The sequence below is a fragment of the Schistocerca cancellata genome, chromosome 1 (genome assembly GCF_023864275.1).
Source record: "Schistocerca cancellata isolate TAMUIC-IGC-003103 chromosome 1, iqSchCanc2.1, whole genome shotgun sequence".
NCBI classification, from domain to species: Eukaryota; Metazoa; Arthropoda; class Insecta; order Orthoptera; family Acrididae; genus Schistocerca; species Schistocerca cancellata.
The window spans coordinates 904,786,792-904,858,880 of record NC_064626.1 but is presented as its reverse complement, the minus strand read 5'-3'; the positions used below and the strand labels follow the sequence as shown (position 1 = coordinate 904,858,880).

The following is a 72,089-nucleotide window of genomic DNA, read 5'->3' as shown; positions in this document are numbered from 1 at the left end:
GTCACGGCTGCAAATGCCATTTTCCCAGCTTGACAGTACGGCTCCTGCAGGCAGAGCGCATCCAGTCTCTCATCCTCCATCTTCTTACGCAGTTCCTGCATCACTAGTCTGCTGTTGTGAGCATTAAGATGGCCGATGGTAATTTTGGTCATTGTGTAAAGTACGTATGGAGGTGATCATTTTCCCAAGTCTTACTCCAGTCGAAAGTAATTCGACCATTTGCCAAAGTGATTGTTCGTAAATGTCATCGAGGTCGAATTTCTCGCCTCATCTTTCAAAGACTTTCTTTAGTAAGTCCCGCAGGGCTCCGAAGTCGGTGGGGAGATTCACTGCCTTTAGCTGTATTCTGTCTACAGCCTCCATTACCGAGAAGTTGACCTTTCTGCCGTTCTCATGTCCCACACGAACCACATGTCGTAAGGCAGTGGAAAGGGTAGTCGGCTACTCCAGCCTCGCCAATTTCATGATGTACTCAATGTCAGGGTACACCCTAATCTGGTCAACATGCGGTAATCTGACTACAGGGGTGTCTTGTTTGGTTAAATGTGAACTTCTTGGATTGGTTGCTGCTCTGCTTTGCTCATTTCGTCTTTCGGGATTGCCACAGGCTGAGCCACTACCACAGGGTGCCCTTGCCGCTGTTGGTCTTTGATCGGCCTCATTCCCCGGCTATGGGAGGAGGGAGCTGTGACCATCAAGGCGAACTCAGTTTGAATACCTTTATCCATCGGGGGGAAGTATGAATACCTTTGACAACTATTTCAATTTTCGTGGGGCCCGAAAGCGACTTCAGAAATTCTTTAAATTTATTTGCCCTCATGGCACCCCTCCTTTTTTTGCTCGAGGATTTTCGCTTTGGCACCCTGTTCTCTTCAAGATACTCAGCCATAATCAATCCTTGTAATCAGTCTTTGCTCGAGCATTCGATAGGTAGGACAATTCCGTCCAGTGGCTCCACAAGATCTCTCTCCACGGCTTTTGCATGGGATACAAACTCCCGCTGCCCTGCAATCTTGCCGGGTGTGACCATTTTCGCCACACTTGGAGCACGCCGACCCCCTGGTGCAGTGCCTCAGAATGTGGTCCAAGTCGCCACAGTTGTGGCAGCGAGGTACCACGAGATAATCCCTTGTGTTGACCGCATGAAAACCTACGTATAGTCTGCCAATTGTCATAACTTTTCTCCACATTGGCGAGGTAACCTTGGCAACATGATGAACAAAATAACGGTCCCAAGGCCCCGTTTTGAATCTCAACTTGAAACAACTTTTAAACTCCTCATCATTGATGTCTTCAAAGTTCTGTCCCCTTATCGTTTCAAATAGTTACTCATTTGTCATTACCGTGGGAACATCATACAGAATGATTACGGGGTTTCTTTTTATAGGTGGTTCACACTTGACCACCGAATTCAACTTTTGATTGATAACAATTTTTCCTTGCTTCTACAGCCACCGAGTTTCTACTTGATTTAACCCTGTTGATTTTAATTTTATCTTTTGCAGGATCAATAATGGTTGTCAGAAGTTCTTGAATTTTTTTATACTCGTGTCTTGGTCAGGCAGGGTCCTAAGGGAGACCACATGGCTGGCCGCTTGGTAACTTTTGCAATTGTATCTTTCGTAGGCTGTGGCTTGATTGGCGCTTGTGCAGCCACTCCCGCCCAGGTCTTAGTTGGTTGCCTCCTCAATCTATCATTCTCTTTTTCCACTTCCTCGACGCGGCCTTCAAGTTTAGCATTGCCAATAGCCTATTCAGCCAACTCATTTTTAATGATAGACAAAGCCGCTTGACGTATCTTGCCGTTTTTGATATTTCGCTCCAAGAGCATCGTAATTCTTGCATGCCTCAGAGTAACAGTCTCGTCATCTGCCTGTCCCAGCTCGTCCTCTGGTGACGGATTAGGCATCATAGATGCCCGCTTAGGCGCACTCGTATCACTCGTTTCAGTTCCAGCCATCTTGATTACGAGTGATAAAAAGATCTTGGGGGGGGGGGGGGGGGATTACTGCAGCTCGCCCACCGGTCTCGCCCCAATGCCAAGGGCACTCCTGAGCTGCCGTGTTCAGCACGCCGTCGCCAACGCACTGGTCCCTCTCGGTGGCCCTCTCATCGACGATTTCACTCGACGCTCCTCGGCAAGTGCACCCAGCACTCCAGAGAGGCAGATGCATCCCTCGTCCTTCGCCGCCTACTTGCCCGAGCTTCCACCCTACTCAGGGCCCACTCCTACTCAGGTGGTGGGCCGGTCACCCAGTCGTTCAGCGGTCTGGACCCATCTAACGTGACCCAGACAATATCAGCACCTCCTGGGTTTGGTAGAACACGCCCCGGTTACCCACGGGCGCGGCGAAGCACCCTCGGCGACTCTCAAACGAGGTCGCCGGAATGCAAAGCACCTGATGGTCTGTGCTTTGTGCAAAGAGAGGGAGAGGAGCAACAGCTGCCCAGCGCAAAGAGGTTGCACACAAGGAGAGCAACACCCCTCCCCCTCCCGCAGCCAGCCCCGCTGAACCCATCGGTCACTAGACACAGCTCCCCCTGTGCCACGCACCCTTCGCTTTCGCATCGGGTTGGGTCGCAGCTCTCCCTTTCCACGCAAGGCAACATCCGGGCGGGCCCGAGAAATGCCGAGCTTGACGTCTGGCACTTCGCCGTTTGCGCTGTTCACCCGCTTCCATGGCGGACATGGCAGTCTAGCTGATATGCTGGCGCCGCCATTTCCATAATCAGTAAGGAAAGAAAGAACATGGGAAGTAAATTATCCATTAGTTATAGGTAGAGACTTGAATCTGGCATCCATTGACTGGGAAAAATAAACGTTTATCACATGGGGCAGAAGCAAAGATTCACGTGAAGTTATTCAAGGAGCGCTCTCAACATACAACCTTGAGCAATTGGTTAGAAAACCAACTCGAGATGGGAACATATTAGATATCCTGGCGACAAAAAGACCTGATCTTGTTGAGGAAGTTAATCTAGAAGAAGGTATTAGCGACCATAATATCGTTGTGGATTCTACGTCAATGGAAGATGCAAAAAAACCAAAGAAGGAGCGTAGAGTTTTCTTGTTTGGGAAAGCAAATAAAAGTGGCATTAATGAATACGTTCATAGTCAGCTCCAAGCATTCACCACGGGACACAAAGATATTGAGCATCTTTGGTCGGAATTTAAAAGTATTGTCCACCACGTGCTAGAGAGATATTTGCGTAGCAAAAATACAGATGAGGGAAAGGAAACACCTTGGTTCAACAAACATATTAGGAAATTGCTGAGAAAGCAGAGAATTTTGCAGTCGTTTCAAACGCAGTCCCTGCCCCGCTGACAAACAGAAATCATGCGAAATGAAAGCAGTTGTCAAAAGGTCCATGAGGGATTCTTTTAATGAATTTTAAAGCAATATTTTATCTGCAGATTCTACATTTTTACATGTTCCATGGTAGATGCCTTTCTTTCGTTTCGATGTACAACATGGGACACAACAGGCGAAACACGGCTTAATCGTCCGCAATTTATGTAACCCGTTTTAAAAATATACAAAATTTTACTCACCGTAGAACTTTGAAACCGAAGAAGTAACAAGATCCTAAATTAGCTGTAATGTATTATACAGCAATTAAATAAGTGAAGCTTATAATATATACAAACGCTGCACGAAATGCAACGTTATGTCTCTCAAATACGGTAGAAAATGACGGAAACTGATTCTGAAATTTCTGGAGCAAACTCCTTCCTGTGTTTCTAAAATTTGTCATTAGATAGAAACACCAACTAGGAAACATCATATGTACCTAGGCGCACTATCCTCCAGGTACAACACTTTCACCTACTCTTTATATTTCGTAAGTCACATAATAGGTGATTGCTGCATCCGAGACTAGAAGGGCATTTTTGCGTAATTGATACAGTCGCGGAACTAAAACTCTGTCCGAACAGGCCTCGGAAGGCTATATGTGATATGTACCCATACAGATGGCGGAAGTTGTATGGCATTGTTAACCGGGAGACAGTGAGCGGTTGTTTCAACCGTGTAACTGGAAATGTTTTCTATTTATGAATTTTGGCATCTTTTTTTCGCAATATGCGGATGCTACGTCCTGATTGTGTATGTTGACGGTAGGTGACTATAATGAGTACGTATGGAAATTCGGTGTCATGTTTGTGTTGTTGGTTGCGATGAGTAAACCAGAAGAAGGTGAAACTCGGTACTGGGACATGGACTCTCCTCTCGAGTGACACGTAGGGGATCGCTGGACGCCCCACCCGAAGGAGAGCGCCATCAACGGCGTCACATGCCTTTTTCCAATGAGACGTTCTGCAAGGGTTTGGAATTTAACCAGAACAATGGCGCAAACTCTGGTGTTCACGAACATCATGCCATCACCTCTTTGTCGATTGTACATCTGCATCTACATCTACATCCATACTCCACAAGCCCCCTGACGGTGTGCGGCGGAGGGTACCTTCAGTACCTCTACCGGTTCTTCCTTCTATTCCAGTCTCGTATTGTTCGTGGAAAGAAAGATTGTCGGTATGCCTCTGTGTGGGCTCTAATCTCTCTGATTTTATCCTCATGGTCTCTTCGCAAGATATATGTAGGAGGGAGCAATATACTGCTTCACTCCTCGGTGAAGGTAAGTTCTCGAAACTTCAACAAAAGCCCGTACGGAGCTACTGAGCGTCTCTCCTGCAGAGTCTTCCACTGGAGTTTATCTATCATCTCCGTAACGCTTTCGCGATTAGTACATGATCCAGTAATGAAGCGCGCTGGTCTCCGTTGGATCTTCTCTATCTCATCTATCAGCCTTATCTGGCACGTATCCCACACTGGTGAGCAGTATTCAAGCAGTGGGCGAACAAGTGTATTGTAACCTACTTCCTTTGTTTTCGGACTGCATTTCCTTAGGATTCTTCCAATGAATCTCAGTCTGGCATCTGCTTTACCGACGATTAATTTTATATGGTCATTCCATTTTAAATCACTCCTAATGACTACTCCCAGATAATATACGGAATTAACTGCTTCCAGTTGCTGACCTGCTGTATTGTAGCTAAATGATGAAGGATCTTTCATTCTATGTCCTCGCAACACATTACACATGTCTACATTGAGATTCAACTGCCATTCCCTGCACTATGCGTCAATTCGTTGCAGATCCTCCTGCATTTCAGTACAATTTTCCATTGTTACAACCTCTAGATGTACTGCAGCATCATACGCAAAAAGCCTCAGTGAACTTCCGATGTTATCCAGAAGGTCATTTATATATATTGTGAATAGCAACGGTCCTACGACGCTCCCCTGCGGCACACCTGAAATCACTCCTGCTTCGGAAGACTTCTCTCCATTGTGAATGACATGCTGCGTTCTGTTATCCAGGAACTCCGCGATGCAATCACGCAATTGGTCTGATAGTCCATATGCTATTACATTGTTCATTAAACGACTATGGGGAAGAACACGGCATCTACCTGGGAACCCGTATCTATGACCCTCTGAGTCTCGTGGACGAATAGCGCCAGCTGAGTTTCACACGATCGTCTTTTTCGAAACCCATGCTGATTCCTCCAGAGTAGATTTCTAGTCTACAGAAAGGTCATTATATTCGAACATAATACGTCTTCCAAAATTCTGCAAGTGATCGACGTTAGAGATATAGGTCTTTAGTTCTCTACATCTGTTCTACGTTCCTTCTTGAAAACGGGGATGACTTGTACCCTTTTCCAGTCTTTTGGAACGCTACGCTTTTCTAGAGACCTACGGTACACCTCTGCAAGAAGGGGGCAAGTTGCTTCGCGTACTCTCTGTGAAATCGAACTGGTATCCCATCTGGTCCAGAGGCCTTTCCTCTTTTGAGCGATTTTAATTGTTTTCCTGTCCGTCTGTCATCTATTTCGATATCTACCATTTTGTCACACCGGCCAAATACTGGTGACGCAAATTTCTTCCTCTATCAGGATGTGAACCGGCTTTTCCCCAGTCGAGTGTCACTGTACGAGTTATATTAACGACCATGGCTGCGGAACCAGGTAACTACACACGTGCTGGAAAACATGCGGTTCTGGGGGTTTGTTTTAGCGCACGTTCCACTGTAGGATCAAACTTCCATTAGAGAGTTTTACGAGAAATTATTCAGTGTGCTCATCATCAAAACTTCTCACATGGACGTAATGCAGGATTAATTAAATGCATATGAAAGTATGTACAATAAAGGGACATTTCTTGATGCACTTCATGTGTGAATGAAACGAGAGGAGCGTTCCATTCTGAAAGCTAAGGGCCTTGCCGCAGTGGTATCGCCGGTTCCCGTCAGATCACCGAAGTTAAGCACTGTCGGGCTCGGCTAGCACTTGGATCGGTGACCGCCCGGATCTTCCAAGCGCTGTTGGCAAGCGGGATGCAATGTCAGCAGTTTTGAGACCAGATGAGGAGCTTCTTGACTAAGAAGTGGCGGCTCCGGTCACGGAAACTGACAACGGTTGGGAGAGCGGTGTTCTGACCAGATAGCCCTTCCACGTCCGCATCCAGTGACGCCTATCTATGAGGATGACACGACGGTCGGTCTGTACCGTTGGGCCTTCCGAGGCCTGTTCGGACAGAGTTTTAGTTCTATTCTGCACAAGAAGACTTTGGCTCCGCTTTATTATTTTATGGAAATAGTAACTTCGAAAAATTAATCTAAAAAACACCTGCTCATGCAAAGAGGGTTACCTTATCAAGCAACTCTAATTTGTTTCTCATGGTTTCCTCAATCCATTTAAGTTGAAAAATTAGGGAGGGCTCTTCTTGTTAGACCATGGTCATCTCATCTCCTTGTTATTTATTAAGCTTTGTAAAGTGAATCCTTTACTGATTGGCTTAAATGGCTCTGAGCTCTATGGGACTTAACCTCTGAGGTCATCAGTCCCCTAGAACTTAGAACTACTCATATCTAACTAACCTAAGGACATCACACGCATCCATGCCCGAGGCAGGATTTGAACCTGTGACCGTAGCGGTCGCGCGGTTCCAGACTGCAGCGCCTAGAACTGCTCGGCCACTCCGGCCGGCCTTTATTGATTGTTTATTATCATGTTAACCATATTTGTTTGTCATTCGGCAGATCAGCGCTTTGGCATAATTGTTTCTCTTTGTGTTCTTTCCTCTAAATTTTAGTTTGCTTTAAAATGTGCTGGATATGTAATGAAACGTGCCTTAATCATGAAACTGATGCAGAGGACTTGTGAAATAAAAGTAAGTAAAAAAAAAAAAACAGCTTGACGCCGAGAGCTTGTGATACAAGGCAGGTATTGAGATTCTTGACAACTCCTGATACACTTTTAAAGCAAATATGTACATAAATTTGATAAACACCATAAGTGGAAGAATTTAAGGTGAGAGAAGTAACAAATACTTATCTTTGTTTGTCTGGGCAGTCCAGAGTTGCAGATCCGTAGGCTTAATATTACGGAATTATCGGTAGGTGTTGATGGATGGCAACTCATTAATTAAAAATAATGATTGCAGATGTTATGTACTTACTTTACAAATAACATACGTCACTTCTCTCATACGACTAATGTGCAAAAACGGGATAAATGTTGGCAGTCTCATATCGCTAAACAACTTCTCTAACACGCAGCGAGGACTGGCACATGTGCTTTCTGTATGAGATCTAGCAGTAACCACTTGTCAGAAGCAGTTCCAATAAAAAACACATACATTGTCATGTGTCAGATATCGATGAAGTTAACACAGATAGTGGTGTGTCTCTAGCGACCTCCACGTCGATACGAGCTTCACATTCTTTCCTCCTTACATGTACACTTTACAGAGATATTTACAGTACAAATAGCTGAAAGCCTAGGCGACCGTCTACCAAACCACGTCTCTTTGTCGCACTTCCTCCTAAGGTAGACTCTTCCGTTTCTTTCTAGTTATTGACCCCTTTCAACACACAATACCACAGACAATGTAGTCAGCAGAAAAATTTTTCAAGGACCATCAGTTAATACAAATTTAAGTTACTGTAAGGGATTCAATGTGTTTGTCTGGAAAATGAGAAAACGTTTTTTAAAAAAGTGCCTATTTTATTGATGGTTTCTTACAATGCAATTTATCGGTGCTGATTTAATGATTTTGTAAGTGACGACCGTAGATAGCTGTATGAAACAGATCTGGGAGCAAGGACTGAAAAGGCTGCAATTTTGTCGGTTTTGGGGGTGCGACATGTACGGCTGTAGATTTGGTGAAGAGTAATATAAATCTCATTTGAAGGTTTGTTTGGGAGAGGAAAACATTTGGGTAGAGGGGAAGAGAATTCTGAGCCAAACTGGAGGAAACGGAAGGTGAGATGCCCTGATGTGCAGTGAGAACTTGGGATTCTGCTCATTTTTAATAGATTGGTGTATCGCACGGTAGATATCGTAGTTAAGGCACCCTGCAAGTTCTGAGAGCATTCCGAGAGTATGTGGGGAGTGTTTAGTTTAAGGTGGGGGAGATGTGCTGGTATTATGTGTGTGAGGGTACTGGAATTGAAAATCAAGGGGACACAATAGAGCATCTGGTGCCAAATTTACGCAAAACGTCGAATATGGGAAGGAGAATGTGAAATGTTACAAGTTGGTAGTAAATTCAGACTTTTGAAGCAAGCGGATGCGGAAAGTAATGTAGAATCCATAGTTTCAAGGATTTCGAGAGATTAGCATATATGATGGAGTAGATGACGTCTTTATAGTTGTCGAGGATGGTGGTGACATGCAAACCTCATATTCGTCAGGTTTGTAGTTTTATTGTCCTACCTCTATTCTGGGATTTGCATTAGATTATTAGTAAATTGAGCTAATTCGAGACATTTCATTGCGCTGGGCATTTGGGTAGCAAACTTCTTATTCTTTTTATTATGCCATTGCCGCAGGGTCAGCAATCCCTATGGGGGTGAAACGAGGGATGACAGTTTTCATGGATATATTTCACTGTACAAGCATTTTTTAATCTAAATCTATAAAAAATTATATCTGGCCTGTTTGTTAGAAATAAAACGTACGCATGTAACTGTTTTTGGAAACCTAAGGGGTGAAACGTTTTAGGGAAATATTTCATTGCGAAAGCTAAATCTTTGAATCTGGTGTTTCGCTTCTGGTTTAGAGACGAAAAAATACGTGTTTCACTGCAACTGGAAATTCAAATCGTAAGAGGGTGAAATAAAGTACTATTGATTAACTGATTCATCATTGCCCAGCCCAGACGGCTCAGGTAGAAACTTAAGTCTGGAGAGGGTATTCATCTTATACCGTAAGCATCGTTTAAGAAGGGATTGTCCGAAATTCCTGTCCTAAAGCGGTGAAATAGGGGATGAAAGGCTTTTTGAAAGTATGTCACTATTAAGGAAATTTTGAAGCTAGAACTGCGAGAACTGGGATTAGGTTTCTCAGTTAGAAAAGAAAAAAATTCATGTTTCATCATTTTTTGGAAATTTAACCACTAAGGGGGTCAAATAGTGGTCGAAAGTTTTTTTGAAAATAAAGAATTACTGAAGAATACCTAAAGGATTTTTAAGGCTACATCTACGATAACTAGTATTTGACTTCTCGGTTAGAAATAAGAATATAAGTATTTCTGGAAATTCAACCTCTTAGGGGGTGCTCTATAGGATGAAAATTTTTAAGAAAATATTTCGTTGCATTAAAAAAAATTTAAAGCTTAATTTATGAAAATTTCTTTGACTTGTCGGTTAGGTATAAATAAATATTTGTTAGGGGATGAATGTTGCTAAGGAAATATGTTCACAAGAACAAAAACTGCATGATTAACAAAAACTTTGGAGTCCAACTACCAGATCGCTTGTGGTCAGAAGTCTTTCGGAAAAGACCATGTTTATACGGCCTTAATTAGGGTGAAATCTCAGATGGTGCTGGAATTTGTGAACAGCATAGAAATTCGATTAAATAAAAGCAAGTCTCTGCAGGCTATACTGTCTATGTGAGCGCAGCAGCGGGTGCTAAGCTATTTAAAAAGGTTGGTCAAGTATTTTGGATAGTGCTTCGGCTAGGGACCATTTGTACACTAATCAGAAGGATCGTCTTAATGTCACTATCCTACAGTACAGGGAAAAAACATGAATATTACACACGTCATTCTGCTTAGGCAAACGGAGCACATCGGTTGGTTCTTTTTCCATTTGACGTATTCTATGATGGGCTTCATTGGCGGATTCTCGAAAAGCCCCACATAAAGGACTTTTTAAACTATGTTTTCACTATCACCAGCGAATCAGAATACAGCCGAGGATTCCAAGAGGTCTATTCACAGCGAAGGGCTGAAATTTGTCCAATGTATTATAAAGATTCCGATCTCGAACAATCTTGAGAATTTTCTCGATATCTTTATCCGTTTACAAGATACAGACGTTCAAGGTGACCCTACTTCTACACGTAAAATCTGGTATGTGGCGAAATCAAAATAACAAAAAACCGCAGAAAGTTGCTCGAATTTTACCAGTATATTATCTTCCCACTGATCTAGAAGAGCCGTCTCCCCGTTTTCAAATATTTTTATTCGTTGTCGAGAAACAGTCCAAAAACTTGTTTTTCAGTTATCAAAACCCAGCTGCGGAATCAGAGACGGCTATGCACCGCAAATGGCTGTAATTTTTTCGGTGGATTTCTAAGATTCCGATCTCGAACGAGCGTGAAAGTTTTCTTCATATCTTTATCCGTTTCAGAGAGAGAAGCTCAACGTTACCACAGTTGTACAAGTAAAGTACGCACGTACAATATAGTGTGAGGTTAAGTTTCTCCGCTATCGTCTGGAAACTCCATAATGTAGTACTGAAGCACATGCAAAATAATTTACGACGTAAAATCCGGTCTGATGTGTAAAATTAGTTTTGTGTTGTTCCAGTTTCATGTAAGTGAGCCATCCAAATTTTACTAACCAATACTTGCTCTTCTGCAGCAGGTTAATGTAGAGAACCAGGAGACAAATGGTCCTATCGGAGCATAAAAATGTGGATATGTTCCCGTTTATTTAAAAAACTCTTACTGAAATGTGGGATGCCAGCTGTCACATTCTACCTTCCTCAGCACCTTAAAAATTTTCCCAAAACATTTTGCCTGCAAAGACATTCGCACTTTCTTCTCTGAAAGAGAAGAAGACAGTGGCATAAATAATGGAAGATACTAGACAGTCGTTGTGTTATAGAAAAATCTAAGGGACAGTGACGTGTGGGAGAAAGAAAAGGAAGAGAAGAACACAGTGGCAGTGGAACATAATTGATAGTGACAGAGCCGGCCGGTGTGGCCGAGTGTTTCTAGGCGCTTCAGTCTGGAACCGCGCGACCGCTACGGTCGCAGGTTCGAATCCTGCCTCGGGCATGGATGTGTGTGATGTCCTTAGGTTAGTTAGGTTTAATTAGTTCTAAGTTCTAGGCGACTGATGACCTCAGTAGTTAAGTCGCATAGTGCTCAGAGCCATTTTGATAGTGACAGAACAGTGATACGGAAAAGAGTGGAGGAGACAGTGACAGGGGGTGGGGGGAAGGAAGGATAGGAGAAAGTGGAAGTGATAATTAGAGTATATGACAATGACTACGAGGAAGGTAGAGATAGTGACAGTGATGAGGAGACAGCAGCAGTAGAAAGGAAGGAATGAGATCTTAGCAGTCGATGAGAGCAAGAGGGGAACACTGACAGTGAGGGAAGACTGCAAAATTGGAGTAAGGCATGTAGGGAGAGATACAGTAAAATTTTCCTCCACAAGATACGCAAATGGAATACTGGTACGATGTAACCTCCACCATGCAGTGTACAGTGGCTGCAAGTATGCACGTAGGTGTGGAGTGTCTTACTCTACAAAGGAAAAGTACCCAGGGTCCAGACAAAGAGGACGTGTGCCACGTGCTACAAAGTAGGAGCGCGTCGCGCGCAAAACAGTGTGCCCCGTTGCTGGCGTGCTGCCAGGGCCTTATTATCGATGCACAGGACACACTGCTGCAGCAAACAGCCACTAATCGCACAGCGTGGTCACTTGACAGAGCGGATTGGGAGGGGGGCGGGGGGTTGCGCACAGCTTCAAGCTGGAAATCAGAGATGTTGCTCGGCGGCTCCTAGGCAGGGGAAGTGGGGGAGGAGGTGTGGGCTGCAGCAGCAGATTAGCGCCTGGCCGGCACGGATTACTGGCCCGCGCGCACCGCCCCGGGCGCCAGTCTCCGCGCAGACGCCCACCCAGGCAGACGCTCCGCAGCAGCCGCCGTCGGTCACCACGACGCCTCGCGCCGCACCGCCGCTCACGTCGACTGGCTTTCGTCGCTGCTCTCTGGTGGTGCCAAGTACGTCCTCTATACCGACTTCAACCTCAGTAGACACAACTTTGTAGTTGAATGCGTAGGAATTACGTACTCACAACCACATGACTGTAGCCGTCAGAACTCCAGAAGTTATTGAGTTTCTCGAATTCACATAGCCTTGGATTATCACATTACTTTCAGATTTATTGTTTGTCAATCTAGATAGCTCTATGAGTGTGATATAAGTCACTATATGGAAATTTCCCAAGAAACGGAGCTCAATAAATTACCTTGATCGGAAGGCAATGTCAAACCTCGTAATAGTGGGAATGGATCATCACTGTCAACAGATTGAGAGTACACGTGACTGAAGCATCGGGATATAGTTATACTGTGCATAGGCCTATGTACCGACCCAGACTCGAGCCTAGGTCCTTACAAGGTTCCATGGTTTAATCATTTTTTTGGGTCATCAGTCTTCCGACTGGTTAAATGCGGTCCGCCATGACTTCCTCTCTTGTGCAAACCTTTTTTTCTTATCTCAGATTAGGAGTTTGGATACATCTCACCCTCCGTCTCTTCTAAACGTTGTTGCCGTCTACGGCTACCCCTAGTACCACTGTACTTTATCCTTCATGCCTTCTCACAGGTCCTATCATATTCTCCCTTCTTAGTGCTTCCCACATGTTCCTTTCCACGCCAGTTCTCTGAGAACCTTCTCATTTCTTACCTTCTCAGTCAACATAATTTTTATCGTCCTTCTGTGGCATCGCATCTTTAATGTTTCGATTCTCTTCTTTTACGGTTTTCCTTCTGTCCATGACTAATTTCCATACAATGTTGTGCTCCAGAAGTACATTCAAAGAAATTTATTCCTCGAATAGAGTCCCATGTTTGATACTACTAAGTTTCTTTTAGTGAAGATGGCTACTTTGCCTGTGCTAATTTGCTTCCTATATCCTCCTTACTTCGTCATCTTGCTTCCAATCTCGCTTGCTTCCTTTACTTCAACATGATCGCCAGTTTGGTATTAAGTTTATCAATAATTTCACATCTGCTACAACGAATTACATTCATTTTTCTTCGATTTACTCTCAGTACATTTTAAGCACATGGGGTGGTTCGGTATACGATGTTGACGCACCATGATACATCATCATCTTCTGTTACCGAGTGAAAAGTTGTTTGTAAAAGCAATGTTCTGTTTAACTTATTTTCCCTGTTACAATGTTTTCCAGGAGTGCTAGTGCAAAAGGATCTGTAGAACTGGTTTTGTGAAGGTTAGATGAGAAGGAGAGGGCTTATGGCATGATTGAGTTTGGTCGTAAGACATGCTCGATTCGATCGGTTGCAGAAACGTTTCCTCGATCTGGTTTCGCATATCGGTATAACATACGGTTTTAGTCTGTCTGGGCGTTTCACTACAAAGAACGTTACATTGCATGGAGAAACAGTCAGTATGAAATAGTAGATGATATTTGTAGCACGTAGATATCCTGCCGCACATCAATAATTTACCATCCAAACCGACTTAAGTTCCAATTTCAACATACCTTTCGCTGTCGGGAAATAAACAAGAAGTAATACACTGGAAAAATTGCTTATGAAGGTCACCTTATATGCCCTCTTACAATGATATTACCAGACCCATGCACGTATACTCTCTATTACTGCGTGATTCTTACCTACCATATTTGAAAAGGTGACGAAGTTACAAATAATAGACGCATGAACAATCCCTGAATAATTTGTTCAGCATAAAAGCGGGAACATAGCCGTCGACAAAATGGAGGACATTTTGAGAAACGCAATATACGAGGGCTGTCCAGAAAGTAAGTTACGATCGGTCGCGAAATGGAAACGACTATGAAAATCCGATAAAGCTTTGCAAAGATGTGTTGGGCAGTGTCTCTAGTATGACTCTAGGTAGAATTATGTCGCTCTTTTCATTCCTGAGCTCTTAGTGAGCGCGTAAAGATGTTATAGAAAATAGTGTTTCCCGCCACGTGCGAGGGCCTGGTGAGAATTTTCCCCTGGAGCTATGCAACCAACATTACATATCTGTCGTGCGGTTTCTTCTTCAAGGCAATTCTCAGCCTCATTCTACAGGGGCAATGGAGATGTTCCTGCATCGTTTCAATTGGAAATGTTTGGTTACCCACAATACAGCCCGTAATTGTCTCCCACTGAGTTTCATCTCTGCTCAAACGAACCGCTGGCTATGAAGACAACATTTTGGCACAGACAACGAGCTTTAGGCCAGCGTAGAGAATTGGCGGAAAGCACTGGCGGCTGCCTTCTATGATGAGGGTATTGGAAAGTTGGTACAACGCTACGACGAATGTCTGAGTCACAACGGCGACTACGTAGAGAAGTAGCTGAAAGGTGTAGCTAACTGTTACAAATGAAACATTTCTGATTTTCACTGTGATTTTCATTTCGCGATCAATCGTAACTTACTTTCTGGACAGCCCTCGTATATCATGGTAATGTTTTCACAAAATGCTGTCAAAAGCCGCTTCCATGGATGAAGCAATAGTCTCGTAACTTCCCCATAATATACATGCCCCCTAATGACATCGAAGACAAAGTCGTACAAACAAATGGTTCAAATGGCTCTGAGCACTATGGGACTTAACATCTGAGGTCACCAGTCCCCTAGACTTGGAACTACTTAAACCTAACTAACCTAAGGACATCACACACATCCATGCCCGAGGCAGGATTAGAACCTGCGATCGTAGCAGCAGCGCGGTTCCGGACTGAAGCGCCTAGAACCGCTCGGCCACAACGACCGGCCAAAATCGTAGAAACGCAGAGTGCAAAATCAGAGGAATCGAATAGATAATCAGTTTCCTGCAGACTGTCTATGAATGGAGTAAGGAGAATAACAAACAGTAATAATGTACTATCTGCCTTCCACCATACCTAAATATGCTTTGGGAAGAGCCAACGGCAACAGGCGCATCGGCCGTCGAACGTAATATGTCGACAATTTACTCTTGCCGTACATAAAATTAAACTCCACGTGCCATTTCGAAACGGTGATATGTTTAATCAGGTGACACACTTCAAGAATATCCATATTTAACCATTTAACTCTAAGATGTATATTTCCATAAACATTCCGTCAGTTGTTAATAGTTATAGAATCTCGCACTAAAAACACGTCCGTTGATTTCGGTACCACTTCCTAGTTTCTACTACAGGAAAGAAAAATAAATCCAGTTTGTATTCATGCTTAAAAATAAATAGCGTCACATGAATAAATAACTTTCATTTAAGAAAACTTTTAATTAATTTTAAATAACGCGAAACAAAATTACCCATAACCTGCAGTTCTTTTCAGAGTGCAATATTTCGTTTCATGACAACTTTACCGTTGCTCAAGTAGTTTAAATGACGCGCTCTTGAATGAATTTCGAGACATGTTTTAGTAGCTTGCTTAACACATGAGATACAGAGAGAGAGAGAGAGAGAGAGAGACAGACAGAAAACAGAGACAGAGAGTCACGCAAAGAAGCATATTCATGACTGCACCAAGGAAATCATCTTTCAGTGTTTATTTCCATTATTTGGCCTCATATCCAGCGTAATTTTTTCAGTTACGTAGCGTATTTATTTCTCTTTCGCCGCTTGAAGTTTTACAGGCTTTAATATTCCTTCGAATATCTATTGTATGCTAGCATTTTCGTTTAGAACATTCGTCAATCAGTATTAGCCTTTGACATACGTAAATATTTGCTTAAGAAGTTCACTGAACAACCATTTTCTCCACTTATTAGGTTTCTGTAGTCCTCTATAACCAAAAAATGCTGCATGCCTTCAGTTGGCATCTGGAGTTGGTGCTAACGATTTCTCCTAATTACGAGGAATTATGGAAATAAAGGGCAATTACGATCGACTATGTCAGGGTAAAAAGACAAAGTTACATGCAATCCGCGTGCAAACAGTTCGTTTAGTAGTAAGTAGTACAGGTTTAACTGTTTCACTTACACTAATCAATGGGGAAATACTGTTTGCTCGTTCTCAGCGTTTCCAGTTTCAATATACGGAAAAAACTTATACTGCCGCCACTTGTCAGCCTGGTGCTTGGGTGTGAACTGCTTGAAACACGTATGTGCTACAGAAATGAGTAAAAGTAATGAGGCGTGCAAATTGGTCTAGTTTACGCCTGAGCAATCGCGAAGTAACATTTAAAATCGTTAGGATGTGCATAGACAAAGCATTAAAATGAACATGTAATCGAAATTTGCAGTAATTCATGCAGGCTGTTCCCAATAAATTGCAGGGCTGAATACCTATAGCTTAAAGACTTCCAGCTCATTAGTGATTAATATCTGTATGTCATTTCTCGACATAAAAATTTCATTTCGTCAGAAGTACGAATGGTTCAAATGGTTCTGAGCACTATGGGACTTAACATCTGAGGTTATCAGTCCCCTAGAACTTAGAACTACTTAAACCTAACTAACCTAAGGACAACACACACATCCATGCCCGAGGCAGGATTCGAACCTCTGACCCTAGCGGTCGCATGGTTCCAGACTGAAGCGCCTAGAACCACTCGGCCACTTCAGCCGGCCATCAGAAGTAAGGAACATCCAACAACAACAACAAAAAAAACCAAAACAAACGTGCAAAAGTATGCCATGTTGCTTTTCTTCTGTGAACAGTTAAGATTCACCCTCCGCCGCTGCTTACAGTGCAGATGTGGCTACTGTGATATTACTTAGAATATGAAATGTAACAAGAAAATTTATTCATGCTCTATACGATGCGCCTGCCCCTATGAGACTTCAAAGCAGAACTGTAAGGTGGGTTGCATATACGGGTGGGGTCATCCAGTATGGTATATGCTTAAGAAAACTGGCAAAGACACACTGGTGGCCATTAAAAATCCAGCACCACCAATGGGCATGCAATAAATGTCAAGTTAGCATGAAGAGTTCTACGTGCTGTAATATGCAAATGAAAAGCTTTCAGCACATCCTTGTCATCTAGGTAGGATTAACACCATCTACACTGGTGTGCAAAACTTAAGAATGAAATCAACGTACGCATGATGTGTCGCTGCCGCTGCAAATCTTGATGAAACTTGGACCATGTATAAAAAGAAGTGATAAACTATATTAGAGAAGGAAACTGAAAGTATTATACGATAAGAAGAACTAAAATGACACTTTTATATTCAAAGACAATACTTATACTGCAGTCGCTGCAATTTATGATAGTACCCTGGAAATGATAAAAGCCTGGATATGGTTCTTAATAGTTATGATATTGCGTGAAGAGTTTGACAGAGTACTGAAAGATCTAAGTCGAAACAAGGCCCCGAGAATATATAATATTCCGTCAGAGCTACTGATAGCATTGGGAGAGCCAGCTATGACAAAACTCTTCCATCTGGTGAGCAAGATGCATGAGACAGGCGAAATACCTTCAGACTTCAAGAAGAATATAATAATTTCAATTCCAAAGAAAGCAGGTGTTGACAGGTATGAAAATTACCGAAACATCAGTTTAATAAGCCATGGATGCAAAATACTAACACGAATTCTTTACAGACGAATGGAAAAACTGGTAGAAGGCGACCTAGGGGAAGATCAGCTCGGATTCCGTAGAAATGTTGGAACACGTGAGACAATATTGACAGAACGACTTTTCTTAAAAGATAGATTAGGGAAAGGCAAACCTACGTTTCTAGCATTTGTTGACTTAGAGAAAGCTTTTGACAATGGTGACTGGAATACACTCTTTCAAATTCTGATGGTGACAGGGGTGAAATGCAGAAAGCGAAAGGCTATTTACAATTTGTACAGAAACCAAATGGCACTTACAAGAGTCGAAGGGCACAAAAGGGAGGTAGTGTTTGAGAAGGGAGTGAGACAGGGTTGTTGCCTGTCCCCAATTTTGCTCAATCTGTATATTGAGCAAGCAGTAAAGGAAAGCAAAGAAAAAATTGGAATAGGAATTAAAATCCATGGGGAAGAAATAAAAACTTTGACTTTGTCGAAGACACTGTAATTGTGTCAGAGACGACAAAGGACTTCGAAGAGCTGCTGAACGGGATGGATAGTGTCTTGAAAGGAGGATGTAAGACGAACATCAACAAAAGTAAAACGAGGATAATGGAATGCAGTCGAATTAAATCAGGTGATGCTGAGGGAATTAGATACACTTAAAGTAGTAGATGAGTTTTGGTGCCGCGCAGGATTAGCCGAGCGGTCTAAGGCGTTGCAGTCTTGGACTGTGCGGCAGGTCCCGGCGGAGGTTCGAGTCCTCCCTCGGGCATGGGTGTGTGTGTTTGTGCTTAGGATAATTTAGGTTAAGTACTTTGTAAGCTTAGGGACTGATGACCTTAGCAGTTAAATCCCATAAGATTTCACACACATTTGAACATTTTTTTGAGTTTTGCTATTTGGGGAGCAAAATAACTGGCGATAGTCGACGGAGAGAGAATATAAAATGTAGACTGATAACGGCAAGGAAAGCATTTCTGAAGAAGAGAAATTTTTTAACATCATTTATAGTCAGGAAGTCTCTTCTGAAATTATTTGTATGTAGTGTAGCCATGTATGGAAGTGAAACATGGACGATTAATGGTTTAGACAAGAAGAGAATAGAAGCTTTCGAAATGTGGTGCTACAAGAGAATGCTGAAGATCTACATCCACACTCCGCAAGCCACCTGACGGTGTGTGGCGGAGGGTACTTTGAGTATCTCTATCGGTTTTTCCTTCTGTTCCAGTCTCGTATTGTTCGTGGAACATCTTATTAGATGGGTATATCACGTAACTAATGAGGAGGTACTGAATAGAACCGGAGAGAAGAGAAATTTGTGACACAACTTGACTAGAACAAGGGATCGGTTGATAGGACATGTTCTGAGCCATCAAAGGTCACCAATTTATTATTGGAGGGCAACTTGGAGGGTAAAAATCGTAGAGGGGGATCAAGAGATGAATACACTAAGCAAATTCAGAAGGATGTAGGCTGCAGTAGGTACTGGGAGATGATGAAGCTTGCACAGGATAGAGTAGCATGGAGAGCTGCATCAAACCAGTCTCTGAACTGAAGACCACAACAATAACAATATGCCTCTTAATAGGGTTGTGATCACCACGGATGGCAGTGGAAGCTCTGCTAACCACAAGGTTAGTAAGAAGTTCTTGTGGTCAGCCGTTCCGTTACTCCACCAGAGCGGTTTACAGTTGCTAGATTGTCGTTGGTGCATGTGGGTGTGCTGCAGTTGCCTCTCTACAACGCATCCCACATGTGCTCCGTGGGATGTAAGTTGGAGTAACTGCAGGCGAGTGCATTCGCCGAATGTTCTCTCGTTCCAGGAGCTCCTGCACCTGTGTCGTTCTATATTGCCATCCATAAAAATGAAGTCCAAGTCGAACGCACATGGAGAAAGAGTCCAGTGCCACACCAGGCAACATTATGCCTCCGCATACCATAACGCCTGGAACACCAAAACGATCTTGTTCAACAGTGTTTCTGGGTGCGTTATGTGTTCCCACCTATCACCATAAGATGGTACGTTCAGCATTGTCGAACACGATCGCTTTGGTGGTCCAGGTGCTACGATGTGGGGAGGCATGATGTTGCACAGGTGTAATGACCTCCAAATATTTGAACATGGGACGCTCACCGGTTATTGAGACAATGTACTCCTTTCCCATGTGCGTCTTTTCAGGGGCACATTCGGTTCTGACTTCATTTTTATATATGGCAACGTGCTACCCCATCGGACAGCGCTCAGAGCCATTTGAACCTCAACCAGAATTTTTAATGCAGGTTGTTTGTAAAATGCCAACGGCACTGCCGCAGTGATAACACCGGTTCCCGTTAGATCATCAAAGTTAAGTGCTGTCGGTTTGACTAGCACTTGGATGGGGGGCCATTCGGGCCACCGAGCGCTGTTGCCAAGCGGAGTACACTAAGCACTTGTGAGATCAATTAAGGAGCTACTTGACTAAGAAGTAGCGGCTCCTGTCATGAAAACTGACAACCGGACGATACAGCAGTGTGCTGAGAACATGTCCCTTCACATCCACATCCAGTGAAGCGTGTCGGCTGATGATGACACGGCGGTCGGTCTGCACCTTTGAGCGTATCGAGACCTGCGCTGGCGGAGAGTTTTTTTAGTTGTTTGTAATATATCGTGTTATACCTCGTGTAAGGAGGAGAATCGACATACTCGCCAGCAAATGGGGTGAAGCTGCTGGGTGGCAGGAGGTGCACAACACGATCACCTCCGGTTCGCGTAACTGGACAGCATTCACTAAATTTCTGACGTTTTAAGGCCGGCGGGCGTGCCACATCTTCGAAGTCTCCTTGGCGTTATCTTTCAACAAGATAACGTAAAACCACATATTTCCTTTTCAGTCTTGATATAGCTTCATTCAGAGTGTGACGGGCTGCTGTCATGCCCAGCATGTACTTCACATGTCTAACCATCAGGAAACATCCGCTCATAGGTTGCCGAGAGACTCACAACTCGTCAACTATTACGATTGATGAAATCTGGCACAGAGTTGAAGCAGCATGAAACGGCATACCAGTATGTGTCATACCACCTCAGTTCGATTCAGTCCCCAGCTGCGTCACAGCAACTGCTGCCAGATCTGGCTGCTCTATGTAATAAATGTCACACTCTGCACACATCCAAACAAATTATAAATTTCACCATATGCTCTTCGAAATATACTGTCTTGTGGCACAACTTGACCAGAAGAAGGGATCGGTTGGTAGGAGATGTTCTGAGGCATCAAGGGATCACAAATTTAGTGTTGGAGGGCAGCGTGGAGGGTAAAAATCGTAGAGGGAGACCAAGAGATGAATACACTAAGCAGAGTCAGAAGGATGTAGGTTGCAGTAGGTACTGGGAGATGAAGAAGCTTGCACAGGATAGAGTAGCATGGAGAGCTGCATCAAACCAGTCTCAGGACTGAAGACCACAACAACAACAACTCACAATAAGTAAAACAGCGTTACTTGTTACCTTTCCCGTTGTCCCAGTTTTAACGGCTAATAGTGTATTTACTTTTTCTCTCAATTTAGGGTGCAGGCCGATGAGTGAAGTCTGATAATCAGTACCTTTCTTCTGGTGCTCATTGTTGTTGTGGTCTTCAGTCCTGAGACTGGTTTGATTCAGCTCTCCATGCTAGTCTATCCTGAGCAAGCTTCTTCATCACCTACTGCAACCTACATCCTTCTGAATCTGCTCATAAAATGCCGAAAGGTGGTGGAATAAATACATCGTGTGTACTAATTGCAGCATGGGAACAAAGAAGTTTGAAAAGCACGAATGTAATCTTTTAAGCTCTATAGTTGAGATTACAATACTACGTGCTCGGAAGAATAGGCACACACAGACACCGGTATACACACACACAGGCGCGCGCGATCCTTGATGTTTCGAAACCTTCTAAATACACGAAACACATAAAAATGAAATTTAGAAGGAGACTTATGATCGAAAAGTACGTTACGCGCCAATCTGCATGAAGTTTCCGTACAAGTCAATTTTTATCTTTAGCTAATATGTATTTGCAGTACTATTATTTGTTCAAATGGTTCAAATTGCCCTGAGCACTATGGGACTTAACATCTGAGGTCATCAGTCCCCTAGAACTTAGAACTACTTAAACCTAACTAACCTAAGGACATCACACACATCCATGCCCGAGGCAGGATCGAACCTGCGACCGTAGCGGTCGCGCAGTTCCAGACTGAAGCGCCTAGAACCACACGGCCATCCCGGCCGGCATTCATTTCGTCTATCCAGTGGTGTGCTTTATGTATGACCAGAATCTCTTTGGTTTTTCTGCTAGATTTCGAACAGAATTTCATTTTGGAAAAAAAAAGCATCTCGCATTGAAGAACGCGCTGTGTTTCGAATTTCGGCAAAACTCTGCCAGTCTGGGAGATTTTGCGATTTTTTAAATTTGACATGTTTTGTTTCGCTGCTTCTGAAACAGCGATCTGACTCGTTTTGTGGACCATGGGAGATTAGTACGAACACTTATTAATTTATGTAGTATATATCTCTCAATATCTATCGATACTGTCTCTTTGAAATCATTCCATAACTTTTCTGCGCTTACGTGATCAGATCGGAAGGAGTGAAGACTGTCTCTTAAAAAGGCATTAAGAGCATTTTTATCAACTTTTTTAAGTAGATATGTTTTGCGTTTCTTTTTGATGTAGGTGTTACGAAATTCAGCCACGCAGCAACTGCCTTGGGGTCACTAATCCCTGCATTCGTCACGATACTCAGTATTCGTCCAGTATTATTTGTTGCTAAGAGATCAAGTATGCTTTCGCAACCATTTACACATAGAGTAGGCTCATGAACTATTTGTTCAAAATAATTTTCTGAAAAAGCATTCAGTACAATTTCGGATGACGTTTTATGCCTGCCACTGGCTTTAAACGTATAATTTTTCCAGCATATCGAGGGTAGATTGTATGAGTATGGTACCTATTTGAAAGGAGACTCAAGTTTTCCTTGAACTTTTTAGCAATTATACACTCCTGGAAATGGAAAAAAGAACACATTGACACCGGTGTGTCAGACCCACCATACTTGCTCCGGACACTGCGAGAGGGCTGTACAAGCAATGATCACACGCACGGCACAGCGGACACACCAGGAACCGCGGTGTTGGCCGTCGAATGGCGCTAGCTGCGCAGCATTTGTGCACCGCCGCCGTCAGTGTCAGCCAGTTTGCCGTGGCATACCAAGCTCCATCGCAGTCTTTAACACTGGTAGCATGCCGCGACAGCGTGGACGTGAACCGTATGTGCAGTTGACGGACTTTGAGCGAGGGCGTATAGTGGGCATGCGGGAGGCCGGGTGGACGTACCGCCGAATTGCTCAACACGTGGGGCGTGAGGTCTCCACAGTACATCGATGTTGTCGCCAGTGGTCGGCGGAAGGTGCACGTGCCCGTCGACCTGGGACCGGACCGCAGCGACGCACGGATGCACGCCAAGACCGTAGGATCCTACGCAGTGCCGTAGGGGACCGCACCGCCACTTCCCAGCAAATTAGGGACACTGTTGCTCCTGGGGTATCGGCGAGGACCATTCGCAACCGTCTCCATGAAGCTGGGCTACGGTCCGGCACACCGTTAGGCCGTCTTCCGCTCACGCCCCAACATCGTGCAGCCCGCCTCCAGTGGTGTCGCGACAGGCGTGAATGGAGGGACGAATGGAGACGTGTCGTCTTCAGCGATGAGAGTCGCTTTTGCCTTGGTGCCAATGATGGTCGTATGCGTGTTTGGCGCCGTGCAGGTGAGTGCCACAATCAGGACTGCATACGACCGAGGCACACAGGGCCAACACCCGGCATCATGGTGTGGGGAGCGATCTCCTACACTGGCCGTACACCACTGGTGATCGTCGAGGGGACACTGAATAGTGCACGGTACATCCAAACCGTCATCGAACCCATCGTTCTACCATTCCTAGACCGGCAAGGGAACTTGCTGTTCCAACAGGACAATGCACGTCCGCATGTATCCCGTGCCACCCAACGTGCTCTAGAAGGTGTAAATCAACTACCCTGGCCAGCAATATCTCCGGATCTGTCCCCCATTGAGCATGTTTGGGACTGGATGAAGCGTCGTCTCACGCGGTCTGCACGTCCAGCACGAACGCTGGTCCAACTGAGGCGCCAGGTGGAAATGGCATGGCAAGCCGTTCCACAGGACTACATCCAGCATCTCTACGATCGTCTCCATGGGAGAATAGCAGCCTGCATTGCTGCGAAAGGTGGATATACGCTCTACTAGTGCCGACATTGTGCATGCTCTGTTGCCTGTGTCTATGTGCCTGTGGTTCTGTCAGTGTGATCATGTGATGTATCTGACCCCAGGAATGTGTCAATAAAGTTTCCCCTTCCTGGGACAATGAATTCACGGTGTTCTTATTTCAATTTCCAGGAGTGTATCTTCATGTTCGGGGGGGGGGGGGGGGGGGTCAGCAAAAAAAGATCCAGTTAATAGTTTAGTCCGATTGTCAGGTATAACCTCTACCCATACTATTTCTCAGGAACTATTTACTTCAATTTCACTACAAGGCAAAGTTCTTCTGACAGCATTAATTACTCCACCACCAACTGTAATTATTCTATCCGTTCCAAACACTGTTAGATCTTTTGAAAAATTTCGGCTAATCATATTTCCGGCTTTAGCATTCTGTACCTATAATTATTTATGCTTCAGTGCTTCTATTAGCGCCTGGAGCTCTGGTTCTTTCCGAAGGCAGCAACGACAATTTACAACTACAATACCGATCGTTTCTACAACTACCTTACTGTATTTTACCTGCCCACTTTTAGATAGACGCCCTTTCTTTGGTTCCTGAGTCTCTCTAACCTGAAAAAACCACCCAGTCCCTTGCACACAGCCTCCTGTGTGTAGTTGACTCCTGGCTATTAAACGGAACGTGGAAACCCACCACCCGATGGTGCAAGTCAAGGAATCAGCAGTCTAAACGATCACAAAACCCCCTGAGCCTCTGATTCAGACCCTCCACTCGGCTCTGCACCGAAGGATCACAGTCGGTTATATCGATGATGTTGCAGATGGTGGGCTCCGCCTTAATCTTGGAATCAAGACTGGCAGTCTTTACCATTTCCGCTAGCCACCTGAAACCAGAGAGAATCTCCTCCGATCCAAAGCGACGCACGGAACTGGTACTCACATGAGTCACCACCTACAGTTGGCTGCACCCTTTACTATTCCTGACATCCGGAAGCGCCCTTTCCACATCTGGAACGACTCCCCCGGTATGCCCACGGAGTTTACACTGGCTTCCTTCCCCTACCTGGCAGCCATATTCCTAAAGGAACCCATTACGCGCCTAATTTTGGAGCTTCCAACTACCAGCAAACCTACCCTCTGTGAATGCCCAGACCTTGCGGGCCGAGAAGCTTCCTCTGAACAGGGTGGACGACTGCATCTGGCTTAGAGACATCATCAGACACAGATAATGCCCGAAACCTGTTCGTCAGATGAGCTGGGGAGACACTACGATCGGCTCCTCGGAAAGTTTACTGCTGGTTACCAGACTTTGGAATGAACTCCCATCCGAACAAGGGTGAGGGGTCAACCTCATTGTAGGCAGTAGCAGTGGACCGATCGGTGGACACATGGGACGTGTCCAATGTCCCTCGCATCCCCGTCCGACACTCCCCCCCCCCCCCCCCCCCCGGTGATGCCCCTTGGCAGCAGCCTTAAGCTGTGTGATGGAAGCCAATGCAGCCTGGAGCTGTGAGCGAAGGGTCACCAACTCAGCTCGCATCTGTACACAGCAATCACAGTTCCTATCCATTACTGCAGTTGCTCCTGTTTGTGGCTCATAAAAATATGTATCAAACGAACGACGTACTCAGCTTATTAGCGGATGGCATTCGAAGCGCTCTCTCACTCACAGTCTACCTGACACTGAGCTACACTGACCAAAACAGACAAAAGCCTATACAATACGTGGGTCTATAACAACGACGGTACTGTACGCTACACTGTTATTAAAATAAAATGTTGTGTCTAGTAAGTACTCAAACATGCATGAAGTTACAAAAATGATCTAGTAATTACACAGGTATCTGTAAATAAGTCGTTCCTATTGAAAGCTCGTAAAATATGCAACAAATGAACGTTGTACTCCCCTTATTAGTATCAGGAACACTATGTGCTCTGTCTCTGACAGTCAAATGGCGGCGTATTCCTTTAAAAAAGGATCAGGAGGTAATCTAAGCAACGAACTTCGATTATTTGCATATAATGCAACGTCTAGTGAAGACATTAGAAGATCAAAACAAATTACAAAAATAACTTAGAAAAGACATTTGTTTGGTGTGAAAAGTGTCAGTTGACTCTGAACAACAAAAACTATGAGATCCTCCACATGAGCACTAAAGAATACGTCAAATTTCGGCTTCACGATAAATCACGCAAGTTTAAAAGCTGCTCATTCAACTAAATACCGAGGTATTAGACATATGAGGAGCTTAAATTGGAAACGTCACATAGAAAATGTTGTGGGAAAAGTGAACCAAAGGTGCAACAAATCTACTAAAGTGACTGTCTTGTTCGTCCTCTCCTGAACTGGTGCTGTGTAGTAAGGGATCCTTACCAGACAGGACTGAAGGAGGTCTTCAAAAAATATAGAGAAGGGCAGCTCGTTTTGTATTACTGCGAAGTAGAGGGGAGAGTGTCTCGGAGATGATAAGCAAGTTGAGGTGGCAATCATTACAATAAAGGCTTTTACGTTGCGGCGAAATCTTTTCATGAAATTTCAGTCATCAGCTTTCTCCTCCGAACACCAAAAAAATTTGTTGAGTACCATCCACATCGGGAGAAACGACAGTCGTGGAAAAATAAGAGATATCAGAACTCCTTCGGAGAGATTTCACTATTAATTTTTCCTAAACGCTATTCGAGAATGGAACAGTTAATAAATAATCTCAAAGTGGTTCTATGAAACCTCTACCAAAGACTTATGAGTCAACTACGGAGTAATCATGTAGATATAGATTTAGATGAATATGCTCATGAGAACTATCACAAAGTTGTGTAATATTATGTTATGACAGTTTGCATGAACATGTTCACTATATATCGTTGTACTTACACGGTCTTTCGTATCTCATGAGTTTTCTCCGTTGTGGTATGCAATACTTGATGATGATCTAGTAGTTAATAATGGTGTATTATATTAACGCTCGTGATTATTCTGAAATATTAGTGTTTTCAAATATTTACGAGCTGTAAAGCTCCACTGACTCAAAATTTATTTGATCTTTAGGCCTGTGGGCCTATCTCTTCTTCAAGGGAAAACGTCCCCCTATCTCGTGAGGTGTCATCCTTCATTCCCTCTTCATGTTGCATTTACTTAAGCAAACTCTTTGGTACCCTGTTACTGCTGTTTGTTCAGTTTGCCCTTTCGATTTTACTTTATTGTCCAATATATATATACCGGGTGTCAATTTATACGTCTTTATCTACAATATTCCGTGATTTATTCAGTTTTCAAATTTATACTGACTTTTTGATCACCTGGTATATATTAGTTCAACTTGATTCTTAGATCATTACTTCTTTTTTTTACCCAGGATTATATAACCTGCCACATATCTTAAAAATCTCATCTCTGCTGCTTCTAACTTCCTGTTGTGAGGTATGTTTATTAGTTCTATATAACATCATTTGTTCAGATTTCCGGGTTTTTTCCTCCTTTATCTCCTGTTAATTGTATCACATATTCTTTGAAATTTGGTCATTTCGTTGGTAATTTCCACTATCTCGTTTAAGATACATTATACTGCGTGAGGTTGAAACTGCGTATCTGTTCTATAATTTTACCATTTATAGCTATCTTCGTTCTCCATTATTGTTTACCTTTGAAGCCAATCTTGAAGACATGACTAACAAAGACGAAGGCAATGGGATCTCAGTTTTTGTCGTAATTTTTTTAGACGGCTAAACGCTAACGATATTCCTGCAAGACGTAGTGTTACTATAATGTCTGGTATATGACGATAATTTCATGTAACATTTAACACTTCAGACAGATATTGCCATTGAATCATTAGTGTCCCGAATTTATCAGTAAAACAATAATGTATTCAGTACTGCAGTTGTCTTGCTTCGTAGAAAGATTATTGCGATGATAGCAGTGAAACATCTATTACCTAGGACAGGAAAAACAGAAGTTTAATTTAAAACATTTTGGTCATTTTTTTGCAGTTTCTGTTCGGTACAATTAAAACTGATTAACAATTGTTCGATTTGAAGACAAGTAATTGTGAAATACAGTATTCACTTTTTAATGAATGTCATGGGACGGAGACAGAACAAAGAAGTCGAACAATCAATGGCGATAAATCGCGTCTTACGTAAGGCAAAGGGCAGGCTAGTTAATAGAATAAAGAGCATTCTAGCGTCTTACAGACCACGTTGTGCTGCACTAATAGCTCACTGTACGGCTAACATATCACTATTGACCACGCTGTCATGTACCCTTTTTCCGAAACTTGAATTGAACATTGAAGCGAAGCACACGTTTACTCATTTACCAGTTGGATATGCAATGCACCTAACTGCTACTGTATGGGACAACGTTTTAATTTAATTACTCAACTAAGTGACGTATCTTTCTTCTTTATCTATAGCGATACGAAATAACATGTAGCTGTTTAATTGAGAGATTTTAAATGGAGAGAGCCTTGCGAACCATACGCGTAACTAGACACATTTAAGCAGCAGAGGAGGTCGTGTTTCATGTGGCATGTGGCATTAGGCGCGTAGTGGGGTCCTATAGTAGTGACAACAAATCAGACTGCAGGGGAAGTGCTTTCAATAATGGCACAGCCGATTCCACTAGTAAGAGGTTGGTTAGAGTGAACTTTCGAACGTCAGTGGTTTGCCTTGGAGTTAGGCTGTCCACATAACAGATGTGCACATTGTGTAAACTGATATTCTGGCGTTCTGACCCTCTCAGCGAGGTGTAAACTCAACTGTCCGACAACCTGTAACATGTTTTGGTCCAAATACAGGTGCCAAATCTCTTATGAAATTGTAGTAGTAAGAAACGGACATAATAGCTAACACAGTTTTCCACTAATAGCGCATTATTTATTTACTTCACAATACTAAGAGTTTGCGTGGTTATGGTGAGCCTGTGTTGGAAGAGTAAGCCACCCGTCACCGTACATGCATGAAAACGACAGTGACGCAACCACGCCCATGCTGCAGCTGAATCAGACTGTATGGCACATTATGGCAAGCAACCCGAATACATTAGCATAGATGCCCTACAGCCAAATTTCTTAACTCGATGAATGCATCTATGGCCTCAAATCGTCACACAAATGAGTTCACCTCTGATTATCAGGTTAGTCCACCTATGGTCCTACGTAAGGCACTCCAACAAAGGTTATCAAGAAAACAACAAAAGGATACCCACCACAAGCTCATCATTCGCGGTTTTCTGGGATATTGCCCTAGAACCACTCGTAAACGATGTAGGCGAAGAATTTCGGTTAACGGTATCGTAGCCTATGCTGACGAATTGCTAGTGATAATAACTGCAAACTCAACAGCACAGCTCGAAAGTAAGGCTAGACAACACCTTGTAAAAATTAGTAACTGCACTCATAACGAGCTCACGATTGTGGCAAACAAGAGAGTATATTTACCGATCAAAGGGGCACTGAAGGGAAACTCCGCCTTTAGACTAAACAGAACTAGCATACAGAGAACAGTAACAACAAGATACCTAGGTATATACCTCAATAAACGTTTAATATTCAACGAGCACGTAAGACCTACAATTGAAAACGCGACAAGACTAATTTACAACTTGTCAACTTAAACTCAACTCATTACGACTACCACCGCAGACACTACAAATGTATCACACAGCCCTCTTTGGGTCTGTTATGTGCTTCGCAGAAAGTGTCCGGGCACATCGAGTGTTATTTACGACCCACAAAACTGCTGCGAGACGTGGACAAAGAGCTGTATTGCTCAGAATGTGTGGGGCACTTGCACCTCGTCCGTGAAAGCACTATGAACTGTATTTGCAACATCTACCATTGACATAACCATTAGAGACGGAGCAGCAGCATACTGACTCAAACGGGGTACATGAGATAACAGTGGAGCATATTACAGAAAAACGCCAATTAAATATTTGGAAGGGCGAGACATGACAAAAGGACTGGGAAACATCTGATAAAGGTCGTCGGGTCTTCTCCTTCTTCCCGAATATCCAGGAATGTCTGAGGCTCAGACACGTTGACCCAAGTCGCAGTATAGAACACTTCCTCACGAGCCATGGCCCATAACCTACACGCCTGCACTGATTTGGCCTTAGCCAGTGTGATAAATGTGAATATGGGAACATGAGTCCCCCGAGCACATAACACTAAAATGCGATACACTCACACAAGTAAGACCGATGACAGACATCGAAGACATAGGGCAAGCTTTAAGAGACCCAGATAAATGGAACATGCTCAGCCGGATCACTGATGAAATATCAAGAGCGCTGCAGAAGTCTTATAAGCAGCAATGACCAGGTACAAGATCGCAACCAGACACAAACTCTACAACACAACATGATACACGAATAACACAATTCAAACACTGACAAGGAAACAGATGATGACTTGAACACATCATATCACCAGATACAGATACATATACGGTATAGTAGCAGATGACACAGCTGCAACAATACTCCAAGTAATATATACACTGAATTTAGGAATAAGTCAGTAATAAGAAATAAAACAACACATTTTCCTGTTTGTAAAAAGTAAAACACGTAGTTCTTTAGTTTTTTTGGATATTTATTTTCAGACATGGAATTGTGGAATATATAAACTGTATAAGATGCAAACTGTAAAACATGTGAATTTTATAATATTGAACATAAACATACATAAGCAGTATCATAAGGTTTCACTACAGAAACACGAACGCACAGTACAGATAACAAGTGACTTTCGGGGAGATGAGACACGAGGTCACCCTTCCGAGACTTCTCTCCCGCTTATAGCGCGGGCAAATGGAGGAAGTAATTGTAGTAACAAATAGTACGTCAAACCTCGCACATAAACCACGTAGAGTTAATCTCACTACGTACATACATACAGTAGCAAACCATAGTAAAACAGAATATGCTAATTCGGGTGGGATAGACTCGAAGTGTTTGCCAGTGCCCTCCCACTTGAAATAGCCAAGTAAAGGGACCTGTTTTATTATCCATATCTTTTCTTTCTTCTTAAGAATATAGTACAAATTTTTCCTTTCACAAAATTTACTTTATGTATCACATGTTTTTAATTAGCAATGTTATTATGTAAACGACAAAAAATAGTAGCACAAAGAGAAGCTGCAGAAAAGACTTAGAGTCTGTCACTGCAGCTTGTTACTAATTTTTAGCAGCAAATGAGCACCATAGTTACCAAGACGGTGGGTCACTCTGTAACATTAAAATTAAACTCCGCCCGAACAGGCCATGAAGGGCCAACGGTACCGACCGGCCGCCGTGTCATCCACTGCCCACAAGCGTCACCGGATGCGGATGTGGGGGCATGTGGACAGCACAACGCTCTCCGAACGTTTTGTCAGTTTACGAGACCGGAGCCGCTACTTCCCAAACAAGGAGCTCCTCAGTTTATCCCACAATTGATGAGTGCACCCCGCATGCCAACAGCGCTCGACAGAATGGATGGTCACCCATTCAAGTGCTAGCCCAGCCCGACAGCGCTTAAATTCGGTGATCTGACGGGAACGGGTGTTACCACTGCGGCAAGGCCGTTGGCATTCTATATCATTAATAAATAAATAAATAAGTGAAACCCAACATTTAAGACGTCACCTGTTATATCGTGCATGTACCGCAAGTCATTGCGTATGTCCAGTCCACATAATGAAGCAACAGTGCCAAGAAGTCACGAGGGAGGCGCCAATAGAATGATCCAGTTAGTCGTATGCGAAATGAGTCCCCCCTGTTAATGCACTGGTAATACACTTTATATATTTAACACCTCAAACGGTTGTCCTGCATCACTGAAATTATTTAATATGACATTATAGATTATTTCGCAGCAATGTATCAGCATTGTACTAATGGAACACGTCTAACTATATTTTGTGTCGTAATAAAATCTTGTATTTATATTATAGAGTTTAACGTACCGGTGACATCTTGATCGTTAGAGAGGGAGTATTAATTCAATTGAATGGGAAGATGTCGGTGATGGCTTTCTTGAGGAAATCGTTTCGACGTTCTTCTGAAGTGGTCTAGAGAGGAACGCGGAAAAAATTCAAATTATAGTTGAGTTCTCAGGCAAATATATTATTCTACAAAAACTAACGCTTCTAAAAGTTACGGATTGGACGTATTACAGGTTATTTTATTATTCTACATTCCTTAAAGACCTGGGATCTTAGATTTCCGTACAGGGCATATTGTAACAGTCCTGGGTACAGAATGCTTCCGTTCCACGCATTTCCCTCCAACCTTAGAATATTACCTTTTATCATTTAATGCCACATAAGACACTCGTATATCACTTGATGTATGGGCTAATGATCAAGCGATAAGAGTTCCCTTGTCAACCCGAAAACCACGTTGAGACGTGCGTCTACATCGTTGATTTAACAAGTCATATCACCACTGAGAAAAATATTCAGACCAGTTTTTAGTGGAAGAATTTGGACAAAGAGGCTGTCAAGAGAGTCTACAAACAGACGAAAGTAATAACGCACGCCCTTAGAAAATTTTGAAACTTGATGTATACATCCGCAAATGAGCAAGAACAGGCTCACAAAACAAATCTCCGAAATAAAAAACAAGACAAAATGGATCACTGCAACAGAAGAAGGTATTAAAGAAGTGAGAACGACACAAGGTAATAAACATCATAAAAACTATGCAGTTAATCAAAAACATACGGCAAAGAGAACATAAAATAAATGGTCGTACGAACGGAAGAGAAAACACAACTGGTATATGAATTTTATATACGCGGTGGTCCATTGATAGTGACCGGGCCAAATATCTCACGAAATAAGCATTAAACAAAAAACTACAAAGAACGAAACTCGTCTAGCTTGAAGGGGGGAACCAGATGGCGTTATGGTTGGCCCGTTAGATGGCGTTGCCATAGGTCAAACGTATATCAACTGCGTTGTTTAAACAGGAACCTCCATTTTTATTACATATTCGTGTAGTACGTAAAGAAATATGAATGTTTCAGTTGGACCACTTTTTTCGCTTTGTGATAGATGGCGCTGTAATAGTCACAAACCTATAAGTACGTTGTATCACGTAACATTCCGCCAGTGCGGACTGTATTTGCTTTGTGATACATTATTCGTGTTAAAATGGACCGTTTATCAATTGCGGAAAAGGTTGATATCGTGTTGATGTATGGCTATTGTGATCAAAATGCCCAACGGGCGTGTGCTATGTATGCTGCTCGGTATCTTGGACGACGTCATCCAAGTGTCCAGACGGTTCGCCGGATAGTTACGTTATTTAAGGAGACAGGAAGCGTTCAGCCACATATGAAACGTCAACCACGAACTGGAACAAATGATGATGCCCACGTAGGTGTTTTAGGTGCTGTCGCGGCTAATCCGCACATCAGAAGCAGACAAATTGCGCGAGAATCGGGAATCTCAAAAACGTCGGTGTTGAGAATGCTACATCAACATCGATTGCACCCGTACCATATTTCTATGTACCAGCAATTGCATGGCGACGACTTTGAACGTCGTGTACAGTTCTGTCACTGGGCACAAGAAAAAATTACTGGACGATGATAGATTTTTTGCACGCATTCTATTTAGCGACGAAGCGTCATTCACCAAAAGCGGTATCGTAAACCGGCATAATATGCACTATTGGGCAACTGAAAATCCACGATGGCTACGACAAGTGGAACATCAGCGACCTTGGCGGGTTAATGTTATGGTGCGGAATTATGGAGGAAGGATAATTCGCCCCCATTTTATCGATGGAAATCTAAATGGTGCAATGTATGCTGACTTCCTACGTAAAGTTCTACCGATGTTACTACAAGATGTTTCGCTGCATGACAGAATGACGATGTACTTCCAGAATGATGGATGTCTGGCACATAGCTCGCGTGCGGTTGAAGCGGTATTGAATAGCATATTTCATGACAGGTGGATTGGTCGTCGAAGCACCATATCATGGCCCGCACGTTCACCGGATCTGACGCCCCCGGATTTCTTTCTGTGGGGAAAGTTGAAGGATATTTGCTATCGTGATCCACCGACAACGCATGATGTGCGTAAGCGCATTGTCAATGCATGTGCGAACATTACGGAAGTCGAACAACTCGCTGTTGAGAGGTATGTCGTTACACGTATTGCCAAATGCATTGAGGTTGATGGACATCATTTTGATCATTTATTGCATTAATGTGGTATTTAAAGGTAATCACGCTGTAACGGGATGCGTTATGAGAAATGATAAGTTCACAAAGGTACGTGTATCACATTGGAACAACCGAAATAAAATGTTCAAACGTACCTACGTTCTGTATTTTAATTTAAAAAACCTACCTGTTACCAACTGTTCATCTAAAATTGTGAGCCACATGTTTGTGAATATTACAGCGCCATCCATCACAAAGCGGAAAAAGTGGTCCAACTAAAACATTCATATTTCTTTACGTACTACACGAATATGTAATAAAAAATGGGAGTTCCTATTTAAAAAAACGCAGTTAATATCAGTTTGACCTATGGCAGCGACATCTATCGGACCAACCATAGGGCCGTCTGGTTTCCCTCTTCAAGATAGACACGTTTCGTTTTTTTTTTTTTTTTTTTTGTAGTTTTTTCGTTTGACGCTTATTTCGTGAGATATTTGGTCCGGTCACGATCAATGGACCATTCGAAATAAGAAAGTCATCTCATAAATTCCTTGCCTTTTTCGCCCAATAAAAGAAACAGTATATACACAAGCTTCCTGAAAAATAAATTTTTGTGCTAATTACTTTATTTATTAGTTAATGTGTCATTTGTAGTGATTCCTTTGAGATCACTACTTGGATCACCGCACAGGCAATAAATCCTGCTCTCTGCACGCCACGAGTTTATGAGTAAGGCAACGTGGAGATCACTTCGCCAGCTTGAGTTCACATTGTCCTCACAATCACAACGAAATTTTCAAATATTGTACAACTCACTGTAATGTCTGTGACAGGTTACAACTGTTAGCAGTTTTCTTTGTCTCTGAATGCTATAAGACATGTGCAACTGTAATTAACGTTGGTTGTACAATAACGTAGCACCGTAGCACAACTTCATTTAAATTAGGGGGAAAGAAACAAAAATGAACTGGAAGGTTATTTTAAACACAGCAAAGGACCAAACTTGCGTGGCCCTGTTAAGGTGGTACTACCTTGCGTTCTCGTAATTTGAAAAGCAGTTCATCCATCTAATCACATAGAAACCTACAGTTCAGTGCGGAAATAGAATCACGATGCTTTTTTACTTTTCCACATACCTAAGGAGCTGTAAATACAAGCAAAGAATTCTTACAACAAAAGGAATTTAAGCCCGTATTTTGTGATCTGTAGTTTGACACTTATCCGCGGAGCCATGAATGCTGATCTCGATACTCTGGAGGGACGTATTTCGTTTAACTGAAACTGCGAATCTGCATCAGTGACTTCTGAGGAGTATCGTTAGATCCCTGGGATTCGTGAGCTAATAGCACCCGACGAATTTTGTATGTTCACGTTTGAGAAACCGACGCAGGTCCCTGTAGCGAAATTGCTTTGTGTCAAAAAAGTCATCATGCGTGACTGAAAACTGCATTCTATTGAATATAATCAGCTGAAAGTCAATACAGTAACGACGCGGATGGATTAGGAATAATGCAAGAATCGCGGGCCTTAGGAAGGGTATTTACGCGGAATGGTTTTCCAAAGCGGACTCGCGACTTGTTATGAAGGAAGTAGCGAATGCCTCTAACTCATGAACAGCTGAGACCTTCCATGATCATTCGACTGCGCATCCGGGACAGTGTTATTTCTTCTTCAGATATTTCTGTTGGAAACCTTACACTTTGCAGTACGGACTGAGGACGACTGTGCGGCAACAAGAGCAGACATACATCCTTCCAAAAGGAGTATACATCTACATCTACATATATACTCCGCTAGCCACCAATCGGTGTATGGCGGAGTGGCGGAGGGCACTGTTCGAGCCAGTCATATTCCCCCCTCCCCCCCCTGTACCACCCACGGATCGCGCGGGGGAAAAACAACTGTCTGAACGTCTCAGTACGAGCTCTAATTTCCCTTTTCTTTGAATTGTGATCATTGCGCGATTTGAAAATTGGTGGTAATATATGCTCTACATCCTCGGCGAAGATCGGATTTTGGAATTTAGTGAGCAGCTCCTTCCGTTTAGCACGTCGGCTATCGGCAAGTGTATCCCACTTGAAACTTTCTATGAGATTTGTATCACTCTCGCGATGGATAAATGTACCAGTCGCGAATCTTGACGCCCTTCTTTGTACCTTCTCAGTCCCTTGAATCAGACCCAACTGGTAAGGGTCCCATACAGACGAACAACACTCTAAGACCGTACGAACTAATTTCCTTTTTTTGAAGGACAGCATCGCCTCAGGATTCTACCAGTAAACCGCAATCTAGAGTTCGCCTTACCCGTTACTCTGATCGTTCCATTTGAGATAATTTCGAATAGTCACACCCAGATACTTGACGGATGTTACCGCTTCCAGAGACTGGGCATTTGTTTTGTACTCATATATTAATAGGGATTTTCGCTTTGTAATACGCAGTAGGTTACACTTACTAATATTGATTAATATCACGGTAAGGCCGTAGGATCTGTCGAATAGACGGATGACAACAGGTGTAATGAGGGCAGGGGTGGCAAGCACAGTGGTTTAATGATTTCTGGAAGCAGTAATGAGATCTCGGGTTGCCAAACCTCCTTCACCGCTGATACCATACTACAGACGATGGGAACTTGAATGAGGTAGAGACAGAGACAACAGGATGGTGACTGCATTCTATAGTGTTCAATGATGAGCTCCCCTTGTATTTGTGGTGAACAAGTGAACGACAACGTGACAGTGAAGTCCTGGAATCGTGGTGTGAGAGGCTAGTGTTTACGACAACTGAACTGATATGGTAATTGTCGAAGCTAGGCTGAATTCTGACAAGTATCTGGCAGTACACCGAGCCGCCCGGGCAGTCGCGCTCACTTCGTAGATTCTGGCAGATGCGCCCGGCCTTGACCGAGTCCGACCAGTGGATTAACCTTGACAACATTCGTTCATATGGATAACACAGATGAGGTAAACAAATTCCGTTCCAGTGGGGACGGCAGGGGGAGGGAGGAGAGATGGCAACAGGAAACAGGAAGGATATTTGGACACCTTCTACCACTAGACTAAGCTTAACTCTGTCCGACCAGTCCTCGGAAGGACCAATGATACTTATCGACCTCCATCCTCAGCGGTAGGCGTCACTGGTTGCCGATATGAAGGGCACGTGGTGAGCACATCGCTCTCCCCGTCGTTGTCAGTTTTCGTGACCAGAGCCGTTACTTCTCTGTCAAGCAGCTCCTTAATTAGCGTCACAAGGGCTGAATGCTCCCTGCTTGCCAGCAGCGCTCGACAGCCCAGACGACCACCCATCCAAGCGTTAACCAAGTCCGACATCGCTAAACTTCGATGATCTCACGGTAACCGATGTTACCACTGCGGCAAGACCGTTGGCGCCCTCTACCACTAACACGCCGCCCCACGTCACGGAATCAGGCCATGATGAAGGAAATGTGGCGAGATACCCTTCGTGACCACAGCACCAAATGGCGTATTCTAGCAGGATAACGCAAGACCCCACAATACAGTTCCATAAACTCCTTGAGGAATGTACAGATCCTTGACTGGTCTTTACGGTCCACCGATTTTGACCCATTGAGGTCTATGAAGCAATGGAAAGACGTTTCCTTTGAAATCAACCTCCAAGTTACCAGTTTTCAGGAATTGACACAGTATGTGTTTCAGGTATCGGATGAAATTCTGAAATGACATACTGATGTTGACTGAATTGCCCCCTCTGTTTTTTGATTGTATAGCCACTGAATTGCTATTTATTTATTTAATGGGATAATAATAATTATTAAAAGGTGGCAATTTTATTTAAGCATTGATTTTACTCTTTCGATTGTTGCGAGTCAGCGGTAGTGCAATGCTGCTCGCTTTGGAGAATATACATTTTATAAGAATTATTTGGTCCAGGAAACACTTTTGCAATCACGGTTGCGATTTAGACGTATTCGCGTAATTGTACTGATTAAAAGTTATCGTTTCCGAAAGACGCAGGTCCGATTAAAGCTGTGTGCACTTTTGCGCGTATAATGAAAATATTCATAACACGTCGCGTAACAAAAAGAAACATGCGAATCACAACCGTGATCAAACGAAGAAAATATATGATAACATAAATGTTCTTCGCTGTTATTCAAGACAGGCTCAGATTAGACCTTGCAATTCTTTGTTATAGGAAATGACAAGACGTTACACTTAGGAGATATTTGTTTTGAATAACTTGTATTTACCTTTTCTCTCTCTCCTTTTTACAGCCTTTATACCTTCACATCGATTAAGGAACTTTTCCTTCTCTACCGACCAGTACGAGAACAAAATTCAGACTCAAAAAAATCTCTTACATCGAATTATTACATGCTTAACCCTTAACAATCATATATAGTTTCGTAGTACAAGCAATGCTAATTTATTCCGTGCACTAGAAAGTCCTTGATACACTGAGCACAAAAATGAAAATAATAAAATTATAATTACATTTTCAATATCATTAATACTTCTTTAAATCATGGAAATAAGGTTTGACATCGTCGTAATATTAATTTTCATCGTTGTAGCACTACATGACGCTGGATATCAAATCCGAACGGAATTAAAGTTTAATGATTTAAGACGTGTTACGTGATGATCATCTCCTCAAAGTTTGATAAATAACGGTCCAGTGCCTGATGGTGTAACACTTTCTGTCACAATATTTCGCACCCTACATAAGGACAAGTATTGACACAAGTTTTGTGGGTCGGCTGAGAGATCTTTCAACATCTCGGCCGATTTCTGCAAGTCCAGAGCGTGGCCCATATTGCTGAGTGGGCCAGAAGTGTGCCGAGACTAACGCTAGGCGCGCACGTGTGTGTCCCGGAAGGTGGCGTCCGGTGCGGTGGAGCGCCGGCGTGGCCTGGGGCCACTGGAGCAGAGCAGCGTGTCGTGTCGCCTCACGCTTAGCGGCGCCTTATTAGCGGCGCTGCCGGACGGCCCGTTACGCACAGCAGGCCTGCTTAGCACCCACGCCGCCGCCTGGCTGCCGCTGGCTGGCTGACTAGCTGCACCCGCTGCACCGGCCTCCCCACACCTACACCGTTCGCGAATTCTTCCTATCATTACTTCCCAGCAGTAGAATCAACTTTGTGACTCCCATCCACGGAACAAGGAAAGCCATCGTACACTACTGGCCATTAAAATTGCTAAACCACGAAGATGACGTGCTACAGACACGAAATTTAACCACAAGAAGAAGATGCAGTGATACGCAAATGATTAGCTTTGCAGAGCATTCACACATGATTGCCGCCGATGGCGACACCTACAACGTGATGACATGAGGAAAGTTTCCAACCGATTTCTCATACACAAACAGCAGTTGACCGGCGTTGCCTGGTGAAACGTTGTTGTGATGCCTCGTGTGAGGAGGAGAAATGCGTACCATCACGTTTTCGACTTTGATAAAGGTCGGATTGTAGCCTATCGCGATTGCGGTGTATCGTATCGCGACATTGCTGCTCGCGTTGGTCGAGATCCAATGACTGTTAGCAGAATATGGAATCGGTGGGTTCAGGAGGGTAATACGGAACGCCGTGCTGGATCCCAACGGCCTCGTATCACTAGCAGTCGAGATGACAGGCTTCTTATCCGCATGCTTATAACGAATCGTGCAGCCACGTCTCGATCCCTGAGTCAACAGATGAGGACGTTTCCAAGACAACAACCATCTGCACGAACAGTTCGACGACGTTTGCAGCAGCATGGACTATCAGCTCGGAGACTATGGCTGCGGTTACCCTTGACGCTGTATCACGGACAGGAGCGCCTGCTATGGTGTACTCAACGACGAACCTGGGTGCACGAAAGGCAAAACATCATTTTTTCAGATGAATCCAGGTTCTGTTTACAGCATCATCATGGTCGCATCCGTGTTTGGTGACATCGCGGTGAACGCACATTGGTAGCATGTATTCGTCATCGGCACACTGGCGTATCACCTGGCGTGATTGTATGCGGTGCCATTGGTTACACGTCTCGGTCACCTCTTGTTCGCATTGACGGCACTTTGAACAGTGGACGTTACATTTCAGACGTGTTACGACCCGTGGCTCTACCTTTCATTCGATCCCTGCGAAACTCTACATTTCAGCAGGACAATACACGAGCGCTTGTTACACGCTCTGTACGGTCCTTTCTGGATACAGAAAATGTTCGACTGTTGCCCTGGCCAGCACATTTTCCAGATCTCTCACCAATTGAAAACGTCTGCTCAATGGTGGCCGAGCAACTGGCTCGTCACAATACGCCAGTCACTACTCTTAATTAACTGTGGAGTCGTGTTGAAGCTGCATGGGCAGCTGTACCTGTACACGCCATCCAAGCTCTGTTTGACTCAATGCCCAGGCATATCAAGGCCGTTATTACGGCCACAGGTGGTTGTTCTGGGTACTGGATTCTCCAGATCTATGCACCCAAATTGCATGAAAATGTAATCACATATTAGTTATAGTATAATATATTTGTCCAATAAATACCCGTTTATTATCTGCATTTCTTCTTGGTGTAGTAATTTTAATGCCCAGTAGTGTAGTATTAGCTCATCGTACAGAATTATACTCATCTCCTTAAAAGATCACACGGGCTGTCTCTGAGACCTGTATATGTTGTAGAAGGGTACCAGGTGGTCATATGAGCATCCAGCACTGTTGTAAATAATGACAGTGAAATGGTGTGTTTGTGATAGTCAGTTGTATTGAAGAGCTCCCGCGGCAGGATTCGGACGCAGAAGGCGCCGGTGTTAGGTCAGTGAGCTGTGGTGCGAAGTCCCGCAGACAAACAGTGCAGGAGGCGGCTGGCCTGACCCGGTCTGCAGCTGGAGATGCCCAGTAGTCTCGTCGTTTGGCGTGGTCCTGGTGTCGAGGTATACTGCTAGACTCCGAATGCCTCTGCTTCAAATTCCGCTACTGTTTATATGACTCCGCTGTTAAAGAAAACCCCGCACCCAGTCACGTAGCTCATAACAGGAGTGCTGGTGTGTTTGGCACCATTCTGTTCCGATGAGTAAGGCTAGGCCGTCTAATAATCCTTTTCCGTACATGTTGTTATGACCTATATGATGCTACGCTGTCCTTACTGCCAAAAGGCAGCTTGACGCAACGCTACACTGCGGTCTCTTGCAAATTATTCCGAGATCTACTAATATTAGGTAGTGACACTACAGTGTGGAATCAGGGCAGTAACACTGGTAGACGTGGGGCGCGACAGACTGTCACAAAGGAGCTGCAGTGGTTGGCTGTGCTCATGACCCTACCATCATTGTAGAAGACCGTTTTGCGGATGTATCAACGCGGACTTTCCAACGTGTCTACAAGGAACAGCGCACCACTCTCCACCTCGCAACACAGCTTGTGAACAGTGATTATAAAATAATCCTGTCCGACAGACACCGAAGACGACTGTCGTGCTTTGCCGGCCGGGTTGGTCAAGCGGTTCTAGGCGCTACAGTCTGGAACCGCGGACCGCTACGGTCGCAGGTTCGAATCCTGCCTCGGGCATGGATGTGTGTGAGGTCCTTAGGTTAGTTAGATTTAAGTTCTAGGGGACTGATGACCATAGAAGTTAAGTCCCATAGTGCTCAGAGCCATTTGAACCATTTTGTCGTGCTTTCTCAGTAATAGTCGCTTTCAAACTCCAGTAGGAATTGCTGCTGTCAGTTTCTGAACAAATACTGGGAAGGAAACCAATTAAGTGCCGGGTATCTCGGCTTAGGCCACTTCCCGTAGCGGCACATGAAGCTGCACGCCTGCAGTGGGCCAAACAGACCAAAAAACTACTCAATAGCTGGCTGGTCCGACGAGTCGCGATTTTGCCTATTTTTAAATGAAGTGCGCAGACTGCATAATGGGGCGCTTAATCCACAATGTGTGGAGAGTGTAGTTCAGGCCGGAGGTATGTATGTGATGTTTTCGGGATGGTATTCAGCCCGTTATTTGGGCCTACTAATTTCGATTCTACAGTCTTCTGACTCGTTTGATGCGGAACGCCACAAATTACTCTCATATGCCAGCCTTTTCGTCTCAGAACATCACTCGCAACCTACGTCCTCAATTATTTTCCAAATGTATTCCAATCTCTGCCTTCTTCTAGAGTTTTTACCCTCTACACCTACCTTTAGTACCATGGAAGCTATTCCCTGATGTCTTAACAGTTGTCCTATCATCCTGTCCCTTCTTCTTGTCAGTGTTTTCCACACAATCCTTTCCTCTCCGATTCTGCGGAGAACCTCCTCGTTCCTTTTCTTATCAGTCTACCTGATTTTCAATATTCTTCTGTAGCACCATGTTAAATGCTTCGAGTTGATTTTCTCATAGACCTTGTTTCACTATCATACAAAGCCATGTTCCAAACACACATTCTCAGAAATTTCTTCCTCAAATTAAGGCCTACGTTTGATACTAGTAGACTTCTCTTGGCCAGGAATGCCCTTTTTGCCACTACTAGTGTGACTTTTATGTCCTCCTTGGTCCGATCATAAATGGATATGTGCAGCCCAAGTAGCAGAATTCCTTGACATCATCTATTTCACAGTCATCAATTCTGGTGTTAAGTTTCTCGCTGTTCTCATTTATGCTATTTCTCATTATTGTCGTCCTTCTTCGATTTACTCCAAATCCGCGTTCTCTACTCATTAGGCTGTTCATTACATTCAACAGATTATGCAATTCTTATTCTCTTTCAATTTCACTGACAATAGCTATGTCATCAGTGAATCTTATCATTCATACCCTTCAGTCTTGAATTTTATCCTACTCTTGATACTTTCTTTTATTTCTGTCATTGCTTCTTCAGTGTATGGATTGAACACCAAGGGGGGAGCGGGGAGGGTGATGTGTGTGAAAGAATACATCCCCGTCTTACAATATTTTTAATCCGAGCACTTCGTTCTTGACCTTCCAGCCTTATTGTTCCCTCATGGTTCTTGTAAATATTGTATATTATCTGTCTTGCCCGATAGCTCACCCCTATTTGTCACAGAATTTTACATTTCGAAATCGTTTTCCACGTTGAGACATCCTGTGACCGTGTGTCGATTTTTCTTCAGTCTTGCTTCCATTATCGACGCCAAAGTCAGATCCACCTCTCTGCTGATCGTCATCTAAGAAAGCCTCAATTTTCTTTTCCATTCTTCTGTATATTATTCTTGTCAGCAACTTGGATGCATGAGCTGTCAATCTGATTGTGCGGTCATTCTTGCACTTGTCGCCTCTTGCTATCTTCGGAATGGTGTGAATGATATCTGTTGAGAAAGTCTGATCGTATATTCTACACACCAATGTGCATAGTCGTTTTGTTGCCACTTACGCCAATGATTTTAGTAATTTCAATAGAATTTTATCCACTCCACCCGCCTTATTTGATCTTAAGTCTTCCAAAGCTTTTTTAAATTCCGATTCTAATACTGGATCGCTTATCTCTTTCCTATCGATTCCTATTTCCTCAGCCGCGTTGGATAGCCATGCGGTCTTAGGCACCTTGCCACGGTTCGCACGACTGCCCCCGTCGAAGGTTCGAGTCCTCCCTTGGGCATGGGTGTGTGTGTTGACCTTAGCGTAAGTTAGTTTAAGTTACATTAAGTTGTGTGTAAGCCTAGAGACCGATGACCTCAGCAGTTTGGTCCCACAGAATTTACACAGATTTCCAAATTTTTCCTGTTTCCTCTTCTTCTATCACATCAGACTAGTCCTCCTCCTAAAGAGGCCATCAGTGTACTTCTTCTACCTGTCTTCTCTCTCCTCTACTCTTGACCGTGGAATTCCCATTGCACTCTTAATGTTACCGTCCTTGCTTTTTTTTTTTTAATTTCACTTAAGGATGTTTTGACTTCTAGGTGCTTTGTTATTCTTGTCAACAATCATTTCTTTTTCGATTTCTTCACATTTTTTGGCGCCATTTCGCCTATGTTCCCTGCACTTTCTAATTATTTCGTTCCTAATTTATCTGTACATCTGTATTCCAGATTTTCCCTGAAAACTTTTGTACTTACTTCTTTCGTTGATCAGTTGAATTATTCCTTCTAATACCCACGGTTTCTATACACATATCTTCTTTGTACCCATGTTTTTTTCCAACTTCTGTTATTTTCCGATTTAGACATGGACATTCCTCTTCAGCTGGACTATCTAATAAACTATTCGTTATCGCAGTGTCTATAGCCTCAGAGAACTGCAAGCGTATCTCTGAAGTATTGTTTTCGGTGTTGATTTTCTGTCGATTCTGTTGAGAACAACCCTATCACTGAAACGTAAAACAGTCTCTGACCCCCATTCCTATTGATAACGAATCCTACTTCCCTTATACTATTTTCTGCTCCTGTTGCTCTATACTCGTCTGACCAGAAATCCTTGTCTTCTTTCCCCCACTATATCTATATTGAGCCCTAGCATTTCCCTTGATTTTATAGATTCTCTACCACTTTCAAACTCCTGACGTTCCACTTATAATAGGTCTGTATATTCTGTGAGAAAGAGCAACAGATGATTAGTAAAAGATACTGTGGTATCATTGAAAGAAATGCGACAGTGTGCTCAGAAAACCGTGTTGAATAAATTTAGGGAACTTTAAATATATGGTGAGGTTTTTGGTAAGGACAAGCTTCTGCATGACGCATATAGGCTAAAGAATCCTGTGCAATACATTTTCGAGGGCTAATCGCCTGGCTATTTCTGATCGGGTCCAGCAGACTGAATAAATTGGAAGCATTCCAAGACTTGCAGACGAAATATCTAATCCGTACGACATCCTTATCGATGTGCACCCAGTGGGATGATGAACAGGAAATGCGTCTTGTAGAATGTAAGGTTCAGTATTTCGACAGCCCGTTGACAGATTTTAAGAACATACTTCTTTCATTTTCATCAACATACAGTACAGCAATCGTAACAACAAGAGAAATCAGGACAATTGTTCTTCCCGGGCAAGCACCCTGAATGGAATGGAAGAGGTCAAGTAATACCCATACTCTGCCATATTCCATGAGTTGACTTGCGATGGGTGAATGTGGACGTAGAAGAACATGCAATGTCCACTCTATGTGTGTTTAATGGGTAATAATAATTTCGTATGGATCAAGGGCTTGGTGCAAGTTTTTCACTTGGACGCCACTTCGGCGAACTTTTTTTTTTGTCGACCTGTTATCGTCGTCCCTTGATCGAACCCTCTGGGCTCTCATGCCGGCTACGAGTCTTTCTATTGGAGGTCACTTCGGAAACTTGCGTGTTCTAAACCTACCCCAGTTATCCAGCTGGGGAGAGGCGACCTACCGTTTATCACGCAATCCGAACCACGTATCGTTTTTGACGAATCTTCACATCACTGAGGGGTGATGGCTAGGTTAAAGGCAGACTGAAAAAAATTTGTGGTCCTATCGAGATTCAATCCCACGATCATTCCGTTTCCAGGGACGCGCTCCACTAGACTGCCAGGTACTAAGGGATGTAGAGATATCAATTCAATATTTGTATGTTTTGATATTCACCCATTTTTCTATCTTTAAATTTTATTTAACACTTCAAGGACAATGAGACCACTGGAGTACTTTTTATTTCAGATATTCATTACAATTCTTAAGAGGACCTAGACGTGAACGAGCTGCATTTTTATACCTCGTTCTCAGTGCACATTACTCTTTATCTACAATGTGGAGGAATTACCAACAATGAATGACATTAACTCAAGCTGTAAAAGGAAATTTATTGAAATATTTGTTATAGTTCAAGAATTACAGTATTTTACCTAATAGATGTTTTTATAGTACAGGTTCTCATCCTGGTACCATTTTCTGGTCCATCATCAGTCTAATAGCATTCAAACTGTGGAAGGCTGCTGTCAACATTCATAGGAATACATTATGCTTCTCGTTTTGTAGTTTGGAGTATATCTGAGGAAATAGAAAAACCCTTATTATACCACATTACTATTCTGTCTAAACAATACCGCTAAAATTATATACAGAATGACAAACATAGATCATTTCTGCAATGTATTAGGCATAATACAAAGATACTATCCCATTCTTCACTTGAGAGAAATTTGGTGAACGTGGATAAAACCATTGTGAAGTTATATGACCCTAATGTTCTGATAATGTAGTTTCGAGAAAATGAGAAAAGAATGTTCACAGTGTTTTTGACTCGCGGTATGCCTCTTTCAGATTCCAGCAGCATAATCTTGCTGGCCAGCTGCTTCTTTATCCTCTATAGACTTCTTCCGGAGCCTTTTCCTTACTCTCGACTCCTTAGTGGTGGCTTCCATAGCCCTTTCAGCTTCAACTAGTCGCTGACGATCTATGGCAGTCAGAGCAGCTATCATATTATTTCCTGGGTGGTTGCCTAATTTTTCCATTGCTTTTGTCCTGCTGATAACATCATCATTGAAATAGATGACAGCATCCATCACACCCATTTTAAGTACTGTCCATGCAACAAACACTGTTTGTGGTACTCGTTGCCGCACGCAGCTGTTGAAAATCTCATTAGGGTTTTGTGTACGGCCATACTGACATTTGGTAAGCAATTTTGTATCTGCAAGGTCCCTGTATGTTGACTTTATTGTTTCTATAGTAGTGGTAGGCAAGAAATGTTTATGGAGATGTTCCTTGCCTGTCGCACGAGTGTGACTGGTTTGCAGACATTTGTTCAAAGAGCGTTTAAGAGCAAATCAACAACTGAAAAGTATATAAAAAATACATTTTTTGAAACGGAATAAAATTGTCTTTCAGATGGTGAGACATTACTACTGGTCAATGTCGGTTCGAACGTCTTGCTGCATCAGTAATCACTCCATTGTCCACGTACTGCTATCCGCGGAGTGCATCCTTCATTTGGCCAAACAGATGGGAGTCGGGCTGTAGGGTGCATGAAGAAGAACAATTAAATGAAGTTTTGTGAGCTCCTGTCGAGTGCGCAGACTTGTGCGAGGCCTTGCGTTGTCATGGAGAAAGAGAAGTTCGTTTGCATTTCTGAGACGACGAACACTCTGAAGTAGTTTCTTCAATTCCCTGAGGGTACGTGCGTCTGGTCGGCACACAGGAGGTTGGACAGGTTTGCGCGAACTTGTTGCGAAGATGACAGACGCCTCGCAAAACGACTCACCGTGTTTTTGTTCACTTTCAGCTCTTAGTAGACATTCTGAAAGAGCCTGTGAATATCTACGATGCTCTGGTTTTCTGCCAAAAGAAATTCAGTGACAATTCTCTGCTTGAACTGTACCTCCGATACAGACACCACTTTGAAGGCTACGTATAACGCCAAATTCCATCTTTTTTCAACCAGAGCTTGTAACGCCGGAAATGCATCCCCACATCGTCTGAGGATGTTCGTGTAACCTAAACAGACTCAGAAGCTGTCCGAGGAAAAACCGTGTTACATTACATGCTGATCGCCCCCCATACTTGATACTAAAACCTGTTTTGAAAATGGGACACGAAACAGTAGCATAATCAGCAAGTATTTGAACAGTATTTTGGAATCTTAAAACGTTTCGGCAACAAACTGGCTCTTACTAACATATTTTTTTTTGTATTCAACACAAGATAGCTGAGGTTCATTAGTTGGGATCAATGACTGAGGGAGCAGCACAACTTTTTTTGGACTTCAGGAGCTTTTACCACTTAAACTATTGAAAAACTTTGACTTAGAATCGTTCTTTAAATGGTTGCATTAACTGATCTGATAACCATAGGTTTTCTTTGGGAATGGATGCTTCCTTGTGTCAAGTAGAGCATATATGAAACATGGGGTCCCTGAATCTGTTACGTTCTGTATAGTTGCAATCAATTAATCTTCAAAGAACAAAAAAGCCATTTAAATGATTGCTGAAGTTCATAAGTACTTTCATTATTGTAATAATTGTATTACTGGCTCAATATTTAGCATGGGGACCAGAAGTTATTCTACCAGTCGACTGAGATCAGAACGAAACACATCTAACAACGCAACATATCAAAACGCTTTTACACACAAAAACATGAATAATACCACTTCAACTTAACCGTGAAGCGGGTATTCATTAAGCTGATCGTTAAACTGCAGTGGCCAATAACCGATACCAAGATCACTGATTTATTCAGTTCGTTTTAATACTGAATAGACATTTTAGTGAAAATGACTTTTAAGCCATGTAATTAGTCTTTACTCTGGACCTGCTCTTTTGCAACACTTTAACTATTCGCTTATGAATATTTATGTGGAGTATTTGAGAAACACAAATAACTGAACACTTAAGGAACTTACTACCCCACAAATGTTAGTGAGCACTAGTAAAGCGTTATTCTGCAGTTCAACAAAATAGAACACTCGGATACACTGCACCATTACGAAAAGGATTGTGTCTAAGTAAAATGACTAAGGATTAATTTAAAACTCCTGGCACCAAATTGAACTAAAAGTTATTATTATTTGAATATAATGCAAATAACTGGTCAATTCAAACAAATGCAATACTAATCTTTTGCCTGAAATGCAGGTGGAGGCGGTGGCGATGTCCTGTGGCTACGGTAAAGGTGGCAAACGTACTTATGGCTCTTGATGTAAAAAGTCTCTGAAAATTATGTTTTTGGCACAGGATTTTTGTATTTCAGAGTCAACCATTAAAGGTCAGGAAAACTAAGAAGTAATCTTCCTCATCCGAAGCATTACTAATAATTCTTGCTGCGCTCCTTGCCTTCTTCAAAACACGACATGTGAACAATTTGCAAGCTAGCCACTGACTGACTGTACCAGAAAGACTCCTTTCAACCCTACCGCCAAATCGATCTTCTCCGTTCCGGTCATGTGGGTTTCTTAGCAGAAGAACTTCTGTCCGGGCTTCACATAAGTACAAGCCTACGTTTCTTATACATCAACTAGTTCTAAAAATACTTCTTCAACATTTCAGCATTTTTACAGAACATAGTTTATAAAATTATACAGGGTGAAAACTATTTAAACCGACAAACTCTGGGAGGTTGTAGGGGACATCAACACAAATATTTTTCCGTGATATCATTTTTTCCTATTAGGGTTATTTAAACAGGTGGAGGCCGTATTACGCTCTTCAGTTGTTAGAGGGGGTATTACGCTCTTCAGTTGTAGGCAACTGCTGTCCACCAGTGTAGTAGTGCATTGTCTCTGTTTACTAATGGAGCGATACACCTGGAGTAAGTACACTGATATGGTTGGTGCGTACTGCGTAGCGCACCACAACGGACGAGCTGCACAGCGGGTTAATTAACAACAGTATCCTAATCGCCGTATCGCGCATCATACGAGCTTTGCTGCTGTGTACCAACGTCTGCGTGAGACCGGGTCCTTTAGCAGATTGCCTAGACAGGTACGCCGTCGAACGGCAAGAGCGCTGCAATTTGAGGAAGCTGTCTTGCAGCATGTAGAGCGGAATCCTTCAAGAAACACTCGTGCGATAGCACGTAACATGCGGACGAATCAGACGAATATGAGAACAGTCCTTCGAGAGCAATTGTTACGTCCATTTCACTTACAGCGTGTCCACTACCTGGAACCAGTTGGTTATCCACCCAGAGCACAGTTTTTGCAGAGGTACATGGAACAGTATGAAATACATCCTACATTTCCATCCTCTGTGTTGTTTACCGATGAAGCAACGTTCGGGCGCGATAGAGTCTGGTTCAAATGGCTCTGAGCACTATGGGACTTAACATCTGATGTCATCTGTCCCCTAGAACTTAGAACTACTTAAACCTAACCAACCTAAGGACATCACACACATCCATGCTTGAGGCAGGATTCGAACCTGCGACGGTAGCAGTCCCGCGGTTCCGAACTGCAGCGCCTAGAAACGCACGGCCACCGCGGCCGGCAATAGAGCCTTCAACATGTACATTTCGCATGTTTGAAGTGAGGATAACCCACATGCCACAGTTACTAGCGCTCATCAAGTGCGGTTCTTCGTTAATGTGTGGGTCGGTGTTGTTGGGGACTGTTTAATTGGGCCGTATCTGCTACCTAGGCCATTAAAAGGCAGGCACTATTACAATTTTCTCGCCAGAGCATTGCCAGAATTGCTGAAAGGCTTCCCGCTCCCTACAAGACAACGCATGTGGTTCCAACATGACGCGGCGCTGGCACATTTCAGTCGCCGTGTGCGTCGATTCCTGGACCGACGGTTCCCAGAAACGTGGATTGGCAGAGGTGGTCCTGTACCATGGCCTGCTCGATCCCCAGATATGTCCCCTCTGGACTTTTTTGTGTGGGGAGAGATGCGCAACCTTGTTTACGCAACTCTTGTTGCATCAGAAGAGGATCTGGTTGCCCGGATAGTAGCAGAAGCAGGAACAATTCAGGATACTCCTGGCGTTTTTGCCCGTCTTAGACAGAACATGATCCGACAGTGTAACCTTTGTTTACGTGTCAATGGAGGCATTTTTAAAAATCTACTGTAATAGAAATTGGGTTGTGTTAATGTGTTGTCTCTTGGTCATAAAAACATGGAAAAGTGTTTGTTGGTTTAATTAATTTGGCGCCAGAAAAATCTTCCTCTACCGGTTTAAATACTCCTCATACGAAAAAATGACATTAGAAAGAAATATTTGTTTTGATGTCTCCTACAACCTCCCAGAGTTTGTCGGTTCAAATATTTTTCACCCTGTATGCATACATTAATTACAGTGATATAAACTGACAGGAAATATGATCAAACATTTACGTAGAGACTGAATCAAAAAACATGGTGACACAGGTGTCACATTAAGCGTAGGCGGACAAAGAAGCGGATATAGTCGATATCAAATATAAATGTTATAGTCTCCCAGCCGCCCTTGAATCATGCAGTTAACTGGTATGCAAATATGCACACTCATTAACTGGTTAAGTTTTGAATTAATTTTTAGTTTAAACTGCTTTATTTTATTTGGTCTCATTAATTCTGTAGTTTTACCGTCATCAATCACACTCTGAGAAGGTTGTGCTGCAAGCGTGTGCATTTAAGCATTACCTGTTAGCGGCTGACAGATACTGATGGCACTTTGTTGCACAGACGAGTTTCAGAGAAGCGGACTCCGAGATGAGGACTCGCGCGGCAGCAGCGTGGCTGGCGGCAGCAGCCGCCCTCGCCCTCCAGCAAGTCGCCTGGGGTCACGTGCTCAGCAGACAGGACACCAGCCTCAGTTCGCAAAGGTAAGAGTCTCCCAGGGGGCGACGTGAAGTCACGCAGGAGGCCTGACGCCAGGACGGAAACTTGAGGAGACTTACCCCACTGCCGAACAGGACACTAGAATAACTGGTCAAACTGCTGTTCAATCACTCTTATTTACTGTCGCGTTTCGGTCACAGCCCATCATCAGAACATCAAAAATGAAAGTGTTCATACACAGTTGTTGTTGTTCTGGTCTTCAGTCCTGAGACTGGTTTGATTCAGCTCTCCATGCTACTCTATCCTGTGCAAGCTTCTTCATCTCCCAGTAACTACTGCAACCTACATTCTTCTGAATCTACTTAATGTATTCATCTCTTGGTCTCCCTCTACGATTTTTACCCTCCACGCTGCCCTCCAGTACCAAATTGGTGATCCCTTGATGCCTCATAACATGTCCTACCAACCGATCCCTTCTTCTAGTCGGGTTGTGCCACAAACTTCTCTTCTCCACAATCCTATTCAATACCTCCTCATTAGTTATGTGATCTACCCATCTAATCTTCAGCATTCTTCTGTAGCACCACATTTCGAAAGCTTCTATTCTCTTCTTATCCAAACTATTTATCGTCCATGTTTCACTTCCATACATGGCTAGACTCCATACAAATACTTTCAGAAACGACTTCCTCACTCTTAAATTTCTCTTCTTCAGAAACGCTTTCCTTGCCATTGCCAGTCTACATTTTATATCCTCTCTACTTCGACCATCATCAGATATTTTGCTCCACAAATAGAAAAACTCCTTTACTACTTTAAGTGTCTCATTTCCTAATCTAATTCCCTCAGCATCACCCGACTTAATTCGACTACATTCCATTATCCTCGTTTTGCTTTTGTTGATGTTCATCGTATACCCTCCTTTCAAGACACTATCCATTCCGATCAACTCCTCTTCCAAGTCTTTTGCTGTCTCTGACAGAATTACAATGTCATCGGCGAATCTCAAAGTTTTTATTTCTTCTCCATGGATTTTAATACCTACTCCAAATTTTTCTTTTGTTTCCTTCATTGCTTGCTCATACACAGTATGGAATTATGTGTGTCTGCTGCCAAGACCAGTTGAATTCTGATGCTGACGGCAGATGCACTGATCAGCTGGAACATTATGACCACCTACATAATAGCCGGCGTGTCTACGTTTGGCGATGACAATAGCGGTGATGTGTCGTGGCATGGAAGCAGTGACGCCTTGGTAGGTCTGGTAGGCCGCTGGATGGAGCTGGTACAACATATGCACACACAAGTTACCTAATTCGCGTAAATTCCGGGGAGGACAGATGAGCTCTGACGCCACGTTCAGTCGCATCCTAGACGTATTCGATCAGGTTCGAATCTGGTGAGTTGGGGGACCAGCATATTAACTGAAACTCGCAACTGTGTTCTTCGAATCATACCATCACACTCCTGGCCTTGTGACATGGCACACAATCTTGTTGAAAAATGCCACTGCCGCCAGGAAAGACGATCGTCATGAAGGGTGTAAGTGGTCTACAACCGGTGTACGATACTCTTTGGTCGTCATGATGCTTTGCACGAGCTCCACTGGACCCATGAACGCTCGCGTGAATGTTCCCAGGATCATAATGGAACCGCTGCCAGCTTGTCTGTGTTCCGCAGTACAGGTGTCAAGGAGGTGCTCCGATGGAAGACAACGGATTCGCGCCCTCCAACTGGGATGATGAAGAAGGCATCGGGGTTCGTCAGAGTATGAAACCCTCTGACACTGCGCCAACATCCAGTGTCGATGGTGACTAGCCCATTTCAGTTGTAGTTGGCGATGTCGTGGTGTTAACATTGGCTTATGCGTGGGTCGTCGGCTATGCAGGCTGGAGGTCCAACGTTAGGAGTGTTTGGTGCGTTGTGTGTTCAGACACACTTGCACTCTCCCCAGCATTAAGGCCTGATGTTAGTTCCTCGTCAGTTCGCCGCCTGTCCTGTTTTACCAATCTACCCAGCCTTCGAAGTCCGACATCTGTAATAATGGGTGGCTGCCCAGTCCCACGACGTCTGGACGTGGACTTTGGTTTTATCACGTGTTTGAATAGTCACCGCAGCACTCCTCGAACACCCGACAAGCGTGCAGTTTACGAAATGTTCCTGCCAAGCCTCTGCGCCATCACAATATGCCCTCGCTCAAACTCAGATAGATGGCGCGCCTTCCCCATTCCACACAGCAGTCATTCCTCGCCAGACGACGCTGCTGTCACCTGGACGACTTTATATCGAATGCAGGTGGGCGGTTAGAATGTTCTGTCTGATCAGTGTACAAGTGACTTCATACTCTGTAGGAAGACTATGGCATTTTGATGATGGCCTTTGCCTGAAATGCGTCAGTAAAGAAGAATCTTTGAACCGGTTATTCTAGCTACCTATCCAGCAGTGACGTAAGTTTCCTCAGAGCAAGAGTATGACTGTGGTACACACTGCCAAGGACGAGACGTAACTGCCTATAGTACAGATTTCGTACTACAACAAAAGCTCTGTAAGCTTTTAGTACCGAAAACGAAACGTTGTAAAGCCTAGAATACGTTCCATATATATGTCTTGAAATTACTGAATAACGCAGATCTGAGATAGGGGTTGAATTTTGACATGGGTCCCAACTGAAGCACGTAATAATGGCCACATACCAAAATCAGCTGACACTATATGACAAATGTTGTTGAATAAATAAGCATTGACTAAAAAATTCAAAACAAAAGGTCGTACAATTGTTTTAACTCTCAGAATATTTAAATACATCGACTGAACTATCCGGTAACAAAGAATACTAGCAAACATAACATAAGATGTCAGACTCGCTTGGCAAACTGTCACTCTAGCGTTTGGAACGCGCATAAACAAAGAGCAGCGCTCATGTTTTAAATTGCCTTATTTCGAGTACTACGACGAGTTCATAGGTAATCGCTCTTTATCACATGGCATGAGTTTCATTGCAATCTAATCTTGTGTAAAACACTACATAAAAGTGTGCTATATGACCATGAGCGATTACGTAGAAATTTCTTCCAGTGCTCGATCTCCCATCTAGATGCACTGTTATAACTTCATCATCCCTGTTTTATGTAACATGCCAGCAAGAAAAAGTCTATTCAGATGTCGATGATCGTGTTCTTTGACTAGACGAAATAAGTCATGCATCCTCCATAGTGAAGATGATGGCTTGAAGGAGATACTGCCGGGATACTCTCGACACAGTAAACCTAGAGAGGATGGAAGTCCGAACAACTTTCGAAGTTCCCTAACGCCTGTATTTTTCCTAAAGAAATATTAAGCGTTCAAGCTTCGATGAATTCATTTCATTGGTATAATCACGTTAGAAGACGCTGAGCAACACAGAAAAACATATGGATGAAACAACCGCTATGACAGGTATATTTGTACAGCCATCATGCGATGCCAGCACCACTTTTCTGTCTGTATACTTTTCTCTTCTGAGCAGCAGTTTACTGTTTTCAGAGCCGAAAGCTGAAGAGTGTAGGTGGCACGATGCCGCTTGTAATGGAGGTGAGTAATTTTTTAGGTACACCACGCAGTCACTGGTCTACATACCTCGTGCAATGTTGCCCGACATGCATTATCTGTGAAATAGTTGACCGATCTACGGATCTACGCGCGAACACTGTAACATCTAAAAAGATTCCTTATTACTTGTCTTTGTAAACTCTAAACAGAAAAAGGAAGAAAATATTTGCTTTCCTATACAGGATGATTCACCTAACGTTACCGCTGGATATATTTCGTAAACCACATCAAATACTGACGAATCGATTCCACAGACCGAACGTAAGGAGAGGGGCTAGTGTAATTGGTTAATACAAACCATAAAAAAATGCACGGGAGTATGTTTTTTAACACAAACCTACGTTTTTTTAAATGGAACCCCGTTAGTTTTGTTAGCTTATCTGAACATCTAAACAAATACGTAATCAGTGCCGTTTGTTGCATTGTAAAATGTTAATTACATCCGGAGATATTGTAACCTAAAGTTGACGCTTGAGTACCACTCCTCCGCTGTTCGATCGTGTGCATCGGAGAGCACCGAATTACGTAGGGATCCAAAGGGAACGGTGATGGACCTTAGGTAAAGAAGAGACTGGAAGAGCAGATTACGTCCACATGCTAACACCTTTTTATTGGTCTTTTTCACTGACGCACATGTACATTACCATGAGGGGTGAGGTACACGTTCGACGGGCGTTTCATAGGACGTGGAGGACGCATAAATTGGCCAGCCCGTTCTCCTGATTTTACACCTATGTGTTTCTTTCTGTGGGGTACGTTAAAGGAGAATGTGTACCGTGATGTGCCTACAACCCCAGTGGATATGAAACAACGTATTGTGGCAGCCTGCGGCGACATTACACCAGATGTACTGCGGCGTGTACGACATTCATTACGCCAGAGATTGCAATTGTGTTCAGCAAATGATGGCCACCACATTGAACATCTATTGGCCTGACATGTCGGGACACACTCTATTCCACTCCGTAATTGAAAACGGAAACCACGAGCGTACGTGACCAATAAAAAATGTTATAATTCGGTGCTCTCCGATACACACGATATATATACCTTTCTCTTCTGAGCAGCAGTTTACTGTTTTCAGGGCCGAAACGTTAAAGATTATCTGAAGAGTGTAGGTCGCACGATGCCGCTTGTAATGGAGTTCATATATATAATGTGTGTGTGTGTCCGGAAAGTAAGTACCGTTCTGGAAAAACACTGGTAAGTCTCTCAAACCGAAATTTATTTTGACAAGTGAGGGAATTTCTTAAACAATTTTTTTTATTAAGTTGCCACAATTGTTCAGACAATTGTCATAGCAGGAAACTAACTTTTCTATCGCCATGTTCTGCTTCGTCATCGCTGTCAAAGAGCCTTTCTCTAAAATCACGGTTCAAGTTTAAGAACAAGTGGTAGTCATAAGGTGCTAAATCGGGGCTGTACGACGGGTGATCGAACTGCTCCCAACCGAATTGCTGAATAACTTTTTGAGTGACTCCAGCAAAATGGGGACGTGCATTATCATGCAGCAGCGCAATGTCTTGACTGAGCATTCCACGTCTTCCTGGGGACTGGGAGTTTGTGTTATCCTCATCATTTCATCATCATCATCATTCGTGATAGAGGCAAGATTGGACTATGAAAAAAAATTGGATTATGTAAAATTTGGGGCTTTGTACAGGCGCTAATGACCGCGCAGTTCCCCCCCCCCCCTCCACCCCCCTCCCCCACACACACAAGCTAAACATCATCATCATTCCACATCATTTGTTTTGAAATGCTCACCGAAGTTTTCGCAGTGTTTCACATATTGGGGGCATCTTTGTACGTACAGGGCATAGAAAAGTTGGTTTCACACAATGATAGATGTTGAACAACGGTTGCAACTATGTAGAGAAATAGTTTAAAATTGGTTTAAGAAATGCTCTTTCTTGTAAAAATACTTTTGGTTCAAAATGGTTCAAATGCCTCTGAGCACTATGGGACTTAACATCTGAGGTCATCAGTCCCCTAGAACTTAGAACTACTTAAACCTAACTAACCAAAGGACATCACACACATCCACGCCCAAGGCAGGATTCGAACCTGCGACCGTAGTGGTCGTGCGATTCCAGATTGAAGCGCCTAGAACCGCTCGGCCACACCAGCCGGCAAATATTTTTGGTTTCAAATAAATGTTTTTATGAGTTTTGTTTCCAAAACGGTACTTACTTTCTGGACATACCTCGTGCTAATTATGTAGTACTACCAAGCAGCAACCGAAGAATCAGTTAACAAAGAAGTGTACAATTCTCCAAATTTTCAAACTTCTTTTTCAAAATCCGTGATTATTTGTTGATATTAATGTTATCACGCACTAATAGCTGAGACCGCGGTGTTATTTGTGTGTGCAGCAGAGAGACACGAGCCGCGCGGGGCGACCACATGGAGGAGGACCACATGGACGAGCACCCGGGCCACGCCAAGTCGGACTCGGCGCTCAGCTACTACGAGTTCCTCATCAACGAGGGATCTTACAAGTTCTGGGCGTGGTTCCAGCTGGCGACGGCGGCGCTGCTCATCTACTCGGTGTTCGCGGCCATCTACTACTCCAAGTACACGTACTACACCATCGCCTCCGACTACGACTACGACTACTTCTTCAAGCGGTCCGGCGAGCCGGCGTCGGCGGCGCGGTCGGCCCCCACGACACAGAGCTCCACCTTCCTGGGACTCTCCGCCCAGACCTACCAGAGGATCCTCGACGCCATCACCAGCAAGAATTACTCATGACCACTTCCCCGCCAATACCGTGCTCACTACATGTCATGAGTAAACCCTTGCGGCCACTCCTTAGGAGTGATAAACAGTGACCTGATCGACTAGACTCGGACACTTGTATCGTTCACAGGATGCCCTCCCGTACTAACAGAGTAAAGGGCGTTCACGAGCGCAAGAGATGGACTGTTAATCTAACTGTGTTCCAGACGTGCTCCTTATGTGTGATTTGGCGCATGTCCGTATTAAGACAGTAAACCGAAAATGTTGTTCTATCAAAGAGACGAAACTGTTCCACGACTGTTGTTGAGAAAGCAATAACAAGATGTAGAAGGTTTTTCGTCTCTCTATAGAAGCATTGCATGAAAGTCGTGTGATTAACAACACGAAATCAATCACACCACTCACACATCAATCTCTGCGACGTGCATTTCTTTTCCTAGGTCAAATGATACTTCTTTATTTATTTGTTTATTTATTTATCTTTGGTGGAGTGGGCCATTTCTCGGAATATATTTTTCTTTCTGACTGAATTGGATTCCATTGCAAAAAATACTGCGGAATCATGTAGCGTACAATTTGGAAGAACGTTTCTATGCGGCTGAGAGTAACTCTGCCTGAATCAAAATTAACTAGTCCATTAGAACTTTGTTTTAATTTATATGAGTCAATGTCCGCAGCTCATGGTCGTGCGGTAGCGTTCTCGCTTCCCACGCCCGGGTACCCGGGATCGATTCCCGGCGGGGTCAGGGATTTTCTCTGCCTCGTGATGACTGGGTGTTGTGTGCTGTCCGTAGGTTAGTTAGGTTTAAGTAGTTCTAAGTTCTAGGGGACTGATGACCATAGATGTTAAGTCCCATAGAGCTCAGAGCCATTTGAACCATTTTTTGAGTCAATCGCGATTGGTAATCTGTTCAGTTTGTTACGGACATGAAACGAGAATCTAAAAAAGTATCCCATATGTAAGGCAATAACCACTTCATACCATTCAATAAAACACAACCTAATATTACACTAAAAATTGTACTTAAACTTTTCAGATGGTTGGGCATTAGAGGAGAAACGTATTTTCAGCCTTATGCCAGCAATTCTCTAATGTTCATGATGTGACGAGTGGTGAGTGCTTAATGGTCATTGCGGTCCACTACTAATTCGATGTATGCATCTTAGAGACGACACTCGCACTGTTTCCTTCTTTCTCGTGCTATCAGTTGTCTGCTGATGCATACTGGATATGGTTTCATAATCCCGTACCTTCATGCCTCCAACTCAGAACTGTTGATCTGGCCCACATCTCAACAAATGCGCTTGTTGTGTGGATCGTAGCGATGGTGATTCCACAATGCTGAAGCAACCACGGCATGGTAGCACCTGTAGCAAAGAGAACGCCGTCGACGACGGAAAGAAAAGCAGTTCTAAGTTTGATGTAAAGGTACTAAAGAAAGTTTCAAGGTATTTATTGTAAAAGGTAACTTGGGTTTCTTGATTTTATTTGTTTTTGAGAGTTATTTATTTCTACGCTGTGCCTGTACTGTTAAGGAAGCAAGTTCGTTCCGATTTTCGGTTTTATTTACATTATATATAGCGTTGCTGTACTGAGTTTCGGAGGAGTGCAGCCAAAAAGCTGTGCAAGAGGGGAGTTGGATCCCGACTGCCAAATTCTTTTCAAAGAGAGCTTTGTATCTGCAACTATACTATGTTTTTGGAACTGTACATAAGAGTTACGCACAACAAAAGAAATGTCAATGTATCGGCAATACTGTGTTTCTTTGCTTAGAACTGTTTGTCTGTTGACACAGATTTCTATAAGAAATGTATTAGAAAGTACAAATTCTAGTAATATTTAACACATTGATATTTTTATGTAATGTTTATAAATGTACAAATAAATTTATTGTAATGTAATATTGGCGTCTTACCATTAGTTTATCAAATTGTCAGTTACTATTTCTTTAATTTATTGCCCAATTTTAAGTATCCCTTCATTCTCCCCATCTTGTAATTCTTCTCGTCAATGTATTTTTTGATTCAACATTACTGTTGTTTTAGGATTTTGTGAATACGCACATTGATTAGAGTATGATTAACAGTACAGTTCATCACATGTCGATTATCAGACGAAACAAGAACTTCGCTAATAGTTCACATATGTTTCAGTTTATCGAAATGGGATTGTCTACTAGCGATGGGACCCAAAGGGGGTAAATATTTTCCAAAATATATAATATTGGTAACTTGTTTATCTATGGGAGTACTGAAGCAAATATGATTGCATTAAAAAAGAAAATTTATTTTAATGGTATTTGAGAGCTCTTAAAACAGGAGTAATACGAGTAAATGATTTTGCTAATAGAGAGTGCAAATTTTCAAAATATGAGAGACAGAGCTAGAGGTTCATCGTTTCTTCACTGTTGCACTATGTTTACAAGGTAATGAAGTTGAAATGAAATTTTCTACATAATCACGAACCAAAAAATGATATAGGTTTAAAATTATCGAACAATTTTCGTTCAGTAGCGAGCTGAAGTCACTCGCACTGTCACTCCATAACGGAAGTTCATCTTCGCTGCAAACACAGAATTGCCGTGCGCACTGAAGAATCTGCGGAAATCTTTTATTCTTTTCAATACTTGTGGAGAGATGATTTAGCATAGAAGCCACATATTCTTAATTTTCTCTAGATCTTCCTACATCTTCATTGATATTTTACTGACTTTCATCGAGGCCACGGCAGTTGATGCATCACCTTAGACCACTGAGTAAATAATGCATGTCACTTTATTTATAATATTTTAGTGCAGATGGATCCATATGTCTTTCAATAGTCGATGAAAATCTCTGATAACACTTAGGAGTTATAAGTTGCATGATTCTCCTTAACACTTGTTTCGACACAGACCACCGATATTTCGTTATCCCCATAAATCGATTGAAAAGAACGCATTTTGGTTCCTTTTGGAAGAACGTTAACAATTTCAACCCCTCCTTCCATTCTTTTCTTTCTCCACACCGAGTTCTGCTCCGGCTGCACTATTTCGTCGTTGAAAGGACGTCGCAATTTATGTTTGTATCTTCCATTCTTTCGAGACACATCTGAAGCGTCTAAATTCTAAGACAACAAGTGGTGCATAATCAAGGAAAAAGCTTGTTGCATTATGATATGATGCACTGTCACGCTTAATTAGTTTCATCATTGGATTACATGATCCCAAACAGAAGATCAAAAGATTCTGAAGCTAAAGTCACAAAGTTCGCTGAGTCCCATACATCCGCAGGCCAACACCTTGTCGTCCGCTGACTATAAACTAATATTCTGTTCTTCCTTCCGCTCGTTTATCACCTGGCATATCGTCGATCAAAAACTGTAGCCAAAATCTCTAGAAATTTGAGCCATCATTATTCTCCACAGATCTCTGCCAGTCAGCAGTACATTCTGATCAGAAAGTGTCGCTTAATACGTCAGAAGGAAACCTACCCCTCAACTCGCCGCAATGGCGAGCAGAGTATCTGAAAAACTCAAGAGATCGCCACAAGATACTTTTTTCAGTATTAAAATGCCTGTATTACTTTCAAAAATTAAATATTTTATGTTCTTAGTTATCCATTTGATAAATTTAATCGTTACGTTTCGCAGGGCACTGTATTTTAGTCCGTTATTTTTCCATAAACTACAGGATTATATTTTACAACTTCAGTTTCATACCAAAAGCTTTATTCTCTGCCGTATTCGTATGGTTCATGTCTGTATACGCAATCATGGATGGAAATTCGATGCCTCAGCAGCGAGTGGAAGTGAGAAGCGTAGTAATAATGTGTAACTCGCGAGCAGCTTTGTACCGAAAGACCGTAGCGTGTCAAGTTACCTTCCATTAGGAATGAGGGATGCACTCAACGACTGTTCAAAATGATGTGATGTAATATGGAAATTATCAGGTTCACCAACTAAGATTCTGCTAGAGCTTATGGACAAAAGTTCTAAACTTCACAAGATCATGAACACGGTATGTTTTAAGATGAAACAGAATGTAAGCATTTGGTGTTGTTGTTGTGGTCTTCAGTCCAGAGACTGGTTTGATGCAACTCTCCATGCTACTCTATCCTGTGCAAGGTTCTTCATCTCCCAGTACCTACTGCAACCTACATCCTTCTGAATCTGTTTAGTGTATTCATTGGTCTCCCTCTGCGATTTTTACCCTCCACGCTGCCCTCCAATACTAAATTGGTGATCCCTTGATGCCTCAGAATATGCCCTACCAACCGATCCCTTCTTCTAGTCAAGTTCTGCCACAAATTTCTCTTCTCCCCCAATTCTATTCAATACCTCATTAGTTATTTGATCTACCCATCTAATCTTCAGCATTCTTCTGTAGCACCATATTCGAAAGCTTCTATTCTCTTCTTGTCTAAACTATTTATCGTCCATGTTTCACTTCCATACATGGCTACACTCCATACAAATGGTTTCAGGAACGGCTTCCTGACACTTAAATCTATACTCCATGTTAACAAATTTCTCTTCTTCAGAAACGCTTTCCTTGACATTGCCAGACTACATTTTATATCCTACTTCGACTATCGTCAGTTATTTTCCTCCCCAAATAGTAATACTCATTTACTGCTTTAAGCGTCTCATTTCCTAATCTAATTCCCGCAGCATCACCCGATTTAATTCGACTACATTCCATTATTCTCGTTTTGCTTTTGTTGATGTTCATCTTATATCCTCCTTTCAAGACCATGTCCATTCCGTTCAGCTGCTCTTCCAGATCCTTTGCTGTCTCTGACAGAATTAACAATGTCATCGGCGAAACTCAAAGTTTTTATTTCTTCTCCATGGATTTTAATTCCTACTCCGAATTTTTCTTTTGTTTCCTGTACTGCTAGCTCAATATACAGATTGAATAACAACGGGGACAGGTTACAATCCTGTCTCACTCCCTTCCCAACCATTGCTTCCCTTTCATGTCCCTCGACTTTTATAATTACCATCTGGTTTCTGTACAAATTGTAAATAGTCTCTCGCTCCCTGTATTTACCCCTACCACCTTCAGAATTTGAAAGAGAGTATTCCAGTCAACATTGTCAAAAGCTTTCTCTAAGTCTACAAATGCTAGAAACGTAGGTTTGCCTTTCCTTAATCTATTTTCTAAGATCAGTCGTAGGGTCAGTATTGCCTCAAGTGTTCCAACATTTCTAGGGAATCCAAACTGATTTTCTCCGAGGTCGGCTTCTACCAGTTTTTTCATTCGTCTGTAAAGAATTCGTGTTAGTATTTTGAAGCCGTGGCTTATTAATCTGATAGTTCGGTAATTTTCACATCTGTCAACATCTGCTTTCTTTGGGATTGGAATTATTATATTCTTCTTGAAGTCTGAGGGTATTTCGCCTGTCTCATACATTTTGCTCACCAGATGCTAGGGTTTTGTCAGGACTGGCTCTCCTAAGGCTGTCAGTAGTTCCAATGGAATGTTGTCTACTCCCGGGGCCTTGTTTTGACTCAGGTCTTTCAGTGCTCTGTCAAACTCTTCACGCAGTATCATATCTCCCATTTCATCTTCATCGACATTCTCTTCCATTTCCATAATATTGTCCTTAAGAACATCGCCCTTGTATAGACCCTCTATATACTCCTTCCACCTTTCTACGTTACCTTCTTTGCTTAGAACTGGGTTTCCATCTGAGCTCTTGATATTCATGCAAGTGGTTCTCTTTTCTCCAAAGGTCTCTTTAATTTTCCTGTAGGCAGTATCTATCTTACTCCTAGTAGATAAACCTCTACACCCTTACATTTGTCCTCTAGCCATCCCTGGTTAGCCATTTTGCACTTCCTGTCGATCTCATTTTTGAGACGTTTCTATTCCTTTTTGCCTGCTTCATTTACTGCATTTTTATATTTTCTCCTGTCATCAATTAAATTCAGTATCTCTTCTGTTACCCAAGGATTTCTACTAGCCCTCGTCTTTTTACCTACTTGATCCTCTGCTACCTTCACTATTTCGTCTCTCAAAGCTACCCATTCTTCTTCTACTGTATTTCTTTCCCCCATTCTTGTCAATCGTTCCCTAATGTTCTCCTTGAAGCTCTCTACAACCTCTGGTTCTTTCATTTTATCCAGGTCCCATCTCCTCAAATTCCCACCTTTTTGGAGTTTCTCCAGTTTTAATCCGAAGTTCAAAACCAATAGATTGTGGTCAGAGTCCACATCTGTCTCTGGAAAAGTCTTACAATTTAAAATCTGGTTCCTGAATCTCTGTCTTACCATTATATAATCTACCTGAAACCTGTCAGGTGTACTTAAATGTTCATTTTAGGAAGCGATCTTTGGCGTTGCTTTTTCTTTTTCTTCCACTAAACACCTGCATCTATACTATGATTACCTGTGTACAAGTTTTCTTTCCTTTCAGTTTATTGACCAAGTACTGTAACATTGGCGAAAGTGATAACATTTATACCTCCATATGTGCTGTACTTCTTATATCATAACACCACAAATGTTTCTCAAGGACTCGTTCCTCCCATCACTCAGCAATCGTATGTATAGAATCTCTGACGTTGAGAGATTTCACACCTTCAAGTACGTTACAACCTTCTCGGGACTTCGTTAAAATTGAGCTGATGTACTTTCTGTGATACCGCCTCTTTTTCATTCTATCATTCACTGATCCATTGATTGGATAAGTGATATGACTTTTGGTCGAAGGAAGATAGCCTTTATATTCCATTTCTCTAAATCCTCCTCAAATGGATGTGGTAGTGCATTATCCAACAGCAATAGAGCACGAACAGGTAACATTTTTTGTTTCAAGTCTTTTTCAATAGACGAAACGAACTCGTCGAAGAACGAAGGTTTGAAAAGAGTGAAGTCCATCCTAACAGATTTTTGATTGCGGTAATAAGGAAGATAGTAATGTTTTTGAATGCTGTAGGCTTCTTACATTTGTCAGTAGCGAACAGTGGAAGCTTGCATGTACCATCTGAGTTACTGCAGGGAGCAACAGTTAGCTTACCTTTTTTAAGTTCTGTTCCTGCCACGGTTTCATATGATGCAGCGAGCGTTTTGTTTGGCAGCATTTTATACTTTAGGATTGCCTCGTCTATGTTACAGACTTGGGAAGGTAACAGTTCATTTTCTTCGATTATTTCTTGAAACTTCACAAGAACTTCCTTGGCCGCCTCGGCATCAGCAGATAGTTTTTCACCAGAAATTGAACCAAACCGAACGCCATGATGGCTTTTCCAGCGATAAATCCAGCCGTCACTACATGAGAACTCACTTCCGGCTTCCAGTTTTTTGTGCAAAACTACTGTCTTTTCTTTTGTAATGGGCCCAGATATTAGCGTTTTTTCCTTCTTTCTTGACGAAACCACATCCACAATGCGTTGTCAAACAGTTCAAGTTTAGGCTTTTTAGATGTTTCGTGATTATTCAGAGCATTTCCACCATCTGTCATCACTGTACATGATTCAATGTCTTTCCGACTTCTTCCCCGGTCTCCTACTGTCGTGACGCCTACACTGAGTTGCCTGGCAATTTTTTGGAGCAATTTCTCATTATCTAGCCTTCGTAGCACTACTAATTTTTCATTTAATGAATGGGCAACATGACGATTCACTCCTGACAAGTTGATAAAACACAAACAACTGCACAATGTGAAAAGAATATATGCAGTACTATAACAAACGTAGAACAATGTCGTAAAACCACCGAACAGTAAGCCCTAAAAATTTCATATTGCAATACTGTCCAAAAAACACGGACAACGACAGAAACGATACGAGGGATGAAGGATCACTAAACCGGAAAAGCGATAACAACAGTTAGCAGTAAGTAACAATACAGTATACAACAACGGTGCTACTGGTAGTGAGTCACCGCCCATGTCGTGACAAGTTCGGCTCGAGCACGGTCGGATCAACTGTATCGGCGGATCAGCCCATGGGGGCCGAGAGGGGTTCTATTATATTAAAAACTTGTATGTAAAAACTGAAAATTAATGTTCCTTACGTAAGTTTCCGAGAGATATAATATCGTCTCTTGAGCTGCACAGGAATCTTTGAAGGTAGGTTCCACATGTTCAGAAACGAATTCCATAGTCTGGAGTAACATTTCTCCATTGTTCGGATAAGAAAAAAGTAACAGATAGATAATAAAAATGGAAACAACCATAAACTGTAGTAACCTAACACGCTATCCTGATCTTTTGTATTCTAGTGTTTGATGATCTATAAGTAAAGAAAACACAATATTGACGTTCTGTGAATACAAGTTATCTGATTCTGAACCGGCTTTCAGCTTTTCAGGTTATCAGGTATCTCAACTGTGCAATCCGGAACGAAGGAAAGCATAAGGACACAGCAACCTAGAAAGGTTAATTTTGTTCCCGGACACTCAACATCTGAAATACTTATGTACTTTTTACTCCAGTTATAGATCACAAAGAATTTGTATATATCAAGTTTTTAGTTTCGGTCCATAATGACCACCTTCAGACCTACGGAGGCAACTTGTCGTCCAGAGAATTATAAATCGAGAATTACAAAACAAGGCGTCAGAAAATAACTTCAGCAAACGAAACAGTCACATAACCGATACATCCAGTTTACTAATGATGTCTAGTTGACATACGTAAAAAAGTACAGTCACAGTAATGAGCCAAACAAGGTTCAACAAATACAAACAAAGTTTAAATATCACATTCACAGTTGTAATATACTGAAGAAAATTATTACACTGCTGTGTAGCGACGACTGACATGCGTACAGTATCCCACGCTGGTTATCGCTGCTGCACAGCAGTACACGTAGCTCGTACAATAGCTGTTTAATAAATGAATGTATCAGATACATTTCACGTAATGTCGAAAAAGTGCCATTGCAAAACAATATACACAGGCAGTCATAAACCAAGGTTCCAACCAGAATGAGAGCAATACAACACTGTATCCTATTTGGCGAACAGTAATCGAGAATTAGTTACTACATTTACACGATCGAATGAAGAAGCTATTTTACGGCATCACCTCCTCCCCTCCCCACTCAAGGAATGCCAGTGAAAATTTTAACCTCCACCACGGTTCGAACCACCTTGCCTCCGAGAAGAGCGTCACAGCAAAGGCGTGCGGTATCGACCTCGGCTACGGAGGCGGGTATTAAGGGCATACCATGTTTCCCAGCACACAACCGAAACAACTAACTTGTGTGTCCCAATCTTACTGTCCAGAAAACACCACAGTGTTCTGACAGTCTCAGTCCAATTACAAATCAGGCGACAGCACCAGTAGGAATATGTTTGCTTCAATAGCCGACAATGTTAGCTTTTCTAAAATTTACAGATGCCGAATTATGTTGGGTGCCTACATGGAGAGACACACAAGCCTTACGTTATTATGTAAACAGAAAGGTATGCGAAAACTTATTCTAGCGTTGGGGTATCTAATGAAAGGTTGAACAAAGGAAGTACAGGGTTCTCACAATTTTTTCACATTCTCTGCATAATCGAGATCATATGTAACGTGATGTCTTTGATCAATATATATTCTCAACAGCCACTTTCGTCCTTAGTAATTCACTTTCTCCCCATGGACCATGGACATTACCAAGTTAGTTCAAATGGTTCAAATGGCTCTGAGCACTATGGGACTTAACTTCTGAGGTCATCAGTCTCCTAGAACTTAGAACTACTTAAACCTAACTAACCTAAGGACATCACAACATCCATGCTCGAGACAGGACTCGAACCTGCGACCGTAGCGGTCGCGCGGTTCCAGACTGTAGCGCCTAGAACCGCTCGGCCACTTCGGCCGGCTTGCTGTAACTGCTGTAGTTCGTGTTATGAAGATTTTCTGTGAGGTGAGTAACTTATGAAAAAGAATGGGCCCGCTACCAAGTTGGGGTGGCCTGTATGATTCAACGATACAGATAGCCGTACCGATGGTACAACAATGACTGAGGTGTGTCTGTGTAGAGGACAGGCTAACCTCTGTTCCCAAAACAGGTAGTAGCCTTTTCACTAGTTGCACGAGCAACGTTCTGGATGGTTGAGTGCTTAGGCCTTGCAACTTTACTTTGCATGGCCTTACAGTGCTGTTACTGCTAACAGCTGAAAGCAAAGGGAAAATACAGCTATTAATTTTCCGGAGTGCGTGCAGCTCCAAAGTATGGCTTAATTATTATGCTATCCTATTGTGTAAAATGTTCCAGAGCTAAAATAGTCCCCCATTCCTGGCTCCGAGTGGGGAATACTCAGGAAGATGTCTTCGTCAGGGGAAACAAAACTGGCATTATACGGGCCGGACGATGCAATGATAGAGCCATTAATTGCTCAGGTAGCTATGGCAAAATTATCACACCTGGTTTGCGAGAAATATAGGACCGGCGTAATACCCTCAGGGTTTAAGAACACTGCAATAAATCCTATTACATCGAAGGCAGGTGCTCACAGGTGTGGATATTACCGAACCATCAGTTCAATAAATCTTATTTACAAAATATTGACCCGAATTATTTACAAAAGAATGCAAAAATGTTAGAAGCCGACATCGAGGAAGATCATTTGGATTCCGGAGAAATTTAGGAAAACGCGAGGCAACACTGACCCAATGACGTATCCCTGCTTATCCAATAAGATAGGCATTTGTAGATTATCAGCACGATTTTGACAAAGGTGAAGAAATTTTGAAGATAGGTGGGATAAAATACAATGAGCGAATGGTTATTTACAGCTTATAGAGAAATGACTTATGAGAGTCGACGGATATGAAAGGAAAGCCGTAATTGGAGGGCAGTAAGACAAGGTTGCAGCCTATCCCCAATCTCTTTAGTCTGTTCATTGAGCAACCTGTGAAAGAAACCAAGCAGAAATATGGAATCGTTGTTGGTGAAGAAATACAAATTTTGATATTGTAATTCTGTCAGAGGTAGCAAAGGATTTGAGGAATAGTTGAAAGGTATGAATACTGTCTTGAAAACAGGTAATAAGATGAATAACAACAAATGTAGAACATGGGTAGTGGAATGTAGCCGAATTAAAACAGGTAATGCTGAGGGAATTAGTTTAGGAAATGGATACTAAAAGTATTAACTATGTTTTGTTTTTTGGGGGAAAGGACTAGCTGATGATAGGCGAAGCAGAGATGATATAAAATGCAGACTAGCATAAACATGAAAATCACTTTTGAAAAAGAAAAAAATTGTTAACATTTACTATCGATTTAAGTGTACGTTAAGCAGTTCAGACTATAGCAGAACAGAAGCTTTTGAAATGTGGTGTTGCAGAAGAATAGGGAGTATTGGATGGGTAGATAGAAAAGCAAATGAGTAGGTACTTAATCGAATTGTGGAAAAAAGAAAATTAGGGCACAACAGGAGTAAATGAAGGAATCGGTTGATAGAATACGTCCTGAGGCATCGCGAAATTGTCGATATGGTAATGGAAGGAAGTGTGACGGGTAAAAATTGTAGAGGGAGAACAAAGCTTGAACAAAGTAAACAGGCAAAATACAAACATGAAGAGGCTCGCAAGAGACCGACTAGCATGGAGAGTTGCATGAAGCTAGTCTTCGGACTGCATGCCACAACGACCATTTCACTTTATTATTGTGAACATACTTTCACATAAAATAGCAACCTTCGCAAAACACCGATACTGTTTCAACAATACACTGCGTGTCCGCTACACCTCCGTACATGAGATTACAGACTGTTAACAGTAACTACGAGGTGATCTTAATGCTATCCAAATACAATGAGTGCCAAAAATCATGGGATAGCGATATTCACATGTACAGATGACGGTAGTATCGCTTACACAAAGGCATTAAAGGACACTGGATCAGCGGAGCTGCCATTTGTACTCATTGATTAATCTGAAAAGGCATCCGACGTGATAGTGGCCGCACGACAGAAATTAACAGAATTTGAACGCAGGTTGGTAGGCTAGACACATGGGACATGTTTCGGAAATCGTTAGGGAATTCAGTATTACGAGATCCACAGTATCAAGAACGTGCCGCGAGAACCAAATCTCAAGCATTACCTCCCACCACGAACAACTCACTTAACGAGTGAGAGCAGCGGCGTTTGCGTAGAGTTTTCAGTGCTAAGAGACAAGCAATACTGCGTGAAATAAGTGCAGAAATCAATGTGGGACGTACGGTGAACGTAGCCGTCAAGAAAGTGCGGATAAATTTTATGTTAATGGGCTATGGCACCAGACGACCAACGCGAGTACCTTTGCTAACAGTACGACAACGCCTGCAGTGCCGGTCCTGGGCTCGTGGCCATATGTGTTGGTCCCTAGACGACTTCAAACCGTGGCCTGGTCAGATGAGTCCCGATTTCAGTTGGTAAGAGCTGATTGTATGGTTTGAATGTGGCGTAGATCCCAAGAAGCCATAGGCCCAAGTTGTCAACAACACACTGTGCAAGCTGGTGGTGGCTCCATAACGATGTGGTCTGAGTTTACATGGAATGGACTGGGTCCTCTGGTCCAACAGAACCGATCATTAAGTAGAAATGGTTGTGTTCGGCTACTTGGATACCATCTGCAGGCATTTATGGACTTAATGTTCCCAAACAACGACGAAATTTTTATGGATTGCAATTCACCATGTCACTATGCCGTAACTGATCGCGATTGGTTTGAAGAACATTCTGGACAATTCTAGCGAATGATTTGGCCACACAGATAGAATAAGGTGAATCCTATCGAACATTTACGGGACATAATCGAGAGGTCAGTTTGTGCGCAAAATCCTGCACCGGCAACACTTCCACATTTGTGGGTGGCTACAGACGCAGAAGGGTTCAGTACTTCTGCAGGGGGCTTCCGACGATTTATTGAGTCCATGCCATGTCGAGTTACTGCCCTACGCCGAGCAAAAGGTGGCTCAAATGGTTCAAATGGCTCTGAGCACTATGGGACTTAACAGCTATGGTCATCAGTCCCCTAGAACTTAGAACTACTTCAACCTAACTAACCTAAGGACATCACACAACACCCAGTCATCACGAGGCAGAGAGAATCCCTGACCCCGCCGGGAATCGAACCCGGGAACACGGGCGCGGGAAGCGAGAACGCTACCGCACGACTACGAGCTGCGGACGGCTCAAATGGTTCAAATGGCTCTGAGCACTATGGGACTTAACAGCGGTAGTCATCAGTCCCCTAGAACATAGAACTACTTAAACCTAACTAACCTAAGGACATTACACACATCCATGCCCGAGGCAGGATTCGAACCTGCGACCGTAGCAGTCGCGCGGTTCCGGACTGCGCGCCTAGAACCGCGAGACCACCGCGGCCAGCAAAAGGTGGTCCGACACGTTATTAGGAGGTATCCCATGATTTTTGTCACCTCAGTGTAAGATTATATAGAAATCTTTTACTGTGCGTATTGTCTTTGTTCTTTATCGTATAAAACACAATCCGATATTTCACCATTTTTATGGATCTTTTTGCTATGGTTCCAGAAGAAAAAAGATTTCTGAGAACTGCCTGAAACTTGCACCAGAAAATGAATTTTTCTTACGGACATGCATTGCTCTTCCTGTTATACAGATGTAAGCTCGATGGCTGCTCCAGCGAGGCTGCGCTGACGGGTGGCGCTCTCACGTTTCAGGAAACAGAACTACCACGGCGTATGCGCTCGGTAGCATTGTCGCTGTTCAACCTGTGGCGTCGCCTGCAGTATCGCAGACTAACGAAGTAAATCACGCTGTGTTGTTTACCATCTTTCGCTTGCTTCTTTCACTTCTTAAAGGGGGTTTCTACCCACATTTGTTCTGAGATATCAGTGTACATGTACCAGCAAACAAACTGGGCGTCGCACATCTTAAAATTTTTCTGCCGTTTACATTTGTTATTCGCACAACCTGCCGCACTTTCCTTGTCCATTACAAAGTAATCACCCCGCCACTTGTCTCAGGTGATTTTGCGAAACAACAGGAAACCGGAATGTGGATCCTCGGGTGGGGATTACAATTGCCGCTCCCCCTTGGCACTGCAGTACCTCGTTTGGTGTAGAGTGAACATCAAGGTTTATACCGGTGTTGTGAATATTATCTCTCGAGTCCGTGCCCTCAGAGATACTAATTGTTTTGCCTAAGACGACTCGAGGCCAGGTGGCTGACGAGAGTACATTTGTCGATAGAATTCGAATAGTTTCCGTCGAACTCGCCAGTTTTCTCGGCACTGCCAAACTAATCATCCTTAAGGGGCTCCGGAACGCCCTATACTTGCAGTGTTAAAATAACGCTTATAAATTACATCTTTCCTCACAAAGTATTTGAGGTAGGAAGTTGAACTTTTTACAGATTATTTATTGGAATATGGGCTACAACTTAACACAGGGATTTTACAAAATTTTAGTTCAGTTATTAAAGATGATTTTTTTCAATTGTAATGAAAATTCACAACATTTTTTTTGCAATTTT

At 42.9% G+C, this 72,089-nt stretch overlaps 1 protein-coding gene and 1 pseudogene across 1 annotated transcript; both read left to right on the top strand.

Moving 5' to 3' along the window:
• Nucleotides 1-6,274: 6,274 nt before the first annotated feature.
• Nucleotides 6,275-6,393, top strand: LOC126098209 (5S ribosomal RNA; annotated as a pseudogene).
• A 5,808-nt stretch (nt 6,394-12,201) lies between these two features.
• LOC126162621 (uncharacterized) lies at nt 12,202-58,322 on the top strand. Its single transcript, XM_049919245.1, has 3 exons — nt 12,202-12,309; nt 51,234-51,373; nt 57,293-58,322. The coding sequence occupies exons 2-3, from the start codon at nt 51,261-51,263 to the stop codon at nt 57,669-57,671; spliced, it is 492 nt and encodes a 163-aa protein (XP_049775202.1). The 5' UTR covers nt 12,202-12,309; nt 51,234-51,260; the 3' UTR covers nt 57,672-58,322.
• The last annotated feature ends 13,767 nt before the right edge of the window (nt 58,323-72,089 follow it).

Excerpts from the sequence above, each read along its gene's own strand:
- LOC126162621 (XM_049919245.1), top strand. The coding sequence starts at position 51,261 with ATGAGGACTCGCGCGGCAGCAGCGTGGCTGGCGGCAGCAGCCGCCCTC. Across the intron at positions 51,374-57,292 it reads ACCAGCCTCAGTTCGCAAAG|CAGAGAGACACGAGCCGCGC; the intron begins GTAAGAGTCTCC and ends TTGTGTGTGCAG.